Source organism: Pseudophryne corroboree, chromosome 3 (assembly GCF_028390025.1).
Source record: "Pseudophryne corroboree isolate aPseCor3 chromosome 3, aPseCor3.hap2, whole genome shotgun sequence".
In the NCBI taxonomy this organism is placed as follows: Eukaryota; Metazoa; Chordata; class Amphibia; order Anura; family Myobatrachidae; genus Pseudophryne; species Pseudophryne corroboree.
The window spans coordinates 390,035,651-390,107,739 of record NC_086446.1 but is presented as its reverse complement, the minus strand read 5'-3'; the positions used below and the strand labels follow the sequence as shown (position 1 = coordinate 390,107,739).

The window sequence follows — 72,089 nt, the reverse complement described above, 5'->3', positions numbered from 1 at the left end:
AGTGATTCCATATCTCATGTATGTATTAAATCCCTAGTATTCTTGCAAGTTAGTGTAGTTTACCCACTCTTAAAAGACAATTTTCCTTTTGTCAGTATCCCACACTTCATATACTTAGGGATGATGACTTCAGCACAGATAATCTGATTTCTCTCTGTGCTTTAAACCCTTCACTACAAAAATGCTGTAACACCGAGGTTCCCAAACTGTGTGCCGTGGCTCCCTGGGGTGCCTCGGGACACTTGCAGGGGTGTCCTGGGTTGGTGGACCAGGACCAATTCAAATTATTAATGGTCAATATAATAGGCAAAACCAGTGTTGGTGGCTGCGAGTCATAAAATATGTGGCCAAACAGAAGCAAATCTTGTCCCTCACCACACAACTGACCCTAAGGATGACATATGAACGCAATCTACTTAATGTAATATTTATTTCTAAATTTCTCAATCAGAAATTTTTGGCCTAGGGGTGCCGTGAAAAAATTCTGATATTCTAGGGCGCCGTGATTCAAAAATGTTTGGAAACCACTGCTGTAACAAAATGCAAGATCTGGCCTTGTTACTCAATACTGGGTAGAATAAACATATATGTAGCTCCAAGAATGTGTATATTTTTCAGTCCTGTTCCTTATTCATTTCCCATTTATAGTATTAAAGTGCTGGAAACATTAACTACACTTTTTTGTCTTTTCTTTAAACAGCAGGGTTCTGTTCCTGGGTTTTGCAGTGACCGTTAACAAGCACGTAAATCAAAAGTAAACTCTACATGTCCTAATATATGTATATTATTTTAGTTTCCTAACTGTTGTACAATATTTATCCTTGCAGCTCTTTCTGGATGCCAAAAACAGGACTTCTGTTTTAGCTACAGCCATGTTAGCTTCCGATAAAGATCTGGCACATTTTGTGTTTAGATATTGTGTTGGCACTAGAAAGACGTACTCCTCCTTTGATGTGGTTTTACAGGCCTGTAACAACACTAGCAGCCTGAATATTCTGCACCGGCTAAGTATTTCTGTAAAGCTAGTCTATGCGGCAATCCTAACATTTCCCAGTTGATGTAATATCCTGACTTTCATGTAATGCATTTACGGTGGGGTGAAATATGTTGAGCATATATTTATTGATACTGTTAACCATACTGTCTTTTACAGTGTTAAAAGATACATAACATTCAACTATATATTATTATTTTTTTAGGCGTTTACAATTCGGGCATGCTGCCAGGGCACATTTTATTTATCTTAGTGGAATGTGCATCTTTGGAATGAGTCTAAAGCTCTCACACCCTTATATGCCCTCTTGCAGATCTATCTACATAGCACATCTGAAAGCAGTAAATAAAAATATAAGCTTATTACAGGAAGGTAACTGGGATGAAATGGCCTTTTTCTCTTTCATCATCATCATCATCATCATCATCATCCTCATCAAAGATGTCTTAATAAGCATCTCAATATCACATCTCAATTAAATAAGCAGCTAATTATGCTATGTTATAGAGGTTCTATAGAATCTTAATTGTATCCATGCATTATTGTCCTATCCAAAGATTGCTTTCATTTAGATAGGGTTTTTTTTTTCATTCTGTTTATTATAGTACATTGAAAATAACAGTGTAGCGATATACAATAGCTGACTACTTCCATCAGTAGAAAATAGCTGAGTGAGATACAGTAGGTGTAAATCAGTGTTTTCTCTAGACCTGACACCATGGAATAAAATTAATCCCATGCCAACAGTTTGAAATAAAACACAAGTAAAGGAGAGAAGTATAAGCCAGATGTTGGAATGGAGAAAGGGGAGACCAAACTGAAATTAAGAAAGCTAGGGGCTATATTGAAGGAATATCATAAAAAAAAAAAAAAAGATTTTACTTACCGGTAAATCTATTTCTCGTAGTCCGTAGTGGATGCTGGGGACTCCGTAAGGACCATAGGGAATAGACGGGCCCCGCAGGAGACATGGGCACCTCAAGAAAGAATTTAGATTCTGGTGTGCTCTGGCTCCTCCCTCTATGTCCCTCCTCCAGACCTCAGCTAGAGAAACTGTGCCCGGAAGAGCTGACAATACAAGGAAAGGATTTTGGTAATCCAGGGCAAGATTCATACCAGCCACACCAATCACACCGTATAACTTGAGACAAACATACCCAGTCAACAGTATGAACAACAACAGAGCAACAGGTCCAACCCTGATGCAACCATAACATAACCCTTATTGAAGCAATAACTATATACAAGCATTGCAGAAGAAGTCCGCACTTGGGACGGGCGCCCAGCATCCACTACGGACTACGAGAAATAGATTTACCGGTAAGTAAAATCTTATTTTCTCTAACGTCCTAGTGGATGCTGGGGACTCCGTAAGGACCATGGGGAAATATACCAAAGCTCCCAAACGGGCGGGAGAGTGCGGATGACTCTGCAGCAATGATTGAGCAAACACAAGGTCCTCCTCAGCCAGGGTATCAAACTTGTAGAACTTTGCAAAAGTGTTTGAACCTGACCAAGTAGCCGCTCGGCAAAGCTGTAATGCCGAGACCCCTCGGGCAGCCGCCCAAGAAGAGCCCACCTTCCTAGTGGAATGGGCCTTAACTGATTTTGGCAGCGGCAATCCAGCCACAGAATGAGCCTGCTGAATCGTGTTACAGATCCAGCAAGCAATAGTTTGCTTTGAAGCAGGAGCACCAAGCTTGTTGGAAGCATACAGGATAAACAAAGACTCTGTTTTCCTGACCCTAGCCGTTCTGGCTACATAAACCTTCAAAGCCCTGACCACATCAAGCAACTCGGAATCTTCCAAGTCAGTAGTAGCCACAGGCACCACAATAGGTTGGTTTATATGAAAGGATGAAACCACTTTCGGCAGAAATTGTGGACGGGTCCGCAATTCTGCTCTATCCGCATGGAAAACCAGATAGGGGCTTTTATGTGACAAAGCCGCCAACTCTGACACACGCCTAGCCGAAGCCAGGGCTAATAGCATGACCACCTTCCACGTGAGATATTTCAACTCCACCGTTTTGAGTGGTTCAAACCAGTGGGATTTCAGGAAACTCAACACCACGTTAAGATCCCAAGGTGCCACTGGAGGCACAAAAGGGGGCTGAATATGCAGCACTCCCTTTACAAACGTCTGAACGTCAGGTAGAGAAGTCAACTCCTTTTGAAAGAAAATGGATAGGGCCGAAATCTGGACCTTAATGGAACCCAATTTTAGGCCCAAATTCACTCCTGACTGTAGGAAGTGAAGGAAACGGCCCAGCTGGAATTCCTCCGTAGGGGCATTCCTGGCCTCACACCAAGCAACATATTTTCGCCATATACGGTGATAATGTTGAGCTGTCACGTCCTTCCTAGCCTTTATCAGCGTAGGAATGACCTCCTCCGGAATGCCTTTCTCCGCTAGGATCCGGCGTTCAACCGCCATGCCGTCAAACGCAGCCGCGGTAAGTCTTGGAACAGACAGGGCCCCTGTTGCAACCAGTCCTGTCTTAGAGGAAGAGGCCACGGTTCCTCCATGAGCATTTCTTGCAGATCTGGATACCAAGTCCTTCGTGGCCAATCTGGAACAATGAGTATCGTTCTCACTCCTCTTTTTCTTATTATTCTCAGCACCTTGGGTATGAGAGGAAGAGGAGGAAATACATAGACCGACTGGAACACCCACGGTGTCACCAGGGCGTCTACAGCTATCGCCTGAGGGTCTCTTGACCTGGCGCAATACCTCTGTAGTTTTTTGTTGAGGCGGGATGCCATCATGTCCATCTGTGGCAGTTCCCACCGACATGCAGTCTGTGCTTAGACTTCCTGATGAAGTCCCCACTCTCCTGGGTGGAGGTCGTGTCCCGGGATGAACACTGCTGACAGTGCGCTTACGTGATTTTCCGCCCAGCGAAGAATTCTGGCGGCTTCCGCCATCGCCTCCCTGCTCCTTGTGCCACCTTGTCGGTTTACATGAGCCACTGCGGTGATGGTGTCTGACTGAATCAGAACCGGTTAGTCGCGAAGCAGGGTCTCCGCTTGACGTAGGGTGTTGTATACGGCCCTTAGTTCCAGGATGTTGATGTGAAGGCAAGTCTCCTGACTTGACCACAGACATTGGAAATTTCTTCCCTGTGTGACTGCTCTCCACCCTCGGAGGCTTGCATCCGTGGTCACCAGGACCCAGTCCTGAATGCCGAATCTGCGGCCCTCAAGAAGGTGAGCACTCTTCAGCCACCACAGGAGAGACACCCTGGCCCTGGGGGATAGGGTGATTAACCGATGCATCTGAAGATGTGATCCGGACCACTTGTCCAGTAAGTCCCATTGAAAGGTCCTCGCATGGAACCTGCCTAAGGGAATGGCCTCGTATGATGCCACCATCCTTCCCAGGATTCGAGTGCAGTGATGCACTGACACCTGTTTTGGTTTTAATAGGTTCCTGACCAGTGTCATGAGCTCCTGAGCTCTCTCTATCGGGAGATAAACCCTTTTCTGGTCTGTGTCTAGAATCATGCCTAGGAAAGGCAGACGAGCCGTAGGAACCAACTGCGACTTTGGAATATTTAGAATCCAGCCGTGTTGCCGTAACACTTCCAGAGAAAGTGCGATGCTGTTCAGCAACTGCTCTCTTGATCCCGCTTTTATGAGGAGATCGTCCAAGTATGGGATAATTGCGACCCCTTGCTTCCGCAGGAGTACCATCATTTCCGCCATTACCTTGGTAAATATTCTCGGTGCCGTGGAGAGCCCAAACGGCAACGTCTGAAATTGGTAATGACAATCCTGTACCACAAATCTGAGGTACGCCTGATGAGGTGGATAAATGGGGACATGAAGGTATGCATCCTTTATGCCCAGAGACACCATAAAATCCCCCCCTTCCAGGCTTGCGACGACCGCTCTCAGCGATTCCATCTTGAATTTGAACCTTTTCAGGTATATGTTCAGGGATTTTAAATTCAATATGGGTCTGACCGAACCGTCCGGTTTCGGGACTACAACATGGTCGAATAATAACCCCCTCCTTGTTGAAGGAGGGGAACCTTGACCACCACCTGTTGAAGATACAATTTGTGAATTGCAGTTAACACTATTTCCATCTCGTGGGGGGAAGCCGGCAGGGCCGTCGGTGAGGGGGCATCTCCTCGAAGTCCAGCTTGTATCCCTGAGACACAATATCTATTGCCAAGGGATCCAACAGGGAGTGAACCCACTTGTGGCTGAAATTTCGAAGACGTGCCCCCACCGGGCCTAGCTCCGCCTGTGGAGCCCCAGCGACATGCGGTGGATTTTGTAGAGGCCGGGGAGGACTTCTGTTCCTGGGAACTAGCTGTGTTGTGCAGCTTCTTTCCTCTGCCCCTGCCTCTGGTAAGAAAGGACACACCTCGGACTTTCTTGTTTCTATGTGATCGAAAGGACTGCATTTGATAATGTCGTGCTTTCCTAGGCTGTGCGGGAATATAAGGCAAAATATCAGAATTACCAGCCATAGGTGTGGAGACCAGGTCCGAGATCCCTTCTCCACATAATCCTCAGCCTTGTAAGGTAAACCTTCCATAAGCTTGCTTCTGACGAAAATCCTTAAAGGATTGAAACGTTGAATTTACCTCTACCGGTGTCTGTGATTCTTACAAAGTGTTCGTGAGTGCCGCATCTTTGATTGCATATATATATATATATATATATATATATATATATATATATACATACTAGGGTCTCAATCTCTGCTGATAAGGTATCTGTCCACGCTGCTACAGCGCTATAAACCCATGCCGACACAATCGCCGGTCTGAGTAGTGTACCAGAATGTGTGTAAATGGACTTCAACTTTTACTGCATGCTATCTGCAGGATCCCTGAGGATAGCTGTTAAGTCAGCGCTACCTTTTGGGCAAACGTGACACCCTAGGGGAAGATTCCCATCGTATCCTGGCCCTAGTAGGGAAAGGATACTCCCTGAGAAATCTTTGTGGGAAACTGAAGTCTCTTGTCTGGAGATTCCCGCTCTTTTTCTTCATGAGAGGAGGGAAATTTACCTCAGCTTTCTTCCCCTTAAACATGTGTACCCTTGTGTCAGGGACAGAGGAGTCATCAGTGATATGCAAAACATTTTTTATTACAATAATCATATATTGAATACTTTCCTGCCATTTTGGCTGTAACTTTGCATTATCGTAGTCGACACTGGAGTCAGACTCCGTGTCGATATCAGTGTCTATTATTTTGGATAGTGATCATTGAGAGACTCTGAAAGTCTCTGCGACATAGGGACAGACATGGCTAGATTCCCTGTCTGTTCTCTAATCTTTTGTGCAATAAATTTACCTTAGCACTTAATTTCACATATCCAAACAGGTGTCGGCGTTGTCGACGGAGACACCACTCACACACACATTTGCTCCATCTCCTCCTTAGGGGAGCCTTTTACCTCAGACATGTCGACACACACGTACCGACACCACACACTCAGGGAATGCTCATCTGAAGACAATTCCCCCACAAGGCCCTTTGGAGAGACAGAGATAGAGTATGCCAGCACACACCCCAGCGCTATAAACCCAGGAATAACACAGTAACTTAATGTTAACCCAGTAGCTGCTGTTTATATTGATTTTTGTGCCTAATTATGTGTCCCCCTCTCTTTTTACCCTCTTCTACCGTGTATCTGCAGGGGAGAGCCTGGGGAGCTTCCTCTCAGCGGAGCTGTGGAGAAAAAATGGCGCAGGTGAGTGCTGAGGAAGAAGCCCCGCCCCCTCGACGGCGGGCTTCTGTCCCGCTTAAATATACATTTTCTTGGCGGGGGCTCATACATATATACAGTGCCCAACTGTATATATGTGTACTTTTGCCAAAAGAGGTCCATATGCTGCCCAGGGCGCCCCCCCCTGCGCCCTGCACCCTTACAGTGACCGGAGTATGTGAGGTGTGTGGGAGCAATGGCGCACAGCTGCTGTGCTGTGCGTTACCTCAGTGAAGAACGGAGTCTTCTGCCGCCGATTTCGAAGTCTTCTTGCTTCTCATACTCACCCGGCTTCTGTCTTCCGGCTCTGCGAGGGGGACGGCGGCGCGGCTCTGGGATCGGACGACGAGGGTGAGATCCTGTGTACGATCCCTCTGGAGCTAATGGTGTCCAGTAGCCTAAGAAGCAGGACCTAGCTTCAGAGAGTAGGGCTGCTTCTCTCCCCTCAGTCCCACGATGCAGGGAGTCTGTTGCCAGCAGAGCTCCCTGAAAATAAAAAACCTAACAAAATACTTTCTCACAGCAAGCTCAGGAGAGCTCACTGAACAGCACCCAGCTCGTCCGGGCACAGTCTCAAACTGAGGTCTGGAGGAGGGACATAGAGGGAGGAGCCAGAGCACACCAGAATCTAAATTCTTTCTTGAGGTGCCCATGTCTCCTGCGGGGCCCGTCTATTCCCCATGGTCCTTACGGAGTCCCCAGCATCCACTAGGACGTTAGAGAAAATAAGAATTTACTCACCGGTAATTCTATTTCTCGTAGTCCGTAGTGGATGCTGGGAACTCCGTAAGGACCATGGGGAATAGCGGGCTCCGAAGGAGGCTGGGCACGCTAGAAAGATCTTAGACTACCTGGTGTGCACTGGCTCCTCCCACTATGACCCTCCTCCAAGCCTCAGTTAGGTACTGTGCCCGGACGAGCGTACACAATAAGGAAGGATTTTGAATCCCGGGTAAGACTCATACCAGCCACACCAATCACACCGTACAACTCGTGATATGAAACACAGTTAACAGTATGAAACAATAGAGCCTCTCAACAGATGGCTCAACAATAACCCGATTTAGTTAACAATAACTATGTACAAGTATTGCAGATAAACCGTACTTGGGATGGGCGCCCAGCATCCACTACGGACTATGAGAAATAGAATTACCGGTGAGTAAATTCTTATTTTCTCTGACGTCCTAGTGGATGCTGGGAACTCCGTAAGGACCATGGGGATTATACCAAAGCTCCCAAACGGGCGGGAGAGTGCGGATGACTCTGCAGCACCGAATGAGAGAACTCCAGGTCCTCCTCAGCCAGGGTATCAAATTTATAGAATTTTGCAAACGTGTTTGCCCCTGACCAAGTAGCAGCTCGGCAAAGTTGTAAAGCCGAAACCCCTCGGGCAGCCGCCCAAGATGAGCCCACCTTCCTTGTGGAATGGGCATTGACAGATTTTGGCTGTGGCAGGCCTGCCACAGTATGTGCAAGCTGAATTGTACTACAAATCCAACGAGCAATAGTCTGCTTAGAAGCAGGAGCACCCAGCTTGTTGGGTGCATACAGGATAAACAGCGAGTCAGATTTTCTGACTCTAGCCGTTCTGGAAACGTATATTTTCAGTGCCCTGACAACGTCTAGCAACTTGGAGTCCTCCAAGTCCCTAGTAGCCGCAGGCACCACAATAGGCTGGTTCAGGTGAAACGCTGACACCACCTTTGGGAGAAACTGGGGACGAGTCCTCAATTCTGCCCTATCCATATGGAAAATCAAATAAGGGCTTTTACAAGACAAAGCCGCCAATTCTGATACTCGCCTGGCAGAAGCCAAGGCCAATAACATAACCACCTTCCACGTGAGATATTTCAGATCCACGGTTTTTAGTGGTTCAAACCAATGTGATTTTAAGAAACTCAACACCACGTTGAGATCCCAAGGTGCCACGGGGGGCACAAACAGGGGCTGAATATGCAGCACTCCTTTAACAAATGTCTGAACTTCAGGTACTGAAGCTAGTTCTTTTTGAAAGAAAATTGACAGAGCCGAGATCTGTACCTTAATGGAGCCCAGTTTTAGGCCCATATTCACTCCTGCTTGCAGGAAATGCAGAAATCGACCTAGTTGAAATTCCTCCGTTGGGGCCTTTTCGGCCTCACACCATGCAACATACCTCCGCCATATGCGGTGATAATGAGTTGCTGTGACCTCTTTCCTGGCTTTAATAAGCATAGGAATGACTTCCTCCGGAATGCCCTTTTCCTTCAGGATCCGGCGTTCAACCGCCATGCCGTCAAACACAGCCGCGGTAAGTCTTGGAACAGACAGGGGCCCTGCTGCAGCAGGTCCTGTCTGAGCGGCAGAGACCACGGGTCCTCTGAGATCATCTCTTGAAGTTCCGGGTACCACGCTCTTCTCGGCCAATCCAGAACCACGAGAATTGTGTTTACTCCTCGCTTTCTTATTATTCTCAATACCTTTGGTATGAGAGGTAGAGGAGGGAACACATAAACTGACCGGTACACCCACGGTGTCACTAGAGCATCCACAGCTATCGCCTGAGGGTCTCTTGACCTGGCGCAATACTTCTCTAGTTTTTTGTTTAGGCGGGACGCCATCATGTCCACCTGTGGACGACCCCATTGATTTACAATCATTTGGAAGACTTCTGGATGAAGTCCCCACTCTCCCGGGTGGAGGTCGTGCCTGCTGAGAAAGTCTGCTTCCCAGTTGTCCACTCCCGGGATGAACACTGCTGACAGTGCTAGTACATGATTCTCCGCCCATCGGAGAATTTTTGTGGCTTCTGCCATCGCCGTCCTGCTTCTTGTGCAGCCCTCTCGATTCAAATGGGTGACTGCCGTGATGTTGTCTGACTGGATCAGCACCGGCTGGTGTAGGAGCAGGGATTTTGCTTGACTTAGGGCATTGTAAATGGCCCTTAGTTCCAGAATATTTATGTGAAGGGCAGTCTCCTGACTTGACCATAGTCCTTGGAAATTTCTTCCCTTTGTGACTGCCCCCCAGCCTCGTAGGCTGGCATCCGTGGTCACCAGGACCCAGTCCTGTATGCCGAATCTGCGGCCCTCTAGAAGATGAGCACTGTGCAGCCACCACAGAAGAGACACCCTGGTTCGTGGAGACAGGGTTATTAAACGATGCATCTGAAGATGCGATCCGGACCACTTGTCCAACAGGTCCCACTGAAAAATTCTGGCATGGAACCTGCCGAATGGAATTGCTTCGTAAGAAGCTACCATCTTTCCCAGGACCCGCGTGCAGTGATGCACCGATACCTGTTTTGGTTTTAGGAGGTCTCTGACTAGAGAAGACAACTCCCTGGCTTTCTCCTCCGGGAGAAACACTTTTTTCTGGGCCGTGTCCAGAATCATTCCCAGGAACATTAGACGTGTCGTGGGGACCAGCTGTGACTTTGGGATATTCAGAATCCAGCCGTGCTGGCTCAGCACTTCCTGAGATAGTGCTACTCCCACTAACAACTGTTCCTTGGATCGTGCCTTTATTAGGAGATCGTCCAAGTATGGGATAATTAAAACTCCCTTTTTTCGAAGGAGTATCATCATTTCCGCCATAACCTTGGTAAATACCCTCGGTGCCGTGGAGAGTCCAAACGGCAGCGTCTGGAATTGGTAATGGCAATCCTGTACCACAAATCTGAGGTACTCCTGGTGAGAATTGTAAATGGGGACATGCAGGTAAGCATCCTTGATGTCCAGGGATACCATGTAATCCCCCTCGTCCAGGCTTGCAATAACCGCCCTGAGCGATTCCATCTTGAACTTGAATTTTTTTATGTATGTGTTCAAGGATTTCAAATTTAAAATGGGTCTCACCGAACCGTCCGGTTTCGGCACCACAAATAGTGTGGAATAGTAACCCCGGCCTTGTTGAAGTAGGGGTACCTTGATTATCACCTGCTGGGAATACAGCTTGTGAATCGCTGCTAGCACCGCCTCCCTGTCTGAGGGAGCAATCGGCAAGGCGGATTTTAGGAAACGGCGGGGTGGAGTCGCCTCGAATTCCAGCCTGTATCCCTGAGATACTATTTGAAGGATCCAGGGATCCACCTGTGAGCGAGCCCACTGATCGCTGAAATTCCTGAGGCGGGCCCCCACCGTACCTGGCTCCGCCTGTGGAGCCCCACCGTCATGCGGCGGACTTGGAAGAGGAAGCGGGGGAGGACTTTTGTTCCTGGGAACCTGCTGTTTGCTACAGCCTTTTTCCCCTGCCTCTGCCTCTTGACAGAAAAGACCCTCCTTTTCCCCGCTTGTTTTTCTGGGACCGAAAGGACTGAACCTGATAAAATGGCGCCTTCTTAGGCTGTGAGGGGACATGGGGTAAAAATGCTGACTTCCTAGACGTTGCTGTGGAAACTAGGTCGGAGATACCATCCCCAAATAATTCCTCCCCCTTATAAGGCAAAACTTCCATGTGCCTTTTGGAATCTGCATCTCCAGTCCACTGGCGAGTCCATAAGCATCTCCTAGCAGAGATGGATAATGCACTTACTTTAGATGCCAGCCGGCAGATTTCCCTCTGTGCATCTCTCATGTATAAGACTGAGTCTTTGATATGGTCAATTGTTAGCAGGATCGTGTCTCTGTCTAACGTGTCAATATTTTCTGACAGTTTATCTGACCACGCAGCGGCAGCACTGCACATCCATGCTGACGCAATAGCTGGTCTGAGTATAATGCCTGAGTGTGTATATACAGACTTCAGGATCGCCTCCTGCTTTCTATCAGCAGGTTCCTTAAGGGCGGCCGTATCCTGGGACGGTAGTGCCACCTTTTTAGACAAACGTGTGAGCGCTTTATCCACCCTCGGGGGTGTTTCCCAACGTAACCTATCCTCTGGCGGGAAAGGGAACGCCATTAGTAGCTTCTTAGGAATTACCAATTTCTTATCAGGGGAAGCCCACGCTTCTTCACACACTTCATTTAATTCATCTGACGGGGGAAAAACTACAGGTAGTTTTTTCTCCCCAAACCTAATACCCTTTTTTGTGGTACCTGGATGTAAATCAGAAATATTTAACACCTCTTTCATTGCCTCAATCATGCTTTGAATGGCCTTAACGGGCATTAAATTTGACTCATCGTCGTCGACACTGGTGTCAGTATCCGTGTCGACATCTACTTGTGCCACCTGAGATAGCGGGCGTTTCAGAGCCCCTGATGACTTTTGAGACACCTGGACAGGCACGAGCTGAAGACTCGGCTGTCCCACAGTCGGCATGTCGGCAAATTTTTTATGTAAGGAGTCTATACGTGCACTCATTTCCTGCCATAATACCATCCACTCAGGTGTCTGACCCCCAGGGGGTGACATCCCTGCTAAAGGCATCTGCTCCCCCTCCACATCATTATCCTCCTCAAACATGTCGACACAGCCGTACCGACACACTCCACACACACAGGGAATGCTCAAACAGAGGACAGGACCCACAAAAGCCCTTTGGGGGGACAGAGTAAGAGTATGCCAGCACACACCAGAGCGCTATATATATACAGGGACTAACTGAGTTATGTCCCTAATAGCTGCTTTTCAAATATAATATACTGTATACAGTGCCAATTTTAATGCCCCCCCTCTCTTTTCCCTCTTACTGTACTGTAGAATTGCAGGGAAGAGCCAGGGAGCTTCCTTCCAGCGGAGCTGTGAGGGAAAAATGGTGCCAGTGTGCTGAGGAGATAGTCTCCTCCCCTTTTTCGCGGCGTATTCTCCCGCTTTTTATGGGATTCTGGCAGGGGTATTTACCTCATATATAGCCCCTGGGGCTATATATTGAGGTATTTTAGCCAGCCAAGGTGTTTTTATTGCTGCCTCAGGGCGCCCCCCCCCAGCGCCCTGCACCCTCAGTGACCGGAGTGTGAAGTGTGTATGAGGAGCAATGGCGCACAGCTGCAGTGCTGTGCGCTACCTTGGTGAAGACAGGATGTCTTCATGCCGCCGATTTTCCGGACCATCTTCTTGCTTCTGGCTCTGTAAGGGGGACGGCGGCGCGGCTCCGGGACCGAACATCAAGGCTGGGCCTGCGGTCGATCCCTCTGGAGCTAATGGTGTCCAGTAGCCTAAGAAGCCCAATCCGGCTGCAAGCAGGCGAGTTCGCTTCTTCTCCCCTTAGTCCCTCGCTGCAGTGAGCCTGTTGCCAGCAGGTCTCACTGAAAATAACAAATTCTAAGACTATAACTTTCTAAGAGCTCAGGAGAGCCCCTAGTGTGCATCCAACCTCGGCCGGGCACGAAATCTAACTGAGGCTTGGAGGAGGGTCATAGTGGGAGGAGCCAGTGCACACCAGGTAGTCTAAGATCTTTCTAGAGTGCCCAGCCTCCTTCGGAGCCCGCTATTCCCCATGGTCCTTACGGAGTTCCCAGCATCCACTAGGACGTCAGAGAAAAAGGGTTATGAGAGGAGATCTAAGGAGCTGAAATTTTGCAAAAGAATTCAGAGGTGTGTGAACAAGGTAGGCGGGTGAGACGGTGCCCCACCTGACATAGGGGGTGATTCAGACCTGATCGCTGCTTTTTCGCGCAGCGGGCGATCAGGTCATATAACTGGGCATGTGTATGCACCGTAATGCGCACGCACGTCTGACAACAATAACAATAACAACGGGCATCACCGGTCGGCAACAGGATGGTGCGAAAATTCTGATCGCACAGGCGTTTGCAAGGTGATTGACAAGAAGAGGCCATTTGTGGGTGGTAACTGACCATTTACTGGGAGTGTCAAGGAAATGCAGGCGTTCCCAAGCATTTTCAGGGAGGGTGTCTGACGTCCTCTCCGGCCCTGATCAGTCTGATGTGATTGCACTGTAGGAGTAATTCCTGGGCTGCGCACAGACTGCACACACTGGATTTTTGCAGCTTCGCGTACACATGGGATTGCACATTTGCACGGTGACTATCTGAACGCAGGACAGCAAAGTTAGCAGGCCAGCGATCAGGTCTGAATTACCCCCATAGACCAGTATACTCCAGAGTTTTGACTATACAAATGATTAGAATAATACAAAGAAGATATTTATTTAACCTTTGTATTTCTCATATCATTTTCATAGTAAACACTCTGGACTATACCCTGGAGTATAGTTTTGACTTTAAAAATTATATGAAAAATACAAAGATGATGCTTGATTGGTATATAAAAATTATATGTTCTGCCTCACCTGTCCTCATGTTACTGCTGGAAACATACCATGCATGATTGGCATATAGTAGCATCTAAAAAGTTATTTATTTGACCGTTTTTTGATGGGTGCATTTATGGAACACTATGTCTTGCTAAATATCAGGCTCTTCCTCTGAGCCAAAAGCCTCCCCCATATCCAATTCCTACTTAAATTCATGTGGTTTTCTGAGACTGGAATGTGACACCAGTAGTATATATAGATATATGAAATGGATTACATACTGTATGTTTTACCGGTGGTCGGGATGCTGGCTGCCAATATCACGGCAGTGGCATCCCAACCGCCAGATTGCCGGCAGTGGGAGAGTGCTAAGAGTCCCCTTGCGGGCTCGCTGCACTCGCCACAGGATCTATACCCACTCTATAGGTGTTGTGGACACCAACGAGTGGGAATAGCCCTGGTGCACCAGGATTCCGCCTGTCGGCGTTGTCGGCTGTCTGAATTTTGGCGTCTGTATCCTGAACACCGGGATCCTGACAGACGGTATTTTAACTGCAACCCGATGAAATAACCCTCTTCTATTAATGATTATCATACAAAGGGGTACATTTATTAAGCAGCAAAATGTAACATGGCACTGATTAAAAGCAAAACATGACTTGCTTTGCTTTTAATATCAGTGCTGTTTTAAATGTTGGGGAACAGCCTGCAGAGAAGCATCGGTTTGCAAAAGTCGGTGCTTAGTAAATTTACACCAAAGTCTTTCTAATGGGCTACAGGCCTGCTTGTACAGGAATCCATTAAAGGGTTATAGAAATACCTGATTTGCAGTACCTATGGAACTGCTCCATCAAAAAAAGAATGTTAGGACTGAAGATCCAAAACAGCAGTCATATGGTTTGGAACGCTGGAATGTCTCATAGACTAGTGGTGGTTTCTTAGTCTTCTATAATGACCACTTAATATCATTACCATCAAAACAAGCTATCTCTGGATTTCAGCGCAAAACTCGTCCCTGTAGAAAGTTTGGATGAAGAATTGGATTCCACAAATGTTATGGGAGCCTCCTCTTTGATACAGTGAACCGTGATCTGCAAGTCTAAATTAGAAACATTACATTGCTTCTGCTGCTTCCCTTTTATTTTCTTTAGTGTTCTAGGAAAAAGAAGATCAGGAGGGAACATACACTGAGTGGCCAAATTATTATGACTGCACTGTGATTTTTTGCAAAGTAGTTATTCCACAGATGATGCTGACATTGGATGTCTGAATCTGTATGAGAACAGAAAGGAGAAGATATGCAGAGACTAATGAAGTGTATCACTCATTAAATAATGGATAAATGATGCCATCTCATAGCCTTTTAACGTTAAATAATTGTTGCCAATTGCAGCAGCGGTGCAAGTAACATACAAAAACATAGAAACATAGAATTTGTCGGCAGATAAGAACCACTTGGCCCATCTGATCTGCCCTTTTTTTAACCTTATTTGATCCTTATTTCTTTGTAAGGATATCCTTGTGTCTATCCCATGCATGTTTAAATTGCTCTACTGTCTTAGCCTCTACCACCTCTGATGGGAGGCTATTCCACTTGTCCACTACCCTTTCCGTGAAGTAATTTTTCCGCAAATTTCCCCTGAACCTCCCCCTTCCAGTCTCAGTACATGTACTCGTGTCCTATTGCTTCTCTTCATTTGGAGAATGTTTCCCTCCTGGACTTTGTTAAAATCCTTGATATATTTGAAAGTTTCTATCATGTCCCCCCTTTCAAGTATTAGCAAGATGGATGCACTGGTGAATTATTGGGGACGACAGTTGGAAATTGTACACAGAGTGGGACAGCAGACCAGACCTGTGGTCGTAAACTGCTACTGGATGCTTGGCACAGACAGTGGGCAGACTTGTTCAATCCCACAGTTGGGCAACAGTGCATCATATTACAGATAATCTGAATCAGGGACCTAGTTTGATGGCCTCTCAATTAACATTACGCTGCGCATGACATCATATTGGCTGCAGAAGGCATGACGTACGTGATTGCTATCTGCTGTAAACAGGGTGAAATGCCTCCAACTTGCTCAGGAACTGTCCAGCAAATGATTGGAAATAGGTCATGTAGCCTGACAAATCACATTTTCAATTACACCATGCAGAAGGTAGGGTGGGAATATGGAGACAACAGCACGAAAGCATGGATTCCTTTTGAACTGTCACGTCTCTGCATACTTGCAGAGGCAATGTTATGGAGATGCAGTGCATCAAATTTGGGTTAATATATTTTTTTGCCCCAGCCTTTCTCCTTTCCCTTTCTGCCCCAGTCTCTCCCCCTTTCCTGTCTTCACCAGCTCCTTCCTTTTAACTGTTTGCAAAATGTCATGAATCGGCACGTAAACCCCAGAACCAAACCAAAACCCGTGGCTTACCCATCTGGAGGTTGACACTGCACCTGCATCATGTGGGGAGGTCTGCACCGGGTGAGACTTGTCTCATGCCACGCTGGTGCCTCTAGGAACAGAATATTATAGAGACCACTGCGCACTCTGAAGCAGCAACAATAGATATTATCCACAATGTGTGACCTTACACAAGTATTACACATTTAAAAGAAACAATAGAGGATAAAGTCCTTTGTCGCGGTCACTTTGCCTAAAGTCCTCCAAACGTGGAACACCCAAAAAATACAAGAAAAAAAAAAATAAGGTACAGGAAATTGGCATGCAGTATCCACCGATAAAACCACAGATAAAACCACACCGCTAAGTGTGACCAATCCCAGCTCTTGGTGTCACACCTTAAATGGAAAAAGGTGTAACTGTTAAAAAAGCAAATAGAAAAGACATAGCATAATACTGTTTCATTTAATCCAGAAAAAAACTGGTTTGTAAATTTCACTCCCAATTTACAGGGATATTTCAGGCCTTATTGTGTGTCTTTATTTCCTCTTTGTTTTTTCCCCATGGTTATGTTCTCAGATTCAACTGACACTGGAGTCAGGAAGTAAAAGGGGTAACAATGTTTTTATTCCGACACACTAAAAACATTCCATATAGGCTACAGGAACCAATCTCATAGACCAGGCATGTCCAAACTGCGGCCCTCCAGCTGTTGTGAAACTACATATCCCAGCATGCCCTGACACAGTTTTGCTGTCAGAGAATGCTAAAGCTGTGTCAGGGCATGCTGGGATGTGTAGTTTCTCAACAGCTGGAGGGCCGCAGTTTGGACATGCCTGTCATAGACTGTCTGAAGCAAAGTCCAAACACAATTTTAGTTAGGTATGGATCGTCCAAATAACGATAACTTGCCTCCAGTCATGTAGCATGCAGGTTTCTTCCCTCTCCACCAACGCATTTCGACATATGAAGTCTTTGTCATGGTGTTAGTGGCATGCTCACCAAACATCCTTATATACCTAAAATGTCCATTGCTCCTCCCATTAAGGGGTGGCTAGGGCAATTACAGAAAATGCCTGAAAAAACATCCATAAACTGAGCTTTGTGGCTCCCAATGCAATATACCCCCACTGGGTCCCGTTGCTGGGTACACACATCATCTAATGTGTACCCAGCTTAACTCCACTGAAGAGAAAGGAAAAAGAATGTAAGGAAGTCACACTATAACTTCTGGGGGTGTCAACTTTTTCTTGTCTTTGCTTGGCAAGAATTAACACATATCTCAGGGATGCCACAGAGTCTGGGAACGAAAACGCATTTAACAATTGTTGTTTTGTTTATTATTATTATTTAAAAAAGACAGGCTGAGTTAAGGTGGGTACACACTGGTGGATATATCTGCCGATCAATTGGTCGGCAGATTTATCTATGGATGGATCGGGCAGTGTATTGAGCATACACACTGCCTGATCCGTCGGGGACTGACGTCATGAACTGAGTGGCCGTGTACACACGCCCGCCTAGTTCAGCTGTCAATCACCGCGGCTGCCGCAGCATGTGTACGGGCGGTCGGCCGACCGCCCGTACACACACAACGACGCGCCAATATATCAGTAGATATATTGGGTGTCGGCTGTGCTGCGGGGCTGACGCGATACAACTGTGAACGTTGGAGTTCACAGACGTATTGCCCGTACACACTGGCCGACGGACCCGCAATATATTGGCCGTTCAAGAGAACGGCCAATATATCGGCCAGTGTGTACCCACCTTTCGAGTGCTGAAAATCCCATCCATGTCTTACTGGAAGGAGAGAAGCAGTGATTTCCTTACAAATTATGCATTAACATTATATACTGTACATAAGAATAAGTTGTTCAAATAAATTTAGCAAGATGGGACATACAATCAAAAAGTAACTTGCTCATAGTGTTGGTAAAGAGCCAAACGTAATACAATTACCATTGCTTAACACAAACATACATGAATTTATTCTACAAACAGCAAAATATAGAATGTTCTAGCAACTATGGATCTAGGGAAGTTTGGTAATCTAAATCTATCACGTTTCCCACGTTCATCTAAGTACTCAAAAATAGAAAACAAATGTATTTGATATGAATATTGAAGTGACTGGGAAAACTAAAGCAAATGTGGGTTCAAGTATTTTCTCTGGTGTCAGTTTTTTTTAAATTAATAATTTCTTTCTTCGGTGCCACAAGTCTTAATGACTGGGCAGGACAATGGCTCCTATACAGTGCTTCAGTATTGCAGAGCACACTTCAAACACAGAGTTCACTGTGATGCCTGTGATGTTACTTAAATGTTCCAGAACCTGAAGAGAAAACCGATATATACAATGAGAGAAAATCAGAAAAGAATTGGCGCAAAATAATTAGTGCAAACAAGAATTCTTCTTATGTTTCTACAGAACGGCACAATACTTATTTGTAAGTATTAATTATCGATAATGATGACATGTCTGCTTACCTGGTTCCAGTAGTCCTGGCTTATTATAAAACTGCTGGCTGAAATGACTCCAGTAGCCAGGAGCATCTGATCTTCTTTTATGGTCAGAAACCTGCTCCTACCACAAAACAACACTAATTATTTAGGTAGGTGTTACCAAAGCGTCAATGTTCATCCTCATTATTCTCTAATGAGCACTGGTTATTCTGGTGTACACATTTATGCATTATATATAGATAATTCTAAAAAAGCCTTTCTTTCCTTTGCAAAAATTATGTTGCAAGACTTGTTCCTATTACCACAGATTAGGAAATAATAAGAATTTACTCACCGGTAATTCTATTTCTCGTAGTCCGTAGTGGATGCTGGGAACTCCGTAAGGACCATGGGGAATAGCGGGCTCCGAAGGAGGCTGGGCACTCTAGAAAGATCTTAGACTACCTGGTGTGCACTGGCTCCTCCCACTATGACCCTCCTCCAAGCCTCAGTTAGGATACTGTGCCCGGACGAGCGTACACAATAAGGAAGGATTTTGAATCCCGGGTAAGACTCATACCAGCCACACCAATCACACCGTACAACTCGTGATATGAAACCCAGTTAACAGTATGAAACAACAGAGCCTCTCAACAGATGGCTCAACAATAACCCGATTTAGTTAACAGTAACTATGTACAAGTATTGCAGATAAACCGCACTTGGGATGGGCGCCCAGCATCCACTACGGACTACGAGAAATAGAATTACCTGTGAGTAAATTCTTATTTTCTCTGACGTCCTAGTGGATGCTGGGAACTCCGTAAGGACCATGGGGATTATACCAAAGCTCCCAAAGGGGCGGGAGAGTGCGGATGACTCTGCAACACCGAATGAGAGAACTCCAGGTCCTCCTCAGCCAGGGTATCAATTTTATAGAATTTTGCAAATGTGTTTGCCCCTGACCAAGTAGCAGCTCGGCAAAGTTGTAAAGCCGAGACCCCTCGGGCAGCCGCCCAAGATGAGCCCACCTTCCTTGTGGAACGGGCATTGACAGATTTTGGCTGTGGCAGGCCTGCCACAGAATGTGCAAGCTGAATTGTATTACAAATCCAACGAGCAATAGTCTGCTTAGAAGCAGGAGCACCCAGCTTGTTGGGTGCATATAGGATAAACAGCGAGTCAGATTTTCTGACTCTAGCCGTTCTGGAAACATATATTTTCAGTGCCCTGACAACGTCTAGCAACTTGGAGTCCTCCAAGTCCCTAGTAGCCGCAGGCACCACAATAGGCTGGTTCAGGTGAAACGCTGACACCACCTTTGGGAGAAACTGGGGACGAGTCCTCAATTCTGCCCTATCCATATGGAAAATCAGATAAGGGCTTTTACAGGACAAAGCCGCCAATTCTGATACTCGCCTGGCAGAAGCCAAGGCCAATAACATAACCACCTTCCACGTGAGATATTTCAGATCCACGGTTTTTAGTGGTTCAAACCAATGTGATTTTAAGAAACTCAACACCACGTTGAGATCCCAAGGTGCCATAGGGGGCACAAACGGGGGCTGAATATGCAGCACTCCTTTAACAAATGTCTGAACTTCAGGTACTGAAGCTAGTTCTTTTTGAAAGAAAATCGACAGAGCCGAGATCTGTACCTTAATGGAGCCCAGTTTTAGGCCCATATTTACTCCTGCTTGCAGGAAATGCAGAAATCGACCTAGTTGAAATTCCTCCGTTGGGGCCTTTTCGGCCTCACACCATGCAACATACTTCCGCCATATGCGGTGATAATGATTTGCTGTGACCTCTTTCCTGGCTTTAATAAGCGTAGGAATGACTTCCTCCGGAATGCCCTTTTCCTTCAGGATCCGGCGTTCAACCGCCATGCCGTCAAACGCAGCCGCGGTAAGTCTTGGAACAGACAGGGCCCCTGCTGTAGCAGGTCTTGTCTGAGCGGCAGAGGCCACGGGTCCTCTGAGATCATCTCTTGAAGTTCCGGGTACCACGCTCTTCTTGGCCAATCCGGAACCACAAGAATTGTGTTTACTCCTCGCTTTCTTATTATTCTCAATACCTTTGGTATGAGAGGTAGAGGAGGGAACACATAAACTGACCGGTACACCCACGGTGTCACTAGAGCGTCCACAGCTATCGCCTGAGGGTCTCTTGACCTGGCGCAATACCTCTCTAGTTTTTTGTTTAGGCGGGACGCCATCATGTCCACCTGTGGACGACCCCATTGATTTACAATCATTTGGAAGACTTCTGGATGAAGTCCCCACTCTCCCGGGTGGAGGTCGTGCCTGCTGAGAAAGTCTGCTTCCCAGTTGTCCACTCCCGGGATGAACACTGCTGACAGTGCTAGTACATGATTCTCCGCCCATCGGAGAATTCTTGTGGCTTCTGCCATTGCCATCCTGCTTCTTGTGCCGCCCTGTCGATTCACATGGGCGACTGCCGTGATGTTGTCTGACTGGATCAGCACCGGCTGGTGTAGGAGCAGGGATTTTGCTTGACTTAGGGCATTGTAAATGGCCCTTAGTTCCAGAATATTTATGTGAAGGGCAGTCTCCTGACTTGACCATAGTCCTTGGAAGTTTCTTCCCTTTGTGACTGCCCCCCAGCCTCGTAGGCTGGCATCCGTGGTCACCAGGACCCAGTCCTGTATGCCGAATCTGCGGCCCTCCAGAAGATGAGCACTCTGCAGCCACCACAGAAGAGACACCCTGGTTCTTGGGGACAGGGTTATCAAGCGATGCATCTGAAGATGCGATCCGGACCACTTGTCCAACAGGTCCCACTGAAAAATTCTGGCATGGAACCTGCCGAATGGAATTGCTTCGTAAGAAGCTACCATCTTTCCCAGGACCCGCGTGCAGTGATGCACCGATACCTGTTTTGGTTTTAGGAGGTCTCTGACTAGAGAAGACAACTCCCTGGCTTTCTCCTCCGGGAGAAACACTTTTTTCTGGACTGTGTCCAGAATCATTCCCAGGAACATTAGACGTGTCGTGGGGACCAGCTGTGACTTTGGGATATTCAGAATCCAGCCGTGCTGGCGCAGCACTTCCTGAGATAGTGCTACTCCCACTAACAACTGTTCCTTGGATCGTGCCTTTATTAGGAGATCGTCCAAGTATGGGATAATTAAAACTCCCTTTTTTCGAAGGAGTATCATCATTTCCGCCATAACCTTGGTAAATACCCTCGGTGCCGTGGAGAGTCCAAACGGCAGCGTCTGGAATTGGTAATGGCAATCCTGTACCACAAATCTGAGGTACTCCTGGTGAGGATGGTAAATGGGGACATGCAGGTAAGCATCCCTGATGTCCAGGGATACCATGTAATCGCCCTCGTCCAGGCTTGCAATAACCGCCCTGAGCGATTCCATCTTGAACTTGAATTTTTTTATGTATGTGTTCAAGGATTTCAAATTTAAAATGGGTCTCACCGAACCGTCCGGTTTCGGCACCACAAATAGTGTGGAATAGTAACCCCGGCCTTGTTGAAGTAAGGGTACCCTGATTATCACCTGCTGGGAATACAGCTTGTGAATCGCTGCTAGCACCGCCTCCCTGTCTGAGGGAGCAATCGGCAAGGCAGATTTTAGGAACCGGTGGGGTGGAGCCGCCTCGAATTCCAGCTTGTATCCCTGAGATACTATTTGAAGGATCCAGGGATCCACCTGTGAGCGAGCCCACTGATCGCTGAAATTTATGAGGCGGGCCCCCACCGTACCTGGCTCCGCCTGTGGAGCCCCACCGTCATGCGGCGGACTTGGAAGAGGAAGCGGGGGAGGACTTTTGTTCCTGGGAACCTGCTGTTTGCTGCAGCCTTTTTCCCCTACCTCTGCCTCTAGACAGAAAAGACCCTCCTTTTCCCCGCTTGTTTTTCTGGGTCCGAAAGGACTGAACCTGATAAAATGGCGCCTTCTTAGGCTGTGAGGGGACATGGGGTAAAAATGCTGACTTCCCAGACGTTGCTGTGGAAACTAGGTCGGAGAGACCATCCCCAAATAATTCCTCCCCTTTATAAGGCAAAACTTCCATGTGCCTTTTGGAATCTGCATCTCCAGTCCACTGGCGAGTCCATAAGCATCTCCTAGCAGAGATGGATAATGCACTTACTTTAGATGCCAGCCGGCAGATTTCCCTCTGTGCATCTCTCATGTATAAGACTGAGTCTTTGATATGGTCAATTGTTAGCAGAATCGTGTCTCTGTCTAATGTGTCAATATTTTCTGACAGTTTATCTGACCACGCAGCGGCAGCACTGCACATCCATGCTGACGCAATAGTTGGTCTAAGTATAATGCCTGAGTGTGTATATACAGACTTCAGGATCGCCTCCTGCTTTCTATCAGCAGGTTCCTTAAGGGCGGCCGTATCCTGGGACGGTAGTGCCACCTTTTTAGACAAACGTGTGAGCGCTTTATCCACCCTAGGGGGTGTTTCCCAACGTAACCTATCCTCTGGCGGGAAAGGGAACGCCATTAGTATCTTCTTAGGAATTACCAATTTCTTATCAGGGGAAGCCCACGCTTCTTCACACACTTCATTTAATTCATCTGACGGGGGAAAAACTACAGGTAGTTTTTTCTCCCCAAACATAATACCCTTTTCTCTGACGTCCTAGTGGATGCTGGGAACTCCGTAAGGACCATGGGGAATAGCGGCTCCGCAGGAGACTGGGCACAAAAAGTAAAAGCTTTAGACTAGCTGGTGTGCACTGGCTCCTCCCCCTATGACCCTCCTCCAAGCCTCAGTTAGATTTTTGTGCCCGAACGAGAAGGGTGCAAGCTAGGTGGCTCTCCTGAGCTGCTTAGAAGTAAAAGTTTAAATAGGTTTTTTATTTTCAGTGAGTCCTGCTGGCAACAGGCTCACTGCATCGTGGGACTAAGGGGAGAAGAAGCGAACTCACCTGACTGCAGAGTGGATTGGGCTTCTTGGCTACTGGACATTAGCTCCAGAGGGACGATCACAGGTTCAGCCTGGATGGGTCCCGGAGCCGCGCCGCCGGCCCCCTTACAGAGCCAGAAGAGCGAAGAGGTCCGGAGAAAGCGGCGGCAGAAGACGTTCCTGTCTTCAAATAAGGTAGCGCACAGCACTGCAGCTGTGCGCCATTGCTCTCAGCACACTTCACACTCCGGTCACTGAGGGTGCAGGGCGCTGGGGGGAGCGCCCTGAGACGCAATAAAAACGATATAAAAACCTTATATGGCTAAAAAAAATGCATCACATATAGCTCCTGGGCTATATGGATGCATTTATCCCCTGCCAGTTTCCTGAAAAAAGCGGGAGAAAAGGCCGCCGTGAAGGGGGCGGAGCCTTTCTCCTCAGCACACAAGCGCCATTTTCTTTCACAGCTCCGCTGGAAGGACGGCTCCCTGACTTTCCCCTGCAGTCCTGCACTACAGAAACAGGGTAAAACAGAGAGGGGGGCACTATTGGCAGCTAATATATAAATACAGCAGCTATAACAGGGAGTAACACTTATATAAGGTTATCCCTGTATATATATAGCGCTCTGGTGTGTGCTGGCAAACTCTCCCTCTGTCTCCCCAAAGGGCTAGTGGGGTCCTGTCCTCTATCAGAGCATTCCCTGTGTGTGTGCTGGGTGTCGGTACGATTGTGTCGACATGTATGAGGAGGAAAATGATGTGGAAGCAGAGCAATTGCCTGTGTTAGTGATGTCACCCCCTAGGGAGTCGACACCTGACTGGATGGTAGTAATTAAAGAATTACGTGACAATGTCAGCACTTTGCAAAATGAGACAGCCGACAAATCAATTAGTGCCTGTTCAGGCGTCTCAGACACCGTCAGGGGCGCTAAAACGCCCGTTACCTCAGATGGTCGACACAGACCCTGACACGGATACTGAATCCAGTGTCGACGGTGACGAGACAAACGTAATGTCCAGTAGGGCCACACGTTACATGATCACGGCAATGAAGGAGGCATTGAACATTTCTGACACTACAAGTACCACAAAAAAGGGTATTATGTGGGGTGTGAAAAAACTACCAGTGGTTTTTCCTGAGTCAGATGAATTAAATGAGGTGTGTGATAAAGCGTGGGTTTCCCCCGATAAAAAACTGCTGATTTCTAATAAATTATTGGCACTATACCCTTTCCCGCCAGAGGTTAGGGCACGTTGGGAAACACCCCCTAGGGTAGATAAGGCGCTCACACGCTTATCAAAACAAGTGGCGTTACCGTCTCCTGATACGGCCGCTCTCAAGGAACCAGCTGATAGAAGGCTGGAAAATATCTTAAAAGGTATATACACACATACCGGTGTTATACTGCGACCAGCAATCGCCTCAGCCTGGATGTGCAGCGCTGGAGTGGCTTGGTCGGATTCCCTGACTGAAAATATTGATACCCTGGATAGGGACAGTATATTATTAACTATAGAGCATTTAAAGGATGCATTACTATATATGCGAGATGCACAGAGGGATATTTGCACCCTGGCATCTAGAGTAAGTGCGATGTCCATTTCTGCCAGAAGAACGTTATGGACGCGACAGTGGTCAGGTGATGCGGATTCCAAACGACATATGGAAGTATTGCCGTATAAAGGGGAGGAGTTATTTGGGGTCGGTCTATCGGACCTGGTGGCCACAGCAACGGCTGGAAAATCCACCTTTTTACCCCAGGTCACCTCTCAGCAGAAAAAGACACCGTCTTTTCAAACCCAGTCCTTTCGTCCCTATAAGGGCAAGAGGGAAAAAGGCCGCTCGTTCCTGCCCCGGGGCAGAGGAAGGGGAAAAAGACTGCACCATGCAGCCTCTTCCCAGGAGCAGAAGCCCTCCCCCGCTTCTGCCAAGTCCTCAGCATGACGCTGGGGCTCTGCAAGCAGACTCGGGCACGGTGGGGGGCCGTCTCAAGAATTTCAGCGCGCAGTGGGCTCACTCGCAAGTGGACCCCTGGATCCTGCAGGTAGTATCACAGGGGTACAAATTGGAATTCGAGACGTCTCCCCCTCGCCGGTTCCTGAAGTCTGCTCTACCAACGTCTCCCTCCGACAGGGAGGCAGTATTGGAAGCTATTCACAAGCTGTATTCCCAGCAGGTGATAATCAAGGTACCCCTCCTACAACAGGGAAAGGGGTATTATTCCACGCTGTTTGTGGTACCGAAGCCGGACGGCTCGGTGAGACCAATTTTAAATCTAAAATCTTTGAACACTTACATAAAAAGGTTCAAATTCAAGATGGAGTCACTCAGAGCAGTGATAGCGAACCTGGAAGAAGGGGACTATATGGTATCTCTAGACATCAAGGATGCTTATCTCCAGGTCCCAATCTACCCTTCTCACCAAGGGTACCTCAGGTTTGTGATACAAAACTGTCATTATCAGTTTCAGACGCTGCCGTTTGGATTGTCCACGGCACCACGGGTCTTTATCAAGGTAATGGCCGAAATGATGATTCTTCTTCGAAGAAAAGGCGTATTAATTATCCCTTACTTGGACGATCTCCTGATAAGGGCAAGGTCCAGGGAACAGTTAGAGGTCGGAGTAGCACTATCTCAGGTAGTGCTACGTCAGCACGGGTGGATTCTAAATATCCCAAAATCACAGCTGATTCCAACAACACGTCTACTGTTCCTAGGGATGATTCTGGACACAGTCCAGAAAAAGGTGTTTCTCCCAGAGGAGAAGGCCAGGGAGTTATCCGAGCTAGTCAGGAACCTCCTAAAACCAGGACAAGTGTCAGTGCATCAGTGCACGAGAGTCCTGGGAAAAATGGTGGCTTCTTACGAAGCAATTCCATTCGGAAGATTCCATGCAAGAACTTTTCAGTGGGATCTGCTGGACAAATGGTCCGGATCGCATCTTCAGATGCATCAGCGGATAACCCTATCTCCAAGGACAAGGGTATCTCTCCTGTGGTGGTTACAGAAGGCTCATCTTCTAGAGGGCCGCAGATTCGGCATTCAAGATTGGATGCTGGTAACCACGGATGCCAGCCTGAGAGGCTGGGGAGCAGTCACACAGGGAAGAAATTTCCAGGGCTTGTGGTCAAGCATGGAAACGTCTCTTCACATAAATATCCTAGAGCTAAGGGCCATTTACAATGCCCTAAGTCAAGCAAGGCCTCTGCTTCAGGGTCAACCGGTATTGATCCAGTCGGACAACATCACGGCTGTCGCCCACGTAAACAGACAGGGCGGCACAAGAAGCAGGAGGGCAATGGCAGAAGCTGCAAGGATTCTCCGCTGGGCGGAAAATCATGTGATAGCACTGTCAGCAGTGTTCATTCCGGGAGTGGACAACTGGGAAGCAGACTTCCTCAGCAGACACGACCTCCACCCGGGGGAGTGGGGACTTCATCCAGAAGTCTTCCAAGTGATTGTAAACCGTTGGGAAAAACCAAAGGTGGACATGATGGCGTCCCGTCTCAACAAGAAACTGGACAGATATTGCGCCAGGTCAAGGGACCCTCAGGCAATAGCGGTGGACGCTCTGGTAACTCCGTGGGTGTTCCAGTCGGTATATGTGTTCCCTCCTCTTCCTCTCATACCAAAAGTACTGAGAATCATAAGAAGGAGAGGAGTAAGAACGATACTCGTGGCTCCGGACTGACCAAGAAGAACTTGGTACCCGGAGCTGCAAGAGATGCTCACGGAGGACCCGTGGCCTCTACCTCTAAGGAAGGACCTGCTCCAGCAGGGACCTTGTCTGTTCCAAGACTTGCCGCGGCTGCGTTTGACGGCATGGAGGTTGAACGCCGGATCCTGAAGGAAAAAGGCATTCCAGATGAAGTCATCCCTACCCTGATCAAGGCCAAGGAAGGATGTAACTGCAAAACATTATCATCGCATTTGGCGAAAATATGTTGCGTGGTGTGAGGCCAAGAAGGCCCCTACGGAGGAATTTCAACTGGGTCGTTTCCTACATTTCCTGCAAGCAGGATTGTCTATGGGCCTAAAATTAGGATCCATTAAGGTTCAAATTTCGGCCCTGTCGATCTTCTTCCAGAAAGAACTGGCTTCAGTGCCTGAAGTTCAGACGTTTGTCAAAGGGGTACTGCATATACAGCCTCCTTTTGTGCCTCCAGTGGCACCTTGGGATCTCAATGTAGTTTTAATGTTCCTAAAATCACATTGGTTTGAACCACTTGCCACAGTGGATTTGAAATATCTCACATGGAAAGTGGTAATGCTGTTGGCCCTGGCTTCAGCCAGGCGCGTATCAGAATTGGCGGCTTTATCCTATAAAAGCCCTTACCTGATATTTCATTCGGATAGGGCGGAATTGAGGACTCGTCCTCAATTTCTCCCTAAGGTGGTTTCAGCGTTTCACATGAATCAACCTATTGTGGTACCTGTGGCTACTAGGGACTTGGAGGACTCCAAGTTCCTGGACGTAGTCAGGGCCCTGAAAATATATGTTTCCAGGACGGCTGGAGTCAGAAAATCTGACTCGCTGTTTATACTGTATGCACCCAACAAGCTGGGTGCTCCTGCTTCTAAGCAGACGATTGCTCGTTGGATTTGTAGTACAATTCAACTTGCACATTCTGTGGCAGGCCTGCCACAGCCAAAATCTGTAAAAGCCCATTCCACAAGGAAGGTGGGCTCATCTTGGGCGGCTGCCCGAGGGGTCTCGGCTTTACAACTTTGCCGAGCAGCTACTTGGTCAGGGGCAAACACGTTTGCTAAATTCTACAAATTTGATACCCTGGCTGAGGAGGACCTGGAGTTCTCTCATTCGGTGCTGCAGAGTCATCCGCACTCTCCCGCCCGTTTGGGAGCTTTGGTATAATCCCCATGGTCCTTACGGAGTTCCCAGCATCCACTAGGACGTCAGAGAAAATAAGAATTTACTTACCGATAATTCTATTTCTCATAGTCCGTAGTGGATGCTGGGCGCCCATCCCAAGTGCGGATTGTCTGCAATACTTGTATATAGTTATTGTTACAAACAAATCGGGTTGTTTATTGTTGGAAGCCATCTTTTCAGAGGCTCCTACGGTTATCATACTGTTAACTGGGTTCAGATCACGAGTTGTACGGTGTGATTGGTGTGGCTGGTATGAGTCTTACCCGGGATTCAAGATCCTTCCTTATTATGTACGCTCGTCCGGGCACAGTATCTTAACTGAGGCTTGGAGGAGGGTCATAGGGGGAGGAGCCAGTGCACACCAGCTAGTCTAAAGCTTTTACTTTTTGTGCCCAGTCTCCTGCGGAGCCGCTATTCCCCATGGTCCTTACGGAGTTCCCAGCATCCACTACGGACTATGAGAAATAGAATTATCGGTAAGTAAATTCTTATTTTTTGTGGTACCTGGATGTAAATCAGAAATATTTAACACCTCTTTCATTGCCTCAATCATGCAGTGAATGGCCTTAACGGGCATTAAATTTGACTCATCGTCGTCGACACTGGTGTCAGTATCCGTGTCGACATCTACTTGTGCCATCTGAGATAGCGGACGTTTCAGAGCCCCTGATGACTTTTGAGACACCTGGACAGGCACGAGCTGAAGACTCGGCTGTCCCACAGTCGGCATGTCGTCAAATTTTTTATGTAAGGAGTCTATACGTGCACTCATTTCCTGCCATAAACTCATCCACTCAGGTGTCTGCCCCCCAGGGGGTGACATCCCTGCTAAAGGCATCTGCTCCCCCTCCACATCATTATCCTCCTCAAACATGTAGACACAGCCGTACCGACACACTCCACACACACAGGGAATGCTCAAACAGAGGACAGGACCCACAAAAAGCCCTTTGGGGGGACAGAGTAAGAGTATGCTAGCACACACCAGAGCGCTATATATATACGGGGACTAACTGAGTTATGTCCCTAATAGCTGCTTTTCAATAAAATATATATATTGCCAAATTTAATGCCCCCCCTCTCTTTTCCCTCTTACTGGTACTGTAGATTGCAGGGAAGAGCCAGGGAGCTTCCTTCCAGCAGGAGCTGTGAGGGAAAAATGGCGCCAGTGTGCTGAGGAGATAGGCTCCGCCCCTTTTTCGCGGCCTATTCTCCCGCTTTTTATGGAATTCTGGCAGGGGTATTTACCTCATATATAGCCCCTGGGGCTATATATTGAGGTATTTTAGCCAGCCAAGGTGTTTTTATTGCTGCCTCAGGGCGCCCCCCCCCAGCGCCCTGCACCCTCAGTGACCGGAGTGTGAAGTGTGTGAGAGGAGCAATGGCGCACAGCTGCAGTGCTGTGCGCTACCTTGGTGAAGACAGAGTCTTCATGCCGCCGATTTTCCGGACCATCTTCTTGCTTCTGGCTCTGTAAGGGGGACGGCGGCGCGGCTCCGGGACCGAACATCAAGGCTGGGCCTGCGGTCGATCCCTCTGGAGCTAATGGTGTCCAGTAGCCTAAGAAGCCCAATCCGGCTGCAAGCAGGCGAGTTCGCTTCTTCTCCCCTTAGTCCCTCGCTGCAGTGAGCCTGTTGCCAGCAGGTCTCACTGAAAATAAAAAAATCTAAGACTATTACTTTCTAAGAGCTCAGGAGAGCCCCTAGTGTGCATCCAACCTCGGCCGGGCACGAAATCTAACTGAGGCTTGGAGGAGGGTCATAGTGGGAGGAGCCAGTGCACACCAGGTAGTCTAAGATCTTTCTAGAGTGCCCAGCCTCCTTCGGAGCCCGCTATTCCCCATGGTCCTTACGGAGTTCCCAGCATCCACTAGGACGTCAGAGAAAAACAGGGTATGTACTTACATAGAAGGCATGAGTGAATCATTGATGTGTATGCTGTATTGGGGGCATAGTTTAAATAATTAGTGTACTTTCATAAATATGACAATTCGCCTTTCTAGCTTTTTCTTTTTGTATTCAGTTAGCAGTGGCCAATCTGGGCATACAGTTTAAAATGTCCTGCACCCATCATTAGAACAATTAAATCCTCACCTCTGTGAGCTATTTGGAGTTGACAGATCCACAGATGCTTTTAGCACAGTGTCATATATAGGATTTCTCAGAAGATAAACCAAATCCAGGACCATTACACACATATCACGTATGTCCTTTAACGAAACAGAACAGCCATTTTGTCCTAGAAAATGTTGAATGTAAATTAGAAGTGTAGAAGATATGTGACAACTGCGCTGTATGTGACTAAAAGCTGCTCAGTTTAAAATTGGTACAATTAGGAGCATATAACGAGCGCTAATATTTATAAGTTAAAATATGTATTGCCATGGGTAATATATGTGTAAAAAGTGGCACCTGTAAAAAAGACTTCTGTTAGTTTGGCAGTATGTTTACAACTCCTTTATGGAGTAAGTGGTTTGAGCTCAGTCCGTACCAGTTCACAGTTTGTATTGTGAAAATGCTAACTGTCCCTACCTCCTAGTCAGTCCCATACACAAGAGGATGTTGTGGTCCTTCAATCTCGATCCGCTGCGTCCAGCGGTAAAGGATCGCGGCTTGTTGTCGGGTCGCGGCTCGATGACGTCACGCTGCGGCTAGGCGTCGGGAAGTTCGGGCCGGAAAGGTGATGGTCTGTAGCTCTATGCCTATGGAGGCATAGAGCTAAGGACCACAACATCCTCTTGTGTACGGGACTGACTAGGAGGTAGGGACAGTTAGCATTTTCACAATACAAACTGTGAACTGGTACGGACTGAGCTCAAACCACTTACTCCATAAAGGAGTTGTAAACATACTGCCAAACTAACAGAAGTCTTTTTTACAGGTGCCACTTTTTACACATATATTACCCATGGCAATACATATTTTAACTTATAAATATTAGCGCTCGTTATATGCTCCTAAATTAGAAGTGTACTCTCTTTTCATTTAAATTACAGTTGTCACTATCCTTTTCCCAGACACTGGCTTGGGCCATTTCTGTTATGCCTCCATCAGGAGTTAGTGTGTCCAGCCCAATTATTACTGGCAATCTCTGCGGATACACAATAAAGTATTCTATGGACCTGGACACAAAACACGCCTCCTTCTATGTCCGTTTCATCAGAAACTGTACCATATCTTTCGGATGGACTGGGCTGAGGCTTCTTTACAAAAAGAATCCAGTACGAAGAGAACTTTCCTCCTCATCTCATTGTAAATGCAGTTGCACTAGTATCAACAGCAGTCCTAAATGGAGGAATTCCAAGGCAAGGGGCTGAAAACTACTTTACCGGACCCCATAACAAAATTTGTGAGAAGGGAGACCAACAGTTTAGTCCTTCATCCTTGGTCCACTGTTCTGTGCAGTAAAGCCCTGTTCCAGCTTCAATGTGTTGGGTCTACTCTGTTCTTATAGTGGGTGAGGGCAGTGGCATAATTATGGTCCCTGCATGCGAGTGATCTTCATCCCCGGACTTCATAGCTTATACATCTATTGCAACAGTGGTTCTTCATCCACTGCCCAGAGTCTTCAGGACTACCCATTTAAATAGTTTTACCAACAAACCAACCAGATAAGTGGGAGAAGGTCTGAATTATGTACAATTTTTATGACTGATCATCTGGTCCAACAATTCAAACTACATGGATCTATGGCATGCTAAATTTTGCATTTTCTAGTGAGAGGAGTTAGGAGAGCCCAGTGCACTCCCTGCCGAGTGGTGAACATATATATGTACCCATATGCAACATATACTGTAGGCAGTCCTCATATTGTCATGACTATGGGGGGTCATTCTGACCCCATCGCACGCATGAATTGGGGTGTCAATACAATATTAGAAGGCAAAACCATCAAATGCATTTCAAGTCATGTAATGGTTCATTTTCCAGGTGCAGTTGAAAGGACTGGGAAGTGGGTGTGTGCTAAAGTATATTAAGCTTTAAAAGACAAAAAGAGATGGATAAGGAGTGATAAAGTACCAGCCAATGAGCTTCCTTACTGCCATGTCACAGGCTGTGTTTGAAAAATGACAGTTAGGAACTGGTTGGATGGTACTTTATCACTCTTTTTCCATCTCCACTTTATCTCTTGTTAAAACTTAATAAGAGCAGTATGCAGACAACTAGGTGCACCTGTGCAAATACAAAAGCTCTGCACACCCACATCAGGAAAGCTCTGTGTACCCACATCCTTTGAACTTTTGTAAATGATCTTTACAGTCAGGACCTCAGAGCAGGAGACAGATTAGGGAAGCCAATTGGTGATCCTATATTGATATTTTGGATTAATACGGGATTAACACATTTGTATTCAAAAATACGTAAAAAGTGTGAACATTCTATCAATCTGGATCGATATTATTTACACACACGCACAGTCTAAAGGAAAGAACAGGTCAGCACAGGTCAGGGATGCCAGAGAGCAGGTAAGAATATTGGTGGTCATTCCGAGTTGATCGCTCGCTGCCGATTTTCGCAGTTCAGCGATTAAGTAAAAAGTGGCAAAAATGCGCATGCGCATGGTACGCAGCGCGCATGTGCTAAGTACTTTCACACAAAACTTTGTAGATTTACATAAGCTCGAGAGACGTTTATTCATCGCTCGAGTGATCGCTGAGTGATTGACAGGAAGTGGGTGTGTCTGGGCGGAAACTGGCCGTTTTCAGGGAGTGTGCTAAAAAACGCAGGCGTGCCAGGTAAAAACGCAGGAGTGGCTGGAGAAACGGGGGAGTGGCTGGCCGAACGCAGGGCGTGTTTGTGACGTCAAACCAGGAACTAAATGGACTGAGGTGATCGCAAGCTAGGAGTAAGTCTGGAGCAACTCAGAAACTGCAGGGAATTATTTAGTAGCAGAACTGCTAATCTTTCGTTCGCTATTCTGCTAAGCTAAGATACACTCACAGAGGGCGGCGGCCTAGCGTTTGCAATGCTGCTAAAAGCAGCTAGCGAGCGAACAACTTGGAATGAGGACCATTGTGATATTTTGATCGATCCTATTGATACAGCATGCCCCCTTTTCGCCCCCAGGATGGATCAAAAAGGCATCCTGTATCATGGAGACTGATGTCCATCCTTAAGACAGACACATGTCAGAAGCTAAAGTCAAACAAGGCTAAGGAGGAATATGGGCAACAGTAGATAACTAAATATGCATTACGCACAGTAGTAAAGGCAGGCAGAGCTAGCAAGGCCATGCTGTCTGGGAAAAGCATTTCTACACTATACCAAGCCCTGATTTACATATGGGAGCTTACCAGACATGCAGCAACATTGCAAGTCAAGCGTTAGTCATATATACGGCAATTATTATATTATTAACCACCAATATTACATTACTTACCTAAAACCTCTAGTAGCGTTTCTACATAAGTAAATGGAGAGTGGATATTTATATGGAAGTGAAGAGTTTTTAACACTGTAAGTTCAGATTGTAGTAACTCCTCCTTATTACAGATATAACCTGATGATGTCAGGAACTGCAGGATTGTGTTATTATTGATTATCTGTAACAATTAAAATAGTGTTAGGTCACTGACATGCAGCTGTTTCAGGATGTCACCATCCTGTAGAAAGAGGTCTGTACAAGAACATGCCTATAAAACATTTGCGGCAAAGCACGATGAAGTGACAGCTCTTTCATCCAATGGTAAACAGGACTTTTTCTAAAATGACCACACATTCCTGCATGTGGAAGTACAGTAACTACACAGCAATGTTGAGACAAACATAACTTACATGGTAGTGGAAGTGCAGCTTGCTTGTGATCTGGATACAGGACACCATGCGTAGTATGAACATTTCACACAGACTAGCTTTTATTGATTTCCATGTCTTGGCCTGTACTGTTTCCAATATGTTCATGCTTTCTACACTGGATTTATAAAGCTCCTCTACATGTAAGATCATAAACCTGAAACAAAGAACATACTAATGTTACTACATGAGAAAGATTCCGGAGTCAGTGAGAGACACAGAGCCTTGTTTAGAAGAGGATATTTGTACACAATACATATGTAAAACAAAAGTGAATTCATGTGTATACTAAGTTGGACGTATCTTAAGATGAGTTCAAGGTCGGACTTGCCCATAGGGGTCCAGAGGAAACCACTGGTGGGCCCTACTGCCTGAGGGCACAATCTCTCCTCTAGGGGTCAAGTTTAAGACTGTGCACTTGAATTATACATTATACTTAAGTTACATTATACTGCACAGGACTATGGTGTATTCATTACAGTGCACCTGCTACATTATCATGCATGCAGTCGCAGTATTTACTATATTTATTTATAAAGGGGTCCAAATCATACAATCTCTAATAGTTAGCCAAGCCTCCGGGTGGATGGGCAACACCCCTAAGTATGGGCCTCTATCACTACATTCCCCCAGTAGGCCCTTCATGCCCCAGTCTGACACTGGATGCATCCGACTCAGAAACATTAGTATTTGTGGCAGGCTTATGCATATCTCCCAACTGTCCCGATTTTCGTGGGACAGTCCCGTTTTTTTGGGACTGTCCCGCTGTCCCACCCGCGGGCCACAGTGTCACACGGTGGGGGGGGGGCAGTTGGGAGGCTCCTGGAGCGGAGAATAGACGCTGTGCGCATGTGCACAGTGTTTATTCAGTTGAGACAGGGGAGAGAGGGCATGCCAGCAGCTCACAGAGCGCTGGGCATGCCCCCTCAGTGACGAAAATGGGGCGTGACTCGTGGTCGCAAGCCCTCCTGTGAAGACATGCCCCCTTTACCATAGGCCATGCCCCCTTTTCGGGGTGACACGTGCACAGGTGTCCCCCTCTCCCTAGATTGAAAATGTTGGGAGGTATGGCTTATGTAAGGTATAGAAGTGTGTATACTTACACTTACTTGAATGTAAGAGACTTCCTGATATAATGGTGATCTTCCGGGCTCCCAGAAAAGTCTAGCAATCTCCCTTAGGCCAGGCTGGGTGGGCTATATGTGTGACTGTATGCCCAAAGATTTGTGATGAATTATATGTGATATGTGTCAATTTACAGAAGATGTGTGCTCAATTACAAGACACGTGCAACAATAAAAAAAAATTGTATTCCTGCAATAAGCAGTGCTAAAAAATTATTGTTATCACTACATATTGATAAACTGAGGCTGAACTGTGATAAGGGATTTATCAAATATTCCAACTAACTAATTAGGTAACTAACTCTACCTGTCTAATAATTCCACTGCAATGTACTTAGTTGAGCTGTCCTGATGCCAGTGTTCTGACAATAAGAAGACCAGTTCTGCAATATAAAACATTATTACTTATTTATATAGTACTACCTTTTTAGTCAGTGCTGCAGAAAGGATATTTGTCTCATTGGAACTTAGTATAAATTCTTTAACACCTAGCACGCAGACACACACGCACGCGGTTTAGAATCCAAATGACCTATCAATATGTTTTTGTAGTGTGGAAGCAAGTCTACCCAAACGGGATGCAGTCAAGATCCCGCCGGACGGAATCCCGCCGGTCGGAATACCAACACCGTAATCCCGACCGGCACAATCCCGAATATTCTCCCTCTGTGGGTGTCCACGACACCCATAGAGGGAGAATAAATTAGTGTGCCGAGCATAGCGAGGCACCGTGCCCACAGCGTGGCGAGCTCAGCGAGCCCGCAAGGGGCTGCATTGCGCTCGCCCCCCAGTCGGGATTGTGCCAGTCGGGATTCCAGGGTCAGTATTCCGACCGCCGGGATCCCGTCCGGGGGGATTTCGTACTGATCTCACCCAAACACAGGACGAATATACACACTACACAAAGATAGGGCCCTGGTCGTAAATTGAACGTATGACCCCAGTGCTGTGAGGCAGCAGTGCTAACCAATGTGTCACATGCACATTATGGTCAAGTCCAAAAGTGGACGCTTCTTGTGATTATCAGCAAACTGGGCATGCATATACTGCACTTCAAAGAGCATGCCAGAGAGGACTTTTCGCTCTAGTGTATGACCAGAGCTCTCTGTGAAATGGGTGCTTCTGAGTGGCTATCGTAGGGTGCACAGAAAAAATCTGTCTCATCGGAGTGCCATGGGAGAATGTACTGTCTGTGTTTGTTGGAAATGTGTACAGAGAAGGGATGTCTTTTTCAGACAGCACCGGAATCCTGACACAGGGGCAGAAAGCCGGCACCCCGACTGCCGGCATCCCGACCGTAAGTATGCTGGGGACTCGTAGCGTTGGGCTGTGTGTGTGTGTGTGGGGGGGAGGTTAGGATTAGGCACCACTGGGGAGGTTAGGGTTAGGCTGCAGGGAAGGAAGGGTTAGGAATAGGCTGCGGGGTGGGGGTTAGGTTTAGGCACCACCGGGGTGGGTTAGGGTTAGGATGTGGGAAAGAGAGGCTAAGGGTTAGGCTGCAGGGAGGGACGTTAAGTTTAGGCACCGCCGGTTAGGGTTAGGCTGCGGGGGGAGGGTTAGGGTAAGGGTGTGTACACACGGTGAGATCCTTGCTATGTCCTATTTTTACTTGCGATTTCCCTTGAACTGCCCGGAGGCCAGATTTTGACTAACTTTTCTTGAGATCTGTACTATGTGTGCTTACGATTTTGGCTTATGTGAGATTTTGGCTTATGTGAGATGTCATTGACATGTGAGATGAACTAGATAGTACACCGATCTAGCAAGGATTGACTTGCCTGCACAGTCTATTTTTTCTTGCGATGCCGACCTGGCGGGACCGCGCATCGGGATCGCAAGGTGACTTTTACCTTGCGATCTGCACTAACTTTTCTTACGATTTTGACTATATAGTCAAAATCTTAAGAAAAAATCTCACTGTGTGTACACACCCTTAGGCTGCGGGAAGGTTAGGGGGATAGGGTTAGTAGTATACTTACCTGGTAAGTGGTGATTACTGGGGGAGTGGTACCTGTGCTCACTTCTTAGTGTTAGTAAGGAAATATGTGTTCCACGCTCTCTATGTACCCCATCTGTGTCACCCCTGTCTGTCTACCCCTCCCCTTTAGAATGTAAGCTCTCACGAGCAGGGCCCTCTTCCCTCATGTGCTTACCCTTTTCTTACTTTAATAATCTTCAGCTGCACCAAATCCAGCAGTCTTCTGCCACCTGATACTTATTCCAGTGTCATCTGCTGATGTAGCTATGTTTATTTACCCTGTACTTGTCCTATATTGTAGTCAACTGTAAGTTGCTGTTTTCCTGGTTGATTATTTGTTTATGTACTCTGTAATTGGGCGCTGCGGAACCCTTGTGGCGCCATATAAATAAAGGATAATAATAATAATAATAATGTGACAGATAAGCATTGTGTATATCTATGCCTTTTATTGAGACACAGTGCTCAGGCATAAAGTGTATAATGCATTCAAATAGCAAATGATAAATTAATAGTGATTGTTAGCACACAGATCACAATTAGAATCAATTAGAATCAAAGTCCAGATGCTGATGACACAGACTGTGAAATATAGTAGGAATTTGTAGCTGAAAGTTAGTACGTAATAGTCATGATCAAATAGGTTCCAAATGCTGGTTCCAGTAAAAGTGGTGCGTTCCTTTGTTGCACAATGGTGCTGTGATACAGTAGATGTAAGAGTCTTTGTTCTAGAGAGCCGGCATCCCGACCCTCCAGGTACAGTACTCACCCCTCCGGTGTATGATGGTGCCGTTCCCGGCACTAGCATCCAACTCCGAGGTCCCAGCCAATGGTGTTATCCGTTTTGTTGCTGCGCCTCCGTATAGTCTGTCCCTCCTTGCTGTCCTGTCTAGGATCCCTGCTTCCACGGTGTGTATGGCAATGTACACCTGGAGCAGGGACCTGTGGGACCACCGGGTGCTGCTGTGACTTCCGGGTTCCCAAGTCTCACTAGACTGCTTGGTTCCCGTTGGCTTCAGCAGCGCTGCCCGACTGCTCAAACTCGCCAGCCGACGAGGAGACTTGTCGATGGGGTAAAGCTGCAGATCTTCCACAGGTGGTGGGTACTGGTAAACATGCTTGTGCCAAGTGTGTGCTTCCTCCAACACTTAACCCCCAGATGCAAATTTTGCTTGGCAGCGGGAGTGTCCGAGGTCAGGTGTGTGGCCGTATACAGTTACCGTTCCCGTGCTGCTCATGACGGATGCACCTCGCGGCGGTGTGCACCAGCCGCCAGAGTTGTCTGCGTAGCTTGGAACGCGTCTCCCTTCTAATCTCCTGCGTGCTGCCGTCTCCAAACCTTGATGTGTTGCTCACGGTAGGCGCTTCTGGCACGCAGTGCCACGGATGGCTCCGTGATCACAAGATGGCTGGCAGCAGGTATCAGCAAGTAGACAGGTGGTAGTGGCAAATGGAATGTCCTTGCAGGGAATTTGGTGTAAATCTCTAGCGCGTTTCGCACCCTTGGGTGCTTCCTGACCCCGGACACTCCCGCTGCCAAGCAAAATTTGCATCAGGGGGTTAAAGTGTTCTCATTCACCTGCTTTTTGACAGCACACTCTGGAAATAGCAAGTTATAGACACAATAGAACAGTGACAGGTGAGCCCACAATCAAGTGGAGACTTTGTTGTATTCTGGTTTAATCACAGTGTATCACTACATCGGATCACAATTAAGATACATATTATCTATTTGATGAATCCAGCGATATAAATATGGACTTTTTTTTAGATTTTTTATTATATTATTATGTCTATAGCAGACACGATAACAGTCACGTAACCATTTTTTATATAACATTGGATGCCGTTTACGTATTAGTTGTTATTAAATGTTTGTGAATATATATTTTTGAAGATACATAAAAGGTATAGAAATTAATTGATTAAAGTGTGTGTGTTCAGCCATTTATGCACCTGAGAGGTACATAGCGCATAAATTCAAAAATTGTGTTTAGTTCTATAGTGCACATGGTTTTATCCAGCTGTCACTAATTAAAAGTTGTGTGGAGACAGACATAACTGTACTTAACTGCTGCATGTTGTATTTCTGGATAGATTATATACATATGCAATTTTTTTATAAAATTGCGTAGACATTAGCGCCTCAATTAGTTGTGTGTTTTTAAGAAATTGGAACTCTTGTTTGGTCAGGATGCCAATATCTTGCCTGTGTTTCAGTAATTAATCCAATTTGTTCTTGTAGGTGGTTGTGGGGTCCGTGTTAATAACATGATATGTGACTGTGTCACTTAGAATGCGGAGAGCCTCTTCAATGTAGTGTGACTTATCCATGATGACTATCCCTCCCCCCTTGTCCAGTTCCTTAAAAGCCTCTGTTTCCTTCTTGGTCATGTTATTGTGTTGTCTCTTATGGTCATATTTATTCCCACTATCCAGTTTATCTTAGTCTGTCGTTACCAGGGACTCAAATGTCTTTATGTAGTGATTTTTCAGATGAGTGGGATAGAAAGAAGATCCTGGTTTGAGTGAAGTGTGCTGGAATCTCTCTGTTCCTGGGTCAGCGGAGTTACTAATTGTTGGGTTGCTGGCAAAGTATTTTTTGAGTGTTAGCTTCCTAATAAAGGCCTGTAAATCACAGTATATGTCAAATTTGTTAGGTTGTTTCGTAGGAGGCGAATATTAAACCCTTTGTCAGTACCGCTTCGATTGAAAATGTTGGTGTCTTTTGTCTTGGTGTCTATGAAGTCTTCTCTTGTTGTTTTTGTTTTTTTGGTGTTCTGCCCTCCCCTACATCCTCGTCTGACTCTGTTACTCTCCTTTTTTTCTTGGTGATTTTCCCATGTGTGCTGGTGGTTTCGCAGGCCAGTGAGCCTGCACCTATGTCTACAAAATTGTCCCTCCCATCTCTGGGTTTTGTTTGTGTTAGCTTGTCTTTTGTAATCTCTGGTCTTGATTAATCAGAATCATTGTTTATGGGTGCTGTTGCATAGGTTTGATAGGATCTCTGTGTTGTGACTCACCCTTGGTCAAAGGATAGCCTAGATAGATCATTATAAGTTAAATCCTCTTCAATTTCATATACAGAGAAAGATGTGTCCCCTGATTCGTCTGATGTTGAAGTGCTGGTTCTATAGATCGGACTAGATCTACAGATGTAGAATCTATTATGTTGTTTGTGTCATGAATCTTTTTCATAAATTGTTGGTAAGTGAGTCCTGTGTCTTTGTACAGGTGGCAGTGTTTCACTTTGTTTGTAATGGTTGTGACTGCAGGATGCTTCTGACATGCTCTGGAATTAATGTTTTTCTGTTTGTAGGGTTCTTGGAATATTTGGTTGTTTGTTTCTTAATGTTTCTGGTGTTGTTTTTTGCTTGTTTGTCTCTGATGAGCTTTCTTATTTTGGATTGTATAATGGTGTTTTCTCTATTAGTGTGTCTTTTTGTGTGAGATTATCTATGTCTGTATAACCTGGTTCCTGTCTGAATGATTCCAATTTAGTGTTAATGTCAGTAATCTGAGTATCTAGATGAGTAACGAGTTCCTCCAGGTGTTTGGTATTAATTAATTTGATCAGTTCTACTGAACAGTCATGTAGGATCTTATTCCACCTGGTCATGAATGTAGCATCATCTATGTGGTGAGTTGGTGTCTTTTTTAATCTTAAACCCTTTGGGATAATATCATAGGATAGAGTACCAGTCTAGTGTTTGTTTGTCCCACCATATCCTGGTTTCTTTTTGTATCAGTTTTTCTAATTTGGTGTAATCCTTGTAGAATGTAGATGGGAGAATTGTTGTTAGGTGTTCCTCTAGTATACAGAGTTCCCTTCAGGCCTTATCTAATCGAGTATTTCTGACATCTAAAATACCCATGTGGTGTGGTGTATGGAGTCAAAGACTTCCGGTGCAGCTGATTATCCAGGACTAGCAGTGCAATATGTTGGGGAGTGGGATGATCAGCGCAACAACTTGTCCTGTCTCCTATTTCGGGGCAGTTGGGCGGTACCACTCCCACAGTAATCACCACTTACCAGACGAGTTTGGACAACTCATTGGTACCAGCTGCCCCGAAACAGGAGACAGTACACGTTGTTGCCCTGATCATCCCACTCCCCAACATAAAGTATACTTACCTTACTCCTGTCAGGATTCTCATCATTATGATGACAGTATCTGTCTTTTGACCGCCGGCATCTCAAGCGCTGTTCTCACGTATCACACCCGGTATAGCATAGCATAGCATATTTGCTATATACACAGCCTGCTGCCACTTACATGTGAAGTGATAAGACCAACACCTCAGAAGTAAGGCAATCGGACAGTGGAAAAGGTAGATAACCTCATCTGTACACAAAGATGGAGCAGGCATTCATATATTTTTATTATACTAATCTGTGGCTATGCCCTCATTGCAACAGAATTTTATGACTGCTGAGATACACTGGCTGATATATCGGCCATTCAATTCTATGGATGATATATTGTGAGCCCGTTGGCGGGGATGTACCCCCGATATGTCTGTGAAATATGTCGTTCACATTGCGCCGGCCCTGCAGCACAGCCGATGGCCGATATATCGGCGCATTGTACTATGTGTAACGGTGGTCTGCAGATCTCATGTACACATGCTGCAGAGGCCACCAGTCGGGTAGGTCGGTGGACCGGCTGGATGGCCAATCCGTCAGCCTAATGTGTACCCAATTTAAGACATAAATAAATAAATACATATTCCAGGAGGATAGATATATTTGAAAGGGGGGTTCCCCTTTAAGGGCTTAATGTGACTTCATCACTTCTCTGTCAACCACTGACCAAATTATACTTTTTTTTTTAAAGCTTTATTTTCCATAAAAATGTGTCACAAACCCGTGAAAGAAGACAAAAAACAGGAATAATATAGTCACACTGCGGCAACAGCAAGTCTATGAACATAAGACAGAGGACAAGTATTAAAGAACACAGTATAATAACAATCACAAAGGTAACATATAAAAGAGTATACATTATTCGTGTAATGTTCTTCCACTGAGCATAATTTTACATTGTACTTCTACCAATATTTCTCATACTAAAGTATAATTTATACTTGAGTATGACAGTAAAATAGGTTTAAGTGCAAAAGACAAATAAACCTAAACCATAAGGTACATGCTGAGCAGAACTAAAATGTTTGCAATACAGATTAATTGTGTGGGAAGATGTTCTTCACTTTGGCCCTCATTCCGAGTTGTTCGCTCTGTAATTTTCTTTGCATCGCAGCGATTTTATGCTAATTGCGCATGCGCAATGTTCGTACTGCGACTGAGCCAAGTAAATTTGCTATGAAGATTGGTATTTTACTCACGGCATTACGAGGTTTTTTCTTCGTTCTGGAGATCGGAGTGTGATTGACAGGAAGTGGGTGTTTCTGGGCGGAAACTGGCCGTTTTATCGGAGTGTGTGAAAAAACGCTACCGTTTCTGGGAAAAACGCGGGAGTGGCTGGAGAAACGGAGGAGTGTCTGGGCGAACGCTGGGTGTGTTTGTGACGTCAAACCAGGAATGACAAGCACTGAACTGATCGCACTGGAAGAGTAAGTCTCGAGCTACTCAGAAACTGCACAGAGAAGTCTATTCGCAATATTGCAAATCTTTCGATCGCAATTTTGCTAAGCTAAGATTCACTCCCAGTAGGCGGCGGCTTAGCGTGTGCAATGCTGCTAAAAGCAGCTTGCGAGCGAACAACTCGGAATGAGGGCCTTTGTGCCTAATGTGTCAGCAATATCACCACTTCCGAGACAATTCCTATGCTAAATACGGTTTTATCCTGCACAATGACTGTGTACAATGGGGGTAATTCCAAGTTGATCGCAGCAGGAAATTTTTTAGCAGTTGGGCAAAACCATGTGCACTGCAGGTGGGGCAGATATAACATGTGCAGAGAGAGTTAGATTTGGGTGGGTTATTTTATTTCTGTGCAGGGTAAATACTGGCTGCTTTATTTTTACACTGCAAATTAGATTGCAGATTGAACACACCACACCCAAATCTAACTCTCTCTGCACATGTTATATCTGCCTCCCCTGCAGTGCACATGGTTTTGCCCTATTGCTAACAGAATTCCTGCTGCGATCAACTTGGAATTACCCCCAATGTGACAGATGCACTCAAGAGGTATGCTAAGGCATGACATATTGGAGGTAATTCAGACCTGATCGCTTGCTAGCGTTTTTTGCAGCTCTGTGATCAGGTCAGAACTGCGCATGCGTATGCACCGCAATACGCAGGCGCGTCGCACAGGTACAAAGCGGATCACCGCTCAGCGATGGGTTTGTGCGAAGAATCCATTTGCACGGGCGAGCGCAAGGAGATTGACAGGAAGAAGGCATTTGTGGGTGGCAACTGACCGTTTTGTGGGAGTGGTTGGAAAAACGCAGGCGTGTCCAAGCGTTTGCAGGGAGGGTTCCTGACGTCAATTCCAGTCCCGGACAGGCTGAAGTGATCGCAACGGCTGAGTAAGTCCTGGGCTACTCAGAGACTGCACAAGATGTGTTCGTACATATCTGCTACACATGCGTTCGCACACTTGCAAAGCGAAAATACACTCCCCTATGGGCGGCGAGTATCTGTTCGTAGCAGTGCAAAAAAACCCTAGCGAGCGATCAGGTCTGAATTAGGCCCATTGTGAATTTTTTTCCTTACTTTTTGATCAGTGGTACAGTATATAGAATATTCCAAACCTATCAAGACGTACCTATAACTTTTGGTTGTTTAAAAGCGCCATTGTGCTCTGTCAAGTGTTCCAGTACAGTCTCATTGTCGTTAGCCAAGCCAATAAGAATATCTTCTATGATATCATAAGGAGCGATCCCAAATATTGTGCCAGGAGCATTTGAAACTATTCTTTTTGTTTTAACTGGAAAGTGATTCATCCTTGACCTGAAACAAATAATACTGAATACAAGTTATTCTATCCTACAGGAATATTAAAGGGCCATTTTATACTGTCACAACACTCTCCCTTGTGCATCAATTTAGAACTATTAATTTGATCTGAAATACAAAGTGACCGACTGTTCAGTTCTGTGTTATAATATCTCACTGTTTGGTAAGGATAACTACATAGGCAAATGCAGAGATGAAGGTTTCCAGTTGCCCAGCCATCCGACTCCCTTTCCACCGGCTAGCATCTCAAACGATAAGCAAAACAGCACTAGTATATATAATACTACTTTACTACAGATATGGTCCAAACATGCAGTATAAGAGGATGGAACAGAGTGGCTGTGCATGCCCTGTGAAAGCACCTCTTCCTGCCAAGCATGCTGGATGTCTGTATCAGGGTACTACTCAGCACAATGATCCAGAGAGCTGCTGCAAAACTGGATGTGGCCACGTGCCACATGGTGCGTGGCCAATGAAAATGGGGTGTGATACACATATGGGCAGAGGCGTATCTAGGGTAGGGCGAGTGGGGCACGTGCCCTGGGCGCCTTGGCAGGCCCAGGAGAGGGGGGGGGGGCGCCGCCGGCGGCCAGGGCATCATGCCCCACTCGCCCCCGTCAACCCGAAATGTGAGGGGAGGAGAGCGCACCGTCTCTCCCTCCCCTCACCGCCACTGAAAGCCCTAGCAGCGCTGCCATTGGGGCATGTATCTGGCACTAAATGGGGGATGTAACTGGCACTGAGTGGGGCATGTAACTGGCACTGAGTGGGGCCTGGCACTGTGGGGCATGTATCTGGCACTGTGGGGCATGTAACTGGCACTGTGGGGCAATGTAACTGGCACTGTGGGGCAATGTAGCTGGCACTGTGGGGCAATGTATCTGGCACTGTGGGGCAATGTATCTGGCACTGTGGGGCAATGTATCTGGCACTGTGGGGCATGTATCCGGCACTGTGGGGCAATGTAACTGGCACTGTGGGGCAATGTATCTGGCACTGTGGGGCAATGTATCCGGCACCGTGGGGCATGTATCCGGCACCGTGGGGCAATGTAACTGGCATTGTGGGGCAATGTAACTGGCACTGTGGGGCATGCATCTGGCACTGAGTGGGGCATGTATCTGGCACTGTGGGACATGTATCCGGCACCGTGGGGCATGTATCCGGCACTGTGGGGCAATGTAACTGGCACTGTGGGGCAATGTAACTGGCACTGTAGGGCATGCATCTGGCACTGAGTGGGGCATGTATCCGGCACTGTGGGGCAATGTAACTGGCACTGTGGGGCAATGTAACTGGCACTGTGGGGCATGCATCTGGCACTGAGTGGGGCATGTATCTGGCACTGTGGGGCAATGTATCTGGCACTGTGGGGCAATGTATCTGGCACTGTGGGGCATTGTATCTGGCACTGTGGGGCAATGTAACTGGCACTGTGGGTCATTTTCAGTGTCCACACCCCTTCTGGAGCGTGGCCACACCCCTTCTGGTGTGTGACCACGCCCATTTTGGGGGGGCGCGCGCACATGCTTCTTTTTGTGTTTTTTTTTTTTGGGGGGGGAGGGGCGCCATTTTCCATCTTGCCCTGGGCTACGCCTCTGCATATGGGGGGGGGGGGGGGGGGGGGGGCAGATACACATATGACCTAAATAGTGCAATGCCAGATACCCTTATGCCCCCAATAGTGCCAGATACACATATGCCCTCAATAGTGCAGTGCCAGATACACATATGCCCCCAATAGTGCCAGATACAGATATGCCCCCAATAGTCCAGTGCTAGATACACATATGCCCTCAACGGTGCCAGATCCACATATGCCTCTAGTAGTGCAGTGCCAGATACACATATGCCCCCACAATGCAAATAAACATTTTCCCCATCAGTGACAGATATATATATGCCCCCACAGTGCCAGATACACATATGCCCCCACAGTGCCAGATTAAACCCCACAGTGCCAGATACAGATATGCCCCCCCACAGTGTCAGATACACATATGTGTGAAACTCACTGCTGCTGCCTGGGGCCGGCGCTGCTGTCACTGTGTCCGGTAGTTCCGCCTCTGTGCCGGAAAGAGGGCAGGAGAGGCGCATGCTGCGTTCTCCTCCCCTCGGACACAGTGGCTGTAAGGCAGTCTGTCTGGCGGTACTGCGTACCGGCTGACAATTTCTTATCGGTACGCCGTACCTCCGCGTACCGCCATACTTGCAGCACTGATGTAAACACTAGAAAAGGTGATCTGGTTTTTGACATAAGTTTTCCCATTCAACGTAGTAAAATATGTTTGAGAGGATGTAATTAAAGAATTAGAACAGAAATCCTGTGAATGACATCACCCAGCTGGTGAGAAAAAATAAGATTTTACTTACCGATAAATCTATTTCTCATAGTCCGTAGTGGATGCTGGGGACTCCGTCAGGACCATGGGGAATAGCGGCTCCGCAGGAGACAGGGCACAAAAGCAAGCTTTTAGGATCACATGGTGTGTACTGGCTCCTCCCCCTATGACCCTCCTCCAAGCCTCAGTTAGGTACTGTGCCCGGACGAGCGTACACAATAAGGAAGGATCTTGAATCCCGGGTAAGACTCATACCAGCCACACCAATCACACCGTACAACTTGTGATTTGAACCCAGTTAACAGTATGATAACAATGAAGTAGCCTCTAAAAAAGATGGCTCACAACAATAATAACCCGATTTTTTGTAACAATAACTATGTACAAGTAATGCAGACAATCCGCACTTGGGATGGGCGCCCAGCATCCACTACGGACTATGAGAAATAGATTTATCGGTAAGTAAAATCTTATTTTCTCTAACGTCCTAGTGGATGCTGGGGACTCCGTCAGGACCATGGGGATTATACCAAAGCTCCCAAACGGGCGGGAGAGTGCGGATGACTCTGCAGCACCGAATGAGAGAACTCCAGGTCCTCCTCAGCCAGGGTATCAAATTTGTAGAATTTTGCAAACGTGTTTGCCCCTGACCAAGTAGCTGCTCGGCAAAGTTGTAAAGCCGAGACCCCTCGGGCAGCCGCCCAAGATGAGCCCACCTTCCTTGTGGAATGGGCATTTACAGATTTTGGCTGTGGCAGGCCTGCCACAGAATGTGCAAGCTGAATTGTACTACAAATCCAACGAGCAATAGTCTGCTTAGAAGCAGGAGCACCCAGCTTTTTGGGTGCCTACAATATAAACAGCAAGTCAGACTTTCTGACTCCAGCCGTCCTGGAATTATATATATATATATTTTCAGGGCCCTGACAACGTCTAGCAACTTGGAGTCCTCCAAGTCCCTAGTAGCCGCAGGCACCACAATAGGTTGTTTCAGGTGAAACGCTGACACCACCTTAGGAAGAAACTGGGGACGAGTCCGCAGTTCTGCCCTGTCCGAATGGAAAATCAAATATGGGCTTTTGTAAGACAAAGCCGCCAATTTTTACAATCGCCTGGCCGAGGCCAGGGCCAACAGCATGGTCACTTTCCATGTGAGATATTTCAAATCCACAGATTTGAGTGGTTCAAACCAATATGATTTGAGGAATCCCAACACTACGTTGAGATCCCACGGTGCCACTGGAGGCACACAAGGGCTGTATATGCAATACTCCCTTGACAAACGTCTGGACTTCAGGAACTGAAGCCAATTCTTTCTGGAAGAAAATCTATAGGGCCGAAACTTGAACCTTAATGGACCCCAATTTGAGGCTCATAGACACTCCTGTTTGCAGGAAGTGCAGAAATCGACCTAGTTGAAATTTTTTCGTGGGGCCTTCCTGGCCTCACCCACGCAACATATTTTTACCACATGTGGTGATAACGTTGTGCGGTGCCTGCTGAGGAAGTCTGCTTCCCAGTCGTCCACTCCCGGAATGAACACTGCTGACAGTGCTATCACATGATTTTCCGCCTAGCGAAAAATCCTTGCAGTTTTGCCACTGCCCTCCTGCTTCTTGTGCCGCCCTTTCTGTTTACGTGGGCGACTGCCGTGATGTTATCCCACTGGATCAATACCGGCTGACCCTGAAGCAGAGGTCTTGCTAAGCTTAGAGCATTATAAATTTGCTCTTAGCTCCAGTATATTTATGTGAAGAGAATTCTCCAGACTTGATCACACTCCTTGTGTGACTGCTCCCCAGCCTCTCAGGCTGGCCTCCGTGGTCACCAGCATCCAATCCTGAATGCCGAATCTGCGGCCCTCTAGAAGATGAGCACTCTGTAATCACCACAGGAGAGACACCCTTGTCCTTGGATATAGGGTTATCCGCTGATGCATCTGAAGATGCGATCCGGACCATTTGTCCAGCAGATCCCACTGAAGAGTTCTTGCGTGAAATCTGCCGAATGGAAGCGCTTCGTAATAAGCCACCATTTTTACCAGGACTCTTGTGCAATGATGCACTGACACTTTTCCTGGTTTTAGGAGGATCCCGATTAGCTCGGATAACTCCCTGGCTTTCTCCTCTGGGAGAAACACCTTTTCCTGGACTGTGTCCAGAATCATCCCTAGGACCAGCAGACGTGTCGTCGGAACAACTGCGGTTTTGGAATATTTAGAATCCACCCGTGCTGTCGTAGAACTACTTGAGATAGTGCTACTCCGACCTCCAACTGTTCTCTGGACCTTGTTCTTATCAGGAGGTCGTCCATTTTCTTTGAAGACGAATCCTCCTTTCGGTCATTACCTTGGTAAGGACCCGGGGTGCCTTGGACAATCCAACGGCATCGTCTTGAAACTGATAGTGACAGTTCTGTACCACGAACCTGAGGTACCCTTGGTGAGAAAAGGCAAATTTTGGGACATGGAGGTAAGCATTCCTGATGTCCCGGGACACCATATAGTCCCCTTGTTCTTTGCTATCACTGCTCTGAGTGACTCCATCTGGATTTGAACCCTTGCAAGTGTTCAAATTTTTCAGATTTAGAATAGGTCTCACCTAGCCTTCAGTACCACCATATAGTGTGGAGTAATACCCCTTTCCTTGTTGTCGGAGGGGTAATTTTATTATCACCTGCTGGGAATACAGCTTGTGAATTGTTTTCAATACTGCCTCCCTGTCGGAGGGAGACATTGGTACAGCAGACTACAGGAACCTGCGAGGGGGGAAACCTCTCGACATTCCAATCTGTACCCCTTGGATACTACTTGTAGGATCCAGGGGTCCTGTACGGTCCCAGCGTCATGCTGAGAACTTGGTAGAAGCGGTGGAGGGCTTCTGTTCCTGGGAATGGGCTGCCTGCTGCAGTCTTCTTCCCTTTCCTCTATCCCTGGGCAGATATGACTCTTATAGGGACGAAAGGACTGAGGCTGAAAAGACGGTGTCTTTTTCTGCAGAGATGTGACTTAGGGTAAAAAACGGTGGATTTTCCAGCAGTTGCCCTGGCCACCAGGTCCCATGGACCGACCCCAAATAACTCCTCCCCTTTATACAGCAATACATCTTTGTGCCGTTTGGAATCTGCATCACCTGACCACTGTCGTGTCCATAAACATCTTCTTGCAGATATGGACATCGCATTTACTCTTGATGCCAGAGTGCAAATATCCCTCTGCGCATCTCGCATATATAGAAATGCATCCTTTAAATGCTCTATAGTCCATAAAATACTGTCCCTGTCAAAGGTATCAATATTTTTAGTCAGGGAATCCGACCAAGCCACCTCAGCTCTGCACATCCAGGCTGAGGCGATCGCTGGTCGCAGTATAACACCAGCATGTGTGTGTATACTTTTTAGGATATTTTTCAGCCTCCTATCAGCTGGCTCCTTAAGTACGGCCCTATCCGTAGATGGTACCGCCACTTGTTCTGATAAGCGTGTGAGCGCCTTATCCACCCTGAGGGGTGTTTCCCACCGCGCCTTAACTTCTGGCGGGAAAGGGTATACCGCCAATAATTTTCTATCGGGGGAAACCCACGCATCATCACACACTTCATTTAATTTATCTGATTCAGGAAAAACTACAGGTAGTTTTTTCACCTCACACATAATACCCTTTTTTGTGGTACTTGGAGTATCAGAAATATGTAACACCTCCTTCATTGCCCTTAACGTGTGGCCCTAAAAGAAAATACGTTTGTTTCTTCACCGTCGACACTGAAATCAGTGTCCGTGTCTGGGTCTGTGTCGACCGACTGAGGTAAATGGGCATTTTACAGCCCCTGACGGTGTTTGAGACGCCTGGACAGATACTAATTTGTTCGCCGGCCCTCTCATGTCGTCAACCAGCTTGCAGCGTGTTGACATTGTCACGTAATTTCCATAAATAAGCCATCCATTCCGGTGTCGACTCCCTAGAGAGTGACATCACCATTACAGGCAATTTGCTCCGCCTCCTCACCAATATTTTCCTCATACATGTCGACACACACGTACCGACATACAGCACACACATAGGGAATGCTCTGATAGAGGACAGGACCCACTAGCCCTTTGGGGAGACAGAGGGAGAGTTTGCCAGCACACACCAAAACGCTATAATTATCCAGGGACAACCTTTATATAAGTGTTCCTTTTATAGCATTTTAATATATATACATATCGCCAAATCAGTGCCCCCCCTCTCTGTTTTAACCCTGTTTCTGTAGTGCAGTGCAGGGGAGATCATGGGAGCCTTCCCACCAGCCTTTCTGTGAGGGAAAATGGCGCTGTGTGCTGAGGAGAATAGGCCCCGCCCCCTTTTCGGTGGGCTTCTTCTCCGGAGTTTTAGATATCTGGCAGGGGTTAAATACATCCATATAGCCTCAAGGGCTATATGTGATGTATTTTTCGCCATACAGGTATTATACATTGCTGCCCAGGGCGCCCCCCCCCAGCGCCCTGCACCCTCCGTGACTGCTGTGTGAAGTGTGCTGACAACAATGGCGCACAGCTGCAGTGCTGTGCGCTACCTGATGAAGACTGAGAGTCTTCTGCCGCCTGGTTCCGGACCTCTTCATCTTCAGCATCTGCAAGGGGGGTCGGCGGCGCGGCTCCGGGACGAACCCCAGGGCGAGCCCTGTGTTCCGACTCCCTCTGGAGCTATGTCCAGTAGCCTAAGAATCCAATCCATCCTGCACGCAGGTGAGTTGAAAATCTCTCCCCTAAGTCCCTCGATGCAGTGAGCCTGTTGCCAGCAGGACTCACTGAAAATAAAGAACCTAAAAACTTTTTCTAAGCAACTCTTTAAGAGAGCCACCTAGATTGCACCCTTCTCGGCCGGGCACAAAAACCTAACTGAGGCTTGGAGGAGGGTCATAGGGGGAGGAGCCAGTACACACCATGTGATCCTAAAAGCTTGCTTTTGTGCCCTGTCTCCTGCGGAGCCGCTATTCCCCATGGTCCTGACGGAGTCCCCAGCATCCACTAGGACGTTAGAGAAAAAGGCTTAGAGAGTATAATATTTATATATTGGTAAGTAAAGATATACCATACTACATAGCCAGATCAAGGGGGGGGATGCAGGGCATCATTTTTGTTGAAATACCATTTTTATTAATGAAATAGTTCAACATATGTGACGCCAGTCATATATTAAAAGGGAAGTCCATGTAGAGAGCACTTTGTCCCTCCCAGAATGGGTCATGTTGAGAGGTATGCATAACCTAATATACACCCTCCCCCTCCACCAGGGCCCCCTTGTCTTAAGTGACCCAGGCCCCCCCGGCTTAATCCGGCCCTGCCATAATACCCTGTACTAATGTAATACAAATGTATCATTCCATACGTGTAATGTTTGTAGTGTATGCTACTTTCTTCCCCCTTCTTATGCTATGTATTCCCCCTTTATGTTGCTGCTTGGCGATACATTGTACCGCAAAAAATTCCTAGTGTACGTGAGTACACCTGTCCAATAAAGCTGCTTCTGATTTATAGGTGTGTCCTAATTTAAGAACTAATTTGTTTGCATTTTGTAATGTCTCATTTGCTAGATTCCAGGTATATCAGTATAATTATACCCCTGAAATTTCCATCTAGATTAGATGGAAATTTCAAGTGTATGATTACTAATAGAGGCCCACCGGGGGAATGCAGTGGTAGGGGCCCATGCTTAGGAATGTGGCCAGTCTCTAGAGGGGGTGTGGCCTGCAGCCACATTACATTGGATTGCCTAACCATTAGAGAGTGAATAGTATGGGCCCCTTGATATATATATATATATATATATATATAGTAAGCACAAATCCTGTACAGTATAATGTAACATATGTATAATGTATAATTCAAGTGCACAGTCCTGATCCTGATCTCTAGAGGTGGAGGTGGGCCTCTAGGCAGTGGGGCCCACCTTGGATTCTCCCTGTACCCTTGTGGGCCAGTCCAACTCTGATTGAAAGCCATGAGCACTGGTTTTACCTATTTCATTGACCATAAATAATTTGAATTGGTCCTGGACCATCAATCCAGGGCCCCCCTGCAAGTACCCTGAGGCACCCTAGGGTGCCACGGACACGGTACACAGTTTGAGAACTACTGGTCTACACTATAAATTATCACCAGTAGGGCTTTACCCTGTCACTTTGTCTACTTCAAATGCACTCATAACTTTATTCTTATCTTTTATATGTGTGATTATAATGCTTAATTTGCAATTATGCATTCTATACTTGCATATTTGCAGTTTACAATTTTAATCCCTTTTATTTACATGATTTAAACTAATTTCCTAGAAACTACAGAAAATTGACAACTACAGAACACACAGATTATAGTACAAGCAGACATGGATAACATGACAAACAAATAATTTGCTGTGTTTACTGGATTAATATGCGAAGTTTACTGGATATAATCTAATGCGCATTAAATTTAAGGTTAGGCTCAAGTCAAGTCCTTTTCTTAAAATATTTGGGCATTAATTGTCTCAGACTTTTAGAACAGCCCATCAGTAATTATATCTTATTTTAAAATGTTTTAAAATTATACTTTTGCGTATTAGTGTAACTATTGGGACTAAATAAGTATATTAAGCATGCTACTACTAATATATAACCAAGTTTATTAGACATGAGCGGATGAGAATTGCAGCTGCTGCACCAAATTAGGTCCACAGAGACCCACACAGTCAGCACACTAACTCCTAAAGCCCATTGGCATTGGCTAACAATAAATGCGTGGCACACTTACTACAGGCCACAGTGGCTACCTCAGATCGGTTGATTCTATATCGATCTACTACTGACGTCCGTGTATAACGACGTCTACAAATGCGGTAACTGTGTAAGCAACAGTCACCACCTGACTAACGAAAATTATCCGTGCGCCATATTTGTTGTGGGCAGGATTCCATCACTTTTCACATTTGTTGGCGCAAGTATTGTAATGAATCTGACGTTACAGTGTGAATTTGGACTGCAATGTAAATAATAGCTATAGTACTTTGCGGATTCAGCTGTTTTATTACAAAGATATTTTAGGAGAAGCTGGGGGAAGGAAGCGCCCAGTAGTGACGTGACGTCATCACTCTGCGCGGCTGTTGTGGAGACATGGCGGAGAAGGGAAGTGCACAGGGGTCAGAGCCACAGTTTGCACACAAGGTCGACCCGAAGCTGGACAAGCTCACCCCGGAGCAGCTGGAGTTCATGCGGAGGAGGGAGATGGCTCAGTGGGCGAAGAACTCGGGGAAGATACGGTCCAGGAATATTTTGACCGCCCTGACGATAGGCGGCATCGTGCTGGGGATCTGTATCCTTCTAGTGGCGCACTGATCTCCTAATACTGCATTTATATAATTAAGGGGTCTATTTACTAAGCCTTGGATGGAGATAAAATCACTGGAGATAAAGTACCAGCCAATCGGTTCCTGACTGTCATTTTTCAAACACAGCCTGTGACATAGCAGTTAGGACCCGATTGGCTGGTACTTTATCTCCAGCGACTTTATCTCCATCCAAGGCTTAGTAAATAGACTCTAAATGTGTTAGTGCATTATATTTTGGATTGTGGCTTAAATAATATACATATCTCATTCTTGCTGTCATGCAGAATCAATCATACAGGGAGGGATTGGGCTGGGAAATTTTGATTTGGGAACAAACATAAAGAAGCAACCCGCAGGCCTCTGGTGGCTATATAATGCAGATCCTCCATGGGGGGAATTCAGTTCCAAGCGAGGTGCCGCTGCTACTGCCATTTATGGTAGTGTTGACATTGTAAGTTTTCCCTTGTATCGCTATGGGATGTGAGGGAAAGTTTGTTATTGCGTCAGGATGTGACGTGCCATTCCAGAACCTCACACTGCGTTGAATCCCCCCATGAGTTTGCTGGTTAGTAGCCATATATTGCTATCCCATCAAATGTCTCTTGGTTGAACAGAGCAGACAAGTTTACCTACACCTCCTGCAGTCATGGCTATGCAGGGAGTCTGTTATTTCATAGGTTCAAATATAATGTGGCATTGAATGGCTGTTGCTAACCACCAAGGAAAATGCAGTACCTGACTGGTCTTGGATGGTGAGTGGGGAGACTGACATGTCACTGTTGACAGACTACCTCGGATTGATTACTGATTGTGTTTGCGTACTGAATTTAACATGTCTGTTGGGGTTTTTTTGTCTTTCCAACCTTGTAATAGCAAAAGTGCTTTATGTTAAGTTGTATCTGAAAATCCTGTTTTGTGTACAGCACAAACTAAATTGAAATGCTAACTCCATCTATGGGCAGTATCCTATTACCTGCAGTAAATTACGCAGCTAAAGGTCTCTGGGGGACTATCCTACTAGCCCCGATAAGCCGTTGTGAGCCGCGGTTTATCAGGAATTTTGTTAACCTGCCTCGGCAGCCGAAACTAAATTCCCGGAAACAGCCCTGTTTTCACTGAACCTGTGTGTTGTTCAGGAGAAACGGCATTTTTTTTTACAGGCAATGTAATAGGATAGCCTGTAAAAAAGAAAAATCTGTGAAATATCGAAAAAACTGAAAAAAGGAATGTTTTTCACAACCGATGTTTTAACGTGGCTAATAGGTTACCGCCCTATGGCTTAACAAAGAAAAAAAATGTATGAAGGGATTTTAGTGATCTAAGGCACAGGTTCTCAAACTCGGTCCTCAGGACCCCACACAGTGCATGTTTTGCAGATCTCCTCACAGAATCGCAAGTTAAATAATTAGCTCCACCTGTGGACCTTTTAAAATGTGTCAGTGAGTAATTAATACACCTGTGCACCTGCTGGGTTACCTGCAAAACATGCACTGTGTGGGGTCCTGAGGGCCGAGTTTGAGAACCTATGATCTAAGGCACAGGTTCTCAAACTCGGTCCTCAGGACCCCACACAGTGCATGTTTTGCAGGTCTCCTCACGGAATCACAAGTGAAATAATTAGCTCCACATGTGGACCTTTTAAAATGGGTCAGTGAGTAATTAATACACCTGTGCACCTGCTGGGTTACCTGCAAAACATGCACTGTGTGGGGTCCTGAGGACCGAGTTTGAAAACCCCTGATCTAAGGGAACAATTCAATTTGAAGAGAGTTGAATAGCACCAGGAATTAGCTCCCAAGGCTATTCAGTAAAGCACGATGGTAAGTCTGAGAATGCCCATTCTCCCAGACTAAACATGGTGTTTTGTCGGGCGAACACAGCATTCTCCGACTTAAGTGCCCGGCCCAACGCTATTGAATGTTCATGATAAAAGGACATTGACAACCTGAACAATGTTTACCCAAGCAGCAGTAAGTACAACCATGTATTTTATTTTAGCTTGCCTAATGCTGGCCATACACAAGGTCGATATCGTGTGCAAATACGATTTCTCTAACGTCCTAAGTGGATGCTGGGGACTCCGTCAGGACCATGGGGAATAGCGGCTCCGCAGGAGACAGGGCACAAAAAGTAAAAGCTTTTGGACCTAGGTGGTGTGCACTGGCTCCTCCCCCTATGACCCTCCTCCAAGCCTCAGTTAGATCTTTGTGCCCGGCCGAGAAGGGTGCAATCTAGGTGGCTCTCCTGAGCTGCTTAGAAGTAAAAGTATACTTAGGTTTTTTTATTTTCAGTGAGTCCTGCTGGCAACAGGCTCACTGCAGCGTGGGACTAAGGGGAGAAGAAGCGAACTCACCTGCGTGCAGAGTGGATTGGGCTTCTTGGCTACTGGACATTAGCTCCAGAGGGACGATCACAGGCCCAGCCATGGATGGGTCCCGGAGCCGCGCCGCCGGCCCCCTTACAGATGCTGAAGCAAGAAGAGGTCCATAAATCGGCGGCAGAAGACTTTCCTGTCTTCATAAGGTAGCGCACAGCACTGCAGCTGTGCGCCATTGCTCTCAGCACACTTCACACTTCGGTCACTGAGGGTGCAGGGCGCTGGGGGGGGGCGCCCTGGGAAGCAATGAATTTACCTTATTTGGCAAAAAATACATCACATATAGCTCCTGGGCTATATGGATGTATTTAACCCCTGCCAGTTTTCCAGAAAAAAGCGGGAGAAGAGCCCGCCGTGAAGGGGGCGGGGCCTATCTCCTCAGCACACAGCGCCATTTTTCCCACACAGCTCCGCTGGTAGGAAGGCTCCCAGAATCTCCCCTGCATCCTGCACTACAGAAACAGGGTAAAAAAAGAGAGGGGGGCACTTATTTGGCAAAATAACAGATATAAGCAGCTATAAGGGATAGACACTTATTGTAAGGTTGTCCCTATACATATATAGCGCTCTGGGGTGTGCTGGCAAACTCTCCCTCTGTCTCCCCAAGGGGCTAAGTGGGGTCCTGTCCTCTATCAGAGCATTCCCTGTGTGTGTGCTGGGTGTCGGTACGTGTGTGTCGACATGTATGAGGAGGAAAATGATGTGGAGGCGGAGCAATTGCCTATAATGGTGATGTCACCCCCTAGGGAGTCGACACCTGAATGGATGGCCCTAGTTAAGGAATTACGTGACAGTGTCGGCACGTTACAGAAAACTGTTGACGACATGAGACAGCCGGCAGCTCAGTTAGTGCCTGTCCAGGCGTCTCAAACACCGTCAGGGGCTATAAAACGCCCGCTACCTCAGTGGGTCGACACGGACCCAGACACAGACACTGACTCCAGTGTCGACGGTGAAGAAAAAACTTATTTTCCAGTAGGGCCACACGTTATATGATCACGGCAATGAAGGAGGTTTTGCACATCTCTGATACTGCAAGTACCACGAAAAGGGGTATTATGTGGGGTGTGAAAAAACTACCCGTAGTTTTTCCTGAATCAGATGAATTGAATGAAGTGTGTGATGAAGCGTGGGTTACCCCCGACAAAAAACTGCTAATTTCTAAAAAATTATTGGCACTATATCCCTTCCCACCAGAGGTTAGGGCTCGTTGGGAAACACCCCCTAGGGTAGATAAGGCGCTCACACGCTTATCAAAACAAGTGGCGTTACCGTCTCCAGAAACGGCCGCCCTTAAGGAGCCAGCAGATAGGAGGCTGGAAAATATCCTTAAAAGTATATACACACATACTGGTGTTATACTGCGACCAGCAATCGCCTCAGCCTGGATGTGCAGTGCTGGGGTGGCGTGGTCGGACTCCCTGACTGAGAATATTGATACCCTGGATAGGGACAGTATTTTATTGACTATTGAGCAATTAAAAGATACATTTTTATATATGCGAGATGCACAGAGAGATATTTGCACTCTGGCATCAAGAGTAAGTGCGCTGTCCATTTCTGCCAGAAGAGGGTTATGGACGCGACAGTGGTCAAGTGATGCGGATTCAAAACGGCACATGGAGGTATTGCCGTATAAAGGGGAGGAGTTATTTGGGGTCGGTCTATCAGACCTGGTAACCACGGCAACGGCTGGGAAATCCACATTTTTACCTCAAGTCACCTCTCAACAGAAAAAGACACCGTCTTTTCAGCATCAGTCCTTTCGTTCCCATAAAGGCAAGCGGACAAAAGGACAGTCATATCTGCCCCGGGGTAGAGGAAGGGGAAAAAGACTGCAGCAGACAGCTTCTTCCCAAGAACAGAAGCCCTCTTCCGCTTCTGCCAAGTCCTCAGCATGACGCTGGGTCCTTACAAGCAGACTCAGGTACGGTGGGAGGTCGTCTCAGAAATTTCAGCGCGCAGTGGGCTCACTCGCAAGTGAACCCCTGGATCCTGCAAGTAGTATCTCAGGGGTACAAATTGGAATTCGAGACGTCTCCCCCTCGCCGGTTCCTGAAGTCTGCTTTACCAATAGCTCCCTCCGACAGGGAGCCGGTATTGGGAGCCATTCACAAGCTGTACTCCCAACAGGTGATAATAAAAGTGCCCCTCCTACAACAAGGGAAGGGATATTACTCCACACTGTTTGTGGTACCGAAACCAGACGGTTCGGTGAGACCGATTTTAAATCTAAAATCTTTGAACACTTATATCAAAAGGTTCAAATTCAAGATGGAATCACTCAGAGCAGTGATAGCGAACCTGGAAGAAGGGGACTATATGGTGTCTCTGGACATCAAGGATGCCTATCTCCATGTCCCGATTTGCCCTTCTCACCAAGGGTATCTCAGGTTCGTAATACAGAACTGTCATTATCAGTTTCAGACGCTGCCGTTTGGATTGTCCACGGCACCCCGGGTCTTTACCAAGGTAATGGCCGAAATGATGATTCTTCTTCGAAGAAAAGGCGTATTAATTATCCCTTACTTGGACGATCTCCTAATAAGGGCAAGGTCCAGAGAACAGTTAGAAGTCGGAGTAGCACTATCTCAAGAAGTACTACAACAGCACGGGTGGATTTTAAATATTCCAAAATCGCAGCTGATTCCGACGACACGTCTGCTGTTCCTAGGGATGATTCTGGACACAGTCCAGAAAAAGGTGTTTCTCCCGGAGGAGAAAGCCAGGGAGTTATCCGAGCTAGTCAGGAACCTCCTAAAACCAGGAAAGGTGTCAGTGCATCAATGCACAAGGGTCCTGGGAAAAATGGTGGCTTCTTACGAAGCAATTCCATTCGGCAGATTCCACGCAAGAATTTTTCAGTGGGATCTGCTGGACAAATGGTCCGGATCGCATCTTCAGATGCATCAGAAAATAACCCTGTCTCCAAGGACAAGGGTATCTCTTCTGTGGTGGCTGCAAAGTGCTCATCTCCTAGAGGGCCGCAGATTCGGCATTCAGGACTGGATCCTGGTGACCACGGATGCCAGCCTGAGAGGCTGGGGAGCAGTCACACAAGGAAGAAACTTCCAGGGAGTGTGGTCAAGCCTGGAGACTTCACTTCACATAAATATACTGGAACTAAGGGCAATTTACAATGCTCTAAGCCTAGCAAAGCCTCTGCTTCAGGGTCAGCCGGTGTTGATCCAGTCGGACAACATCACAGCAGTCGCCCACATAAACAGGCAGGGCGGCACAAGAAGCAGGAGGGCAATGACAGAAGCTGCAAGGATTCTGCAATGGGCGGAAAATCATGTGATAGCACTGTCAGCAGTGTTCATTCCGGGAGTGGACAACTGGGAAGCAGACTTCCTCAGCAGACACGACCTACACCCGGGAGAGTGGGGGGGACTTCATCCGGAAGTCTTCCTCATGATTGTGAACCGTTGGGAAAAACCAAAGGTGGACATGATGGCGTCACGCCTCAACAAAAAACTAGACAGGTATTGCGCCAGGTCAAGAGACCCGCAGGCAATAGCTGTGGACGCTCTGGTAACACCTTGGGTGTTCCAGTCGGTGTATGTGTTCCCTCCTCTGCCTCTCTTACCCAAGGTACTGAGAATTATAAGACGGAGAGGAGTAAGAACTATACTAGTGGCTCCGGATTGGCCAAGAAGGACTTGGTACCCGGAACTTCAAGAGATGCTCACAGAGGACCCGTGGCCTCTGCCGCTAAGAAGGGACCTGCTTCAGCAGGGACCCTGTCTGTTCCAAGACTTACCGCGGCTGCGTTTGACGGCATGGCGGTTGAACGCCGGATTCTGAAGGAAAAAGGCATTCCAGATGAAGTTATTCCTACCCTGATTAAAGCTAGGAAGGATGTAACCGCACAGCATTATCACCGTATTTGGCGAAAATATGTTGCGTGGTGCGAGACCAAGAAGGCCCCGACAGAGGAATTTCAACTAGGTCGTTTCCTACATTTCCTGCAAACAGGACTGTCCATGGGCCTAAAGTTAGGGTCCATTAAGGTTCAAATTTCGGCCTTGTCGATTTTCTTTCAGAGAGAATTGGCTTCATTTCCTGAAGTTCAGACTTTTGTAAAAGGGGTACTGCATATACAGCCTCCCTTTGTGCCCCCAGTGGCACCTTGGGATCTCAATGTAGTTTTGGGATTCCTAAAATCACATTGGTTTGAGCCACTTGCCACGGTGGAATTAAAATATCTCACATGGAAAGTGGTAATGTTGTTGGCCCTGGCTTCTGCCAGGCGAGTATCTGAATTGGCGGCTTTATCCTATAAAAGCCCTTACCTGATATTTCATTCGGATAGGGCGGAATTAAGGACTCGTCTCCAAGTTGCTGGACGTAGTCAGGGCCCTGAAAATATGTTTCCAGGACGGCTGGAGTCAGGAAATCTGACTCGCTGTTTATCCTGTATGCACCCAACAAGCTGGGTGCTCCTGCTTCTAAGCAGACTATTGCGCGTTGGATTTGTAGTACAATTCAGCTTGCACATTCTGTGGCAGGCCTGCCACAGCCAAAATCTGTAAAAGCCCATTCCACAAGGAAAGTGGGCTCATCTTGGGCGCCCATCCCAAGTGCGGATTGTCTGCAATACTTGTACATAGTTATTGTTAACAAAATCGGGTTTTTGTTGTAGTGAGCCATCTTTTCAGAGGCTCCTCTGTTATCATACTGTTAACTGGGTTCAGATCACAAGTTGTACGGTGTGATTGGTGTGGCTGGTATGAGTCTTACCCGGGATTCAAAATCCTTCCTTATTGTGTACGCTCGTCCGGGCACAGTATCCTAACTGAGGCTTGGAGGAGGGTCATAGGGGGAGGAGCCAGTGCACACCACCTAGGTCCAAAAGCTTTTACTTTTTGTGCCCTGTCTCCTGCGGATCCGCTATTCCCCATGGTCCTGACGGAGTCCCCAGCATCCACTACGGACTACGAGAAATAGATTTATCGGTGAGTAAAATCTTATTTTCGGCGCCTCATATGCTGCATTGTGTATGTTTTGGGTACGAGTTCAATGCGTGGTCCTGCGGGTCGAACTTTGCATCCTCAGATCATACGTGCAGCCCATATTATCTGCAGTAATCGTATGCACATCGTACCATGTTTTATGCACATACAATGCATTTTTGTGAGGCACGCAATCGATGGTTTAACGACTGGTCGTTGGCACGTTGTGTGTCACTCGTATTGTCTGGGACTGCCAGGGAGGTGTCGGGGAGGTTGAAGGGAAATCGTGTTATGACTTGCATTGGATGCGAGTCGTCCTGATGTATGGCCAGCATTATTCTACCCAAAACAAAAAATTTAGTTTTTGGCTAGAGTTAGGCAATGCTTAAACCTAGCAGCTTCAGCCAATTATTGTCACTGGCACTACAGAAAGTGTATATAAATAGAAAAACTGAAAGTAGATGGTAAGCTCTTACACAAACTTCTTACAGTTAACCTTGGGCACAAGTGGTGGGTAATTAATGTTGATGGGAAGAGGGCTGGTAAATCATGTTCATCATTGCTATGTTAGTATTCTGTGCAGTGGATGTGCGTAACCTCACCTCAAATTATTTTTGTATGTAACTTGCATTACAAAATTGTTGCTCACAAATTTTAGAGACATTGGTGGTCATTCCGAGTTGTTTGCTCGTTGCCGTTTTTCGCAACACAGCGATTAGGTGGAAAATGCGCGCATGCGCTAAGTTATTTAACACAAAACTTAGATTTGCTGGTGTTTGTGCGGCGCTTTTCAATCGCACTGCTGATCAGTGAGTGATTGACAGGAAAGGGACGTTTCTGGGAGGCAACTGAGCGTTTTCCGGGAGTGTGCTAAAAAACGCAGGCGTGCCAGGTAAAAACACAGGAGTGGCTGGAGAAACAGGGGAGTGGCTGGCCGAACGCAGGGCGTGTTTGTGACGTCAAACCAGGAACTAAACGGAATGAGGTGATCGCAATCTAGGAGTAGGTCTGGAGCTACTCAGAAACTGCGGGGAATTATTTATTCGCAGTTCTGCAAATCTTTTGTTCGCTATTCTGCTAAGCTAAGATACACTCCCAGAGGGCGGCGGCCTAGCATTTGCAATGCTGCTAAAAGCAGCTAGCGAGCGTTCAACTCGGAATGAGGGCCATTATTTCATGGATATATATGGGATGTTGGAGACAGAGATTGTATCCATTGGTGTCTAATTATGTAAAATAAAAAAATGCATTTATAAGTGTTTTAAATATTAGTACAAAGCAAAGAATTGTTGGTAACCTTGCAGTCAACTACTATAGCTACCTATGTTCTTATTTTTTTTGTGGGGAGCATTGTGGTGCAGTGCTTTTTATTTATTTTTTTTGCTTCTTTTACATGTTCTGTGCAAGTGCATGCTACCCAGTGCATGTCAAACATGTTCAGCAATTTACTATACTGAATTACAACTGGTCTTCAAATTAATTTCCAGTAGATGGCGCTCTACTGTGCAATCCATTTGTTGTTCAGGTATGACGGCTGTCCCCGGGGTGTCGAGCTGAAATGCATGAAAAGTGATCATTTTGGGCACCCAAATGGGACTTTTCGCGTTGCACCTATTAGTTTAGCCACTTTACACGGCTGAACCTGACTTCTATGGGAGCGATAGCAGTGATAAAAAAGATCAATTGAATATCAACCGCAATCTCCCTTCACTTAAGGTGGGAGATGGGGCGTGTTATAACAATTGAATATCTCCCATGGTCTTCATTCTGTGCTCAGGTTCAGAACATGGGACTCCCTGGGCTAGCAGTTAAACTATCCAAGTGGACAACTGTATGGGAAATAGTGTTTACTCTAGGATTTTTTTAGGGCAGGGTTCTGAGCTTTGAAGAGGGCACATTTTTATTGTGAAGGGCACATTTTTGATGTGACTCTTTGCGCACAAAGCATAGCGCATATGTATGTGTATATATACACACCTAACATCTGTACTGAGAAACATACTGTATATGTCCAGTCTTCTATGTGTTATAAAACAGAAAAGTTAAATAATGGGTTAAAATATATAGGGAAAAAAAGAAGTCTGTTCTACTAGGGAAATACTGTAAGCAGTACATGCTCACTGCTTACCCTGTTCTTTCCCTCTTTATCAGAGTGCTGTGTTATTTACAGTGCCTCCTCTGCCATCCAGTTTGCTAAAGGATAGAAATTGTGGTCCAATTTCAGAGGTGGGCAAGGAGTAGACGACAACATTGTAACATGCACTCTGACTGTTGCATTCTGTATACAAGGGGGCGATTTATGGTCCTGCAGGGTGCACAGAAAAAGGACAGGGTGCTTTTTCACATTTCAAAAATGGGCAGGGTGCAGCACCCTGCTGAAACAGACTAGAAGGAACACTAGGAAACATAACCTTTGGCAAGCAGAGCGCGCCACCTTGCCCAAAGCGTGGCAAACGAAGTGAGCCCACAGGGGTACATGTTTTACTCTTCTGAACAAGTTTAATGATGTTCTGAAGCAGTTTGCTTATGGCTATCCAGGGGGTCCCCATGTACTGAACTTAAACCCTTCATTCTTTCTAAAAAATAGTTTTACCATCTACATAGGTGTAAATTCTTAAAAAAATCTATGTAAAAAGCAATCCTAAATGTGTGTGAATTCAATGTTTGTTTCTCCGCCTCCCGTTGCAATGATACAGGCAGTGCAGACACATAAGTCATTGCTGTTTTCCCCTCGCCTCATCGTGTCTCTGCTGTTTAAGTTGATGTTGGAGCTGTTTGATATTAATGTGCTTCAGTTCCTTAACTTACTTATAGATGGCTACACCTTCTTTTCTGTGTCTCAAGAAAAGTTTCTAGATGAGCTTGAAAATGAAGCAAAAGTTGCGCGAGCACATTATCCGAAAACATCAGCTAACTGATGGAAGACCCCAGGAAAGAGACTGGTTATCTGAAGTAGTTTGGAATCTCTTCACGGACGTCAGAAACTCCATCCTACAGACCAGAATTCCAATATGGCAATAACCTAATGTCATGTCAAGCATGGAAAGCTTGATGGGAGGCAATCTTGATATGAATGGAAAATGTCTGTATTGATATAAATATTTCTGTCTCAATTTTAAATGTATTGCACAGAAACACCTTATTGTTGGTGCAGGCTTTTGCAGTTTGCTGACTAAAAATATTGAGAAATTATTAGGATAGATCTGTCTGTTTACATGCATTTATTTCCCCAGTTTCCATTTGTTAATAAAATATTTAAAGATGCCCTAAATGTGTATTTATTTAAGAAAACCCAAATACTAGCCACATTTTAAAATACAGTATATCTAAAAAGTCTTTTTAGTAAACCAAATAAATCAAACAATCATTAATTAATGAGATTACAATGCTTCTATCTGTCCTTTTGTTGAATGTTGTTGAACGAGCTCTGTGTTTGAAATGCATAGATAAAGATGTTACATAAAAGAGCCATTAATCATTCATACATAAAATGTGTAAAAGTTCCCGTATCTTAACAGAACTTGATATATATAAAATAATCTTTACATTTTGTAGCTGGGTGTCCGTTATTGTTCTGTTGTCAGTGCGGTCTTTGGGGGAATTCAGATGTTTGAAATTTGGTTGGGTGTCTGTTTTTTTCCTGTGTATTGGATAGGAAAAAACAGACACCCAACTGACTTTTCAATCAATTGAATATCCCCCTTTGAATTTAATAGACTTATAGATGAGAACTCTGCTATGTAGAGGTAGAAGATCTACCACAATGGTGCATAAGAGGTTTGTTATTGCTGCCTTACACCCTAATGAAGACCTTTGTGACCAGTTCTGCTTGTAGTTTGTATGTTCTCCCCATTTTCATGTGTTTCCTCCATTATTATCACATAGTCCAAAGATATTATGGTGGACTAATTGTAAACAAATTGGTTATGATTGGTGTGTATGTTTCTTAGGTAAGGGAACTGTGTTTATGCATAATGAAGAAAGCATAATACATATTTCTTTTTCATCCACTAGGGGTCACTGGAGTACTCTTGGGATATGGACGGCTTCCGCAGGAACAGGGCACTGAATAATTTAAAATTTTGCCTACTCCTCCCCTCCATATCCCAGAGTACCTCAGTGTTTTTTCTGTGCTCGTCGGAGCAACAGGGCTGGTGTGGGGCTCCCACACTTAGTGAATACTTATTTTTTTTATTTTTTTTTACAATTTAAGCACATCCCTTCCCAGTTTATACTAAAAACGTGGGTCCGGGATAGTGCCGCTGCGCGAAGGCAGCGCATGGCGTGTCGGTCCTCACAAAGAGCACCCTCACAGCCACACGCAGCTCACTGACTGCTGCAAGAGCTGGACGGAGCTTACAGAAAGAAGCCCCGTCACAGCCCTCTCTACAGGAAACAAGGTATGCTGGGGGGACGGGGCAGTCAGCGCAGGCTGCCGCCCCACTGTGTGGGGAAAATGTTCTAACATCGCGCTGTACGGGGATCAGAACCGTCCGCACCCGCCGCTAACACAGGCCGCCCGCCCAGCTGCTACGTCCGCGCTGTACTGGGTTTAGAACTGCCCGCACCCGCCGCTAACACAGGCCGCCCGCCCAGCCGCTACGTCCGCGCTGTATGGGGCTCAGCGTCTACTCACAAGCTCGCCCAGCCGCTGCGACTGCCGCAGCACAGCCGCTCACACTAGCGCCGCTACAAGCCGCTCCGGCCCGCCGCACCACGGCCACACTTCCAACACGGCCGCATATATCGCGTGTTCCGCCTCCCTGCAATGTTCCAGGGGTCCCGCTTCCCGGCAACTGCTCCCCGCTGAGACACAGCGCTACACGGAGCTCAGGGGTAGAGGGGAGAAGGCTGATCACAGGCAGCGCTGCTGCAAAGGTAATTGGGCTGCCATATTATTTATACTGCAGAAGTTATATTAATAGGCTATTAAGTCTATATTCAATCCACAGTCAGGTGCAGGTTATAAAGTCATGTATTGTAACCTACATTGTGTTTATAACTGTAAACTTGGCATGGGGGCATTTTTTTAACATGTTTCCTGTTTGTGATTTCAGAACGTTCCTGTCCTACATCTCTACTCCACCGGAAGGGGTGTTAGTGGGAATGTTTGGATCAGGTTTTCATATAGTGCTGGCCACGTGCATTGCACTTCGGCCATATATATATATTTTACACACCTTAAGTAACTATTTTACTGAGTCGTGCAGGTGTCTGTCTTTGTATATTGTATTGTCTGTCTGCATAGGGCACCACAAAAAAAAAAAAAAAAAGAAGTATGTTTTGTCGGTTTCCATTCCGGAAGCCGGTGTCATCCCCGGACACTCCATGGTCTATGTTAGCAAATGTAATGGCTGGATTGAAATCAGAATTCGCCGCCGCTCGACACGAGCGGGAAGCGACAAGATGGGAGTCTCGGGTAAGACCGCCAGAATTACCGGAGGGCTCTCAGCCTTTGCAGAGGTCCAAGTCCACTTTGGATACAAGGGATACATTTATTTTGTCTTATAATTTACCAGTTTCTGCTAGGTTGCAGTCTGAAGATTCTATGCCAGACCTCGCTGCGCAAAATAAGGGTGAGGCGCGCGAATTAGACTAGCAGTCAGATACTGCAGGTTTTTTACAGCAAGTATTGATAAAGGCCAGTGTGTTAGTCTCTGAAGTTTACAGAGACTAAGGAGCCTCTGATAAAGTCGTATTTACTAAACGACAGAGATCTCCATTGGGTTTCCTGTTTCAAAATCTCTTAATAAGATGTTGGTAGAAACATGGAAGAACTGGATAACCGGTTCTTTACCTCGCCGATTTTAAGTCTAGTTACCCGTTTCCACAGTCAGTGACATCTACATGTGAGAATCCGCCATTGGTGGATTCGTCTGTTTTAAAACTTATAAAGACCCTTCAGATCGTAAAATAGAAGGGCATTTGGGTAACTAAGGCGCTAATTATGGATAACAGAACTCAAGATAACGATCACCTTATACTTCTCACTAATCAAATCTGAGAAGCTACTAGGTATCTATGTACAGCTTCTCCTACCGGCTGTCAGCTCATTTCTCGCCTTTCTTCGTCGCTAGTTATAGCACGAGCACTCTGGCTGCGTTCTTAATAAGCGGAGTCAGAGGTCAGAAGAATACGATGGCGAGAAGTTTATGATACAAAATATAGGGTGGTATCTGTCTGTGTACAGGGCGCATATGAGATATTTATAACATGGAATACATCCCTTTTGTTATTGAGAAGACGATATATTCTTCGTATGACAACTTGGAGGTTTCTCTGATTTGTCCTTCCTCCTCTCGTAGAATCATACAGTAATCCCGATGTTCATAAAAAACAAAAGTGAAGGAGAAATGTGTAGAACAGTTTTTCACCAGTTTGGTTATTTCCACAACTCAGGAAGTAAAAGGGCGTACCCTACTCACACAGAGACAAGTGAGTGGAAACCCATAAAGGTATCTTTCAATCAAGTACATTTCTTTAAAGTGTTGAAGTCTAAATTTCAGGAGCGTACCCAAAACTCACAATGGTGAAATGATGAGAAATCACATAAAGGTATCTTTAAAATCTTTTGATCTATCAGATGCGTACCCCAACTTACACAATTTGCAGTTGGAACATATGCATAAAGGTATCTTTTAAGTTTTCTACCACCAAGGAAAATGCGTACCACAACTCACTGGATATGGAGATATTCAACTCCTATCATGGTATCTTTATCCACGGTCACAGGAAATTATTCCACACAGGATACACGAAAAAAAACAGGAAAGGATTCCTCTTTGTTTGATTAAAACAGAGGATTTATTTCCCAAATACATCCAAAAGTCAAAAACATTTTTCTTAAAAACAGGTAGCAGAATAAAAATGACAAAAATAAAAATGGATCCAATTCTAGTCGTCCAAGGCTACAAACAGTACTGTGAGTAGCCTTGGACGACTAGAATTGGATCCATTTTTATTTTTTGTCATTTTTATTCTGCTACCTGTTTTTAAGAAAAATGTTTTTGACTTTTGGATGTATTTGGGAAATAAATCCTCTGTTTTAATCAAACAAAGAGGAATCCTTTCCTGTTTTTTTTTTTCGTGTATCCTGTGTGGAATAATTTCCTGTGACCGCGGATAAAGATACCATGATAGGAGTTGAATATCTCCATATCCAGTGAGTTGTGGTACGCATTTTCCTTGGTGGTAGAAAACTTAAAAGATACCTTTATGCATATGTTCCAACTGCAAATTGTGTAAGTTGGGGTACGCATCTGATAGATCAAAAGATTTTAAAGATACCTTTATGTGATTTCTCATCATTTCACCATTGTGAGTTTTGGGTACGCTCCTGAAATTTAGACTTCAACACTTTAAAGAAATGTACTTGATTGAAAGATACCTTTATGGGTTTCCACTCACTTGTCTCTGTGTGAGTGGGGTACGCCCTTTTACTTCCTGAGTTGTGGAAATAACCAAACTGGTGAAAAACTGTTCTACACATTTCTCCTTCACTTTTGTTTTTTATGAACATCGGGATTACTGTATGATTCTACGAGAGGAGGAAGGACAAATCAGAGAAACCTCCAAGTTGTCATACGAAGAATATATCGTCTTCTCAATAACAAAAGGGATGTATTCCATGTTATAAATATCTCATATGCGCCCTGTACACAGACAGATACCACCCTATATTTTGTATCATATACTGTTCTTGTAAAATTGGTGATTTTTACTTTGGCATTTGTAGTGGACGGGCTGCATTGCGCCACACGGGCAAACAGTTCAGAACAAACCTTTTCTGATGGCGAGAAGTTGTTTGGTCCTAAATTGGACAAATGGATTTCTGAGGCCATGGGGGTAAAGTCTGTTTTCCGACCATTGCCTCCAACGGTACCTAGACGGAAATACTCTGGCCCGGCGTTCAAATCCTTTAGACCTCAGCCCTTGCGAGGACGTGGTAGAGGAACAGCCACGCCTGGTAGACGAGGCAAGGACGTGGTTTCCAACAAACCAACATCAGTCAGGACGCCTTGGTCACCGACAAGCCACTGGCATGACGGGCTCTCAGCCCATCTCGGATTTCCAATTGTGGGAGCACGTCTTCAGACGTTCCATTTGGCAGAGTTCCAGACATCCACAGATCGGTGGATCCGCAATTATTCGTCATCTGGTACAATTGGCTGTCTCCCGCCACTGCGGGTTTTCAAGACAGGACTGCCTCTGTTGGACGACAAGAGGCGGTTCGGCAATTTGCCATTCAGTCTCTATTGGATTCAGCAGTTTGATTCCGGTCCCTGTACACCAACAAGGTCGGATGGCTCCGTCAGGCTAATATTGAACGTAAAGAGTCTCAATCAGTACGTCACTTACTACAATAAAGAGGGAATCTCTGCGGTCAGTAATTGCAAGTTTACAGCCACAGGAATTCATGATTGCGCTAGATCTCAAGGTTGCGTACTTACACATTCCGATTTGCCACCTAATCAGAGGTGCTTGTGTTTTGCAAAACGGCAGAATCATTACCAGTTTCAGGCTCTACCGTTGGGCCTCTCGTCAGCGTCTTCGGGTATTCACCAAAGTGATGTCTGTGATGATAGTTCATCTCAGATCCCTGAATGTGATAATAGTTCTGTACTTGGACAAATCTGCTCATCAAAGCTCCGTCTCAATAGATGTTCCTCAGACATGCGTTGCTAACGTACAAGGTACTAGTTCACCACGGTTGGATTGTCAACTTCAAGAAATCACATCTAATTTCGTCTCATCGACTTCAATTCCTAGTTATGATTCTCGGTACGGTAAATCAAAGAATTTATCTACCAGAACAGAAAGTACAGATTATTTGTCATCTGGTACAATACTGCTCAAGCCACGCACAGTCTCGGTACATTTGTGCATTCGCCTCTGAGGCACAATGGTGGCGGCTTTCGAAGCGATTCAGTTCGGAAGATTTCACTCACGTCCTTTTCAGCTGGATGTGCTCGTACAGTGGTCGGGTTCGCAGCTGCAGATTCACCACTCTACTCTGGTGGCTCAAAGTACACAATCTAACCGCAGGGAAACGGTTTGGCGCCTGGAATTGGATAATTCTCACGACGGACGCGAGTCTCAGAGGTTGGGGAGCTGTAGTTCAAAATTGTCAGCTCCAGGGTCTCTGGGCGGATCACGAAAGATTATCTGTCTATAAATGTCCTGGAACTCCGGGCAATTTGCAATGCGCTACGACAAGCAGTACACATGCTTCGGTCTCAGACTGTCCAGGTGCATTCAGACAAAGCGACGTCAGTCGCGTTCATCAACAAGCAAGGAGGAGCGAGAAGCCGCATGGCAATGCGAAAAGTAGCTCAAATCCTCAATTGGGCCCAACATCACCAAGTGATATTGGGGGTCATTCCGGGTTGTTCGCTCGTTATTTTTTTCTCGCAACGGAGCGATTAGTCGCTAATGCGCATGCGCAATGTCCGCAGTGCGACTGCGCCAAGTAAATTTGCTATGCAGTTAGGTATTTTACTCACGGCATTACAAGGTTTTTTCTTCGTTCTGGTGATCGGAGTGTGATTGACAGGAAGTGGGTGTTTCTGGGCGGAACCTGACCGTTTTATGGGTGTGTGCGAAAAAACTCTACAGTTTCTGGGAAAAACGCGGGAGTGGCTGGAGAAACGGAGGAGTGTCTGGCCGAACGCTGGGTGTGTTTGTGACGTCAAACCAGGAACGAAACTGACTGAACTGATCGCAGATGCCGAGTAAGTCTGGAGCTACTCAGAAACTGCTAAGAAGTGTCTATTCGCAATTCTGCTAATCTTTCGTTCGCAATTTTGATAAGCTAAGATTCACTCCCAGTAGGCGGCGGCTTAGCGTGTGCAAAGCTGCTAAAAGCAGCTTGCGAGCGAACAACTCTGAATGACCCCCATTGTCGGCAGTGTTCATTCCGGGAGTGGACAACTGGGAGGCGGATTATCTCAGCCGTTGGGATTTTCATCCAGGAGAATGGGCATTAAAGCCAGAAGTGTTTCACATGTTGATCCAGAGATGGGGTTACCCTCGAGGACCTGATGGCATGCCGCCACAATCGCCAAACACCCAGTTTGTGTCCAGAACGAGAGATCCAAAGGCAGTGGCGGTGGATGCTCTCGCAATCGCGTGGCCGTACAGCCTCGTGTATCTGTTTCCACCGTTCCGCTGCTCCCTCTGTTGCTAAAACGGATCAAAAGAGTCTGCCACAGTCATACTAGTGGCGCCTCATGGGCCTCGGAGAGCTTGGTTCTCGGATCTCCACGGACTACTCGCAGACGATCCTTGGCCGCTCCACTACGGCCGGACCTGTTATAACAGGGTCTGTACCTTTACCCCGAGTTAGCGCGGCTTCGTTTGACGGGGTGGCTGTTGAGATCGCCCTCTTAAGAAGAGAGGGCATTCCAGATTCGGTTATACCAACCATGTTACGAGCTAGGAAGCCAGTTACAGCAGCTCATTATTACAGAATTTGGCGATAGGTTGGTGTGAAGCTCGGAAGTTTCTGACATAATTTTTCAAGTTATCCTGTCTTTTGTTATTTCTACAGACGGGGTTAGATGGAGGACTGCGTTTATCTACACTAAAGGTGCAGGTATCTGCTTTGTCAATTTACTTTCAAAGACGATTGGCTCTATTGCCGTCTGTACACACCTTTCTGCAAGGTGTCCTCAGAGTACAGCCTCCATTCTTTCCACCTACAGCGCCATGGGACTTGAATCTGGTTTTAGATTTCTTACAGTCTTCATAT

The 72,089-nt window shown here is 46.3% G+C and overlaps 2 protein-coding genes across 6 annotated transcripts; one reads left to right on the top strand and one right to left on the bottom strand.

The window, feature by feature from the left end:
* Positions 1 to 18,227: 18,227 nt before the first annotated feature.
* On the bottom strand, positions 18,228 to 53,558 carry CNTD1 (cyclin N-terminal domain containing 1). Of its 5 annotated transcripts, none has more exons than XM_063960050.1 (8): positions 53,453 to 53,558; positions 44,133 to 44,317; positions 35,728 to 35,803; positions 34,279 to 34,453; positions 33,884 to 34,046; positions 30,598 to 30,742; positions 18,755 to 18,851; positions 18,228 to 18,599 (listed from the first exon to the last, which is right to left on the bottom strand). In XM_063960050.1, exons 2-8 carry the CDS (start codon positions 44,308 to 44,310, stop codon positions 18,489 to 18,491), a joined length of 945 nt encoding a protein of 314 aa, XP_063816120.1. In that variant the 5' UTR covers positions 44,311 to 44,317; positions 53,453 to 53,558; the 3' UTR covers positions 18,228 to 18,488. The 5 variants fall into 5 exon arrangements, with proteins under 5 accessions (XP_063816120.1, XP_063816124.1, XP_063816123.1 ...); XM_063960054.1 differs by having other exon boundaries at positions 18,755 to 18,845; XM_063960053.1 differs by having other exon boundaries at positions 44,133 to 44,332; positions 53,453 to 53,555.
* Positions 53,559 to 53,691: 133 nt separating this feature from the next.
* Positions 53,692 to 64,603, top strand: LOC135055694 (cytochrome c oxidase assembly factor 3 homolog, mitochondrial). Its single transcript, XM_063960055.1, has 2 exons — positions 53,692 to 53,991; positions 64,154 to 64,603. The coding sequence occupies exons 1-2, from the start codon at positions 53,793 to 53,795 to the stop codon at positions 64,255 to 64,257; spliced, it is 303 nt and encodes a 100-aa protein (XP_063816125.1). The 5' UTR covers positions 53,692 to 53,792; the 3' UTR covers positions 64,258 to 64,603.
* Positions 64,604 to 72,089: the final 7,486 nt, after the last annotated feature.

Excerpts from the sequence above, each read along its gene's own strand:
- CNTD1 (XM_063960050.1), bottom strand. The coding sequence starts at position 44,310 with ATGAATCACTTTCCAGTTAAAACAAAAAGAATAGTTTCAAATGCTCCT. Across the intron at positions 34,454-35,727 it reads GCAGTGGAATTATTAGACAG|GTTTATGATCTTACATGTAG; the intron begins GTAGAGTTAGTT and ends TCTTTGTTTCAG. Across the intron at positions 18,852-30,597 it reads ACTCCAAATAGCTCACAGAG|GAGCAGGTTTCTGACCATAA; the intron begins GTGAGGATTTAA and ends GTTTTGTGGTAG.
- LOC135055694 (XM_063960055.1), top strand. The coding sequence starts at position 53,793 with ATGGCGGAGAAGGGAAGTGCACAGGGGTCAGAGCCACAGTTTGCACAC. Across the intron at positions 53,992-64,153 it reads CGGCATCGTGCTGGGGATCT|ATGGCTACACCTTCTTTTCT; the intron begins GTATCCTTCTAG and ends ACTTACTTATAG.